The sequence below is a fragment of the Tympanuchus pallidicinctus genome, unplaced genomic scaffold (assembly GCF_026119805.1).
Source record: "Tympanuchus pallidicinctus isolate F22 unplaced genomic scaffold, pur_lepc_1.0 scaffold66, whole genome shotgun sequence".
NCBI classification, from domain to species: domain Eukaryota; kingdom Metazoa; phylum Chordata; class Aves; order Galliformes; family Phasianidae; genus Tympanuchus; species Tympanuchus pallidicinctus.
The window spans coordinates 50,642-119,439 of NW_026294787.1; the positions used below are offsets into that span (position 1 = coordinate 50,642).

The following is a 68,798-nucleotide window of genomic DNA, read 5'->3' on the forward strand; positions in this document are numbered from 1 at the left end:
ATCCTATTCCCCATTCCCACCCCATTCCCATCCCCATCCCATTCCTATTTCCATCCCCATCCCATTTCCGTTCCCATTCCCATCTCACTCCATTCTCATCCCCATCCCCATCCCCATCCCTACTTCCATCCCACCCCATTCCCATCCCATTCCCGTTCCCGTTCCCATTCCCTCCCCCCTCCTTACCCCCCCCATCCCATTCCCATTCCCACCCCATCCCTGGCCCCATTCCGTTCCATTTCCATCCCATTCCCATTCCCACCCCATTCCCATTCCTCTCCTACCTCCCCTCCCAGCCCCCATAACCCCCCCCCCCCCCCCATTTCCGGCCCCCCCACTTTGTGGACCCACAGATTTGGGGTCCATCATCAGGGCCCACATTTGGGATCCAGATCTCGAGATCTGGATTAATGACCCACATTTTGGGGCCCCTATTTTGGGATCTGTCCTTCAGGGCCCGTATTCATGACCCGTATTTGGGACCCGTATTTCAGGGCTCATATTTTTGACCCCGATGTCGGGGTCCGAATTTGGGACCCCATCGGCAGTGGGGCGCAGAGCGCAGCCCGACCTGTGCTGCCCCACACGGCTGTGAGCTGGGCACCCAACCGTGGGTGGGGCTGAGAATGGGGGGCCAGAGCTGCGGCTGCCTGTGGGGCTGAGCTGTGGGGCTGGGGAGGTGCAATGGGGCTGAGCAATGGGGCTGAGTGGTTGGGCTGCCCATGGGGGGCTGAGCAGTGGGGCCGAGCAAAGGTGCTGCCCATGGGGGGCTGTGGGGCACAGAAATGGGGCGCTCCACACCTGGGGGTCCTCGGATCCCTCATCGAACAGGGGGTCCCCAAACCTCAGAAACCACGGGAGGACAACGGGACAATGGGGCGGCAATGGGGCGACAATGGGACAATGGGGCGGCAATGGGGCAGCAATGGGGTGACAACGGGACAATGGGGCGGCAATGGGGCAGCAATGGGGTGACAACGGGACGCCTCATGACAAACCCCCCCCTCCGCCCCACAACTCACCGGCACTGCGGGACTGGAGCAGAACGCCGTCCTCATCCGGCCCCACGCCGCGAGCCGCTCATGGGGGGCCGCCCGCTATGGGGCGGGGTGCAATGGGGCAGCGCAGGGCGCTGTGTGGGGCAGGGCGCTTTGGGGCGGGGCGCTGTGCGGTAGGGCAGAAGCGCCGTGTGGGGCCGGGAGCTACGGGGCGGGGCGCTATGGGGCAGAGGAGCACTGTGTGGGGCGGGCTGTTATGGGGCGGCGCCGGAGGGCTGGGTGGTCCGGGCGCTATGGGGCAGCACGCTATGGGGCAGAAGCGCTATGGGGCAGAAGCGCTATGGGGCAGCACGCTATGGGGCAGCACGCTATGGGGCAGAAGCGCTATGGGGCAGCACGCTATGGGGCAGAAGCGCGTTACACACATTTACGCAGCCACCCAGGCGTGACATCGGGAGTCGCACGGGGGAAACCGGAAGGACGGACGTGGGGACAGGGAAGGACGGACGGACAGATGTGGGGACAGACGGACGCGTGGGAGAGACAGACGGACACGGAGACGGATGGACGGGGACGGAGGGACGGATGCGGGGACACGGGTGGAGGGACAGACGGACGGCGGGACAGACAGACACAGGGACGTAGGGATGTGGGGAAAGAACGACCGACAGATGGGGACGGATGGACGGACGGGGGACAGAAATGGACGTGGGGACAGACGGACGGCTGTGAGGACGGACAGACGGACGCCCCCCCTCCCCCCCCCCCCCTTCGGCCCTTTGTGCTTCTTTTCCGTTTTTTTATTGAAGAACAAAAAGCGCAGCGCAGCAGGACCCCCCCCCCCCCCCCCAAAAAAAAACAAAACCGCGACGGCCCCCGGGAGGGGGGGAGATGTGAGACCCCCCCCTCAGCCCCCCCCCCCCCTCACAGAATAAATAAATTAATCAGAGGAATTATGGGATGGAGGGGGGCGGGGGGGGCACGGACCCGTGGCATCGCCCCCGTTGCACGATGGGGGGGGGGGGGGGGGGGGGCGGTCACCCCCCCAAAATGGGACAAACGGGAGGGGGGGCCGCCGGCTTCTCCTGGGGGGGGGGGGGGAGGGGCTGTTCTGGGAAGGAGGGGTTTTTTGGGGGGGCTGCATGGGGGGGGTTGGGGGGGGTGAGGTTGGGCGCTAAGTGTCCGAGCCGCAGGCGTCCCCCTCGCGCAGCTCCCCCTCCTCGGGGATGTCGTGCATCCGCAGGAAATCTGGGGGGGGGGCGCAGCGTCAGCCCCCCCCACCTCAAGGTGTAAAAGGGGGGGGGGCGCAGGGCCCCCAAGAGCAGCAACAGCACCGCCCCCCGCCCCCCCCCATAAGGGGCTCAATGTGAGCCCTCCCCCCCCCCCAACAAAGCAGACGATCTGCCCCTCCCCCCCGCCATCACTGCCCCCCCCCCCAGTTGGGGCGATTCAGCCCCCCCCCCCCCAAACCCCCGCTAAGGGCTGCTGCCCCCCCCCAAAACCCCAATAAAGTTCAATGTGGCCCCCCAGAAAGGGCGCTGCCCCCCCCCCCCCCAAAGGGCAACATTCCCCCCCCCCCCCAAAAACCCCCATGGACCCCCCACCACTTGTGGCCACTGTGCCCCCCCCCCAAAAAGAGACCATTTGTAACCCCCCCCCCCTGCCATAAAGGCTCAGTGCCCCCCAATTAGGGGCAGTATTTCCTGTCCTGTCCCCCCCCCAATTAAGGGCAACATCCCCCCCCCCCCCCATGAGCCCCCAAACAAGAGGCTCTGTGCCCCCCCATGACACAACCGCCCCCCCCAGTGAAGCACACAGTGCCCCCCTCCCCCCCCCCCCCCCCAACCCCCACAGGGGCGTTTTGCCCCCCCCCCCCCCGAGGTCCCCACCGCCAGGGGGGGCTGCACCCACCTCGGGGGCTGCCGGGGGGGGAGCGCTCACACGGCTCCAGCAGCTCCTGCATGGCGTCCACCCCCCCCAGGGGGGGCGCGGGGTCCTGGTGGGGCTCCGGGGGGGGCGGGGGGAGGAAGGGGGGCACGGCGGCGTCGGGGGGGGGGCTGCCGGGGGGGGAACGCTGCGGACATTTGGGGGGGGTCAGCGGTGGGCGCCCCTGGGACACGGCGAGCCCAAAGGAGCCCCCCCAAATCCCACCAACCCTTCGGAGCCCCGCCTCAATGCCCCCCCATGGCCCCCCCCCCCACAAGACCCCCCCCAAAAAGCCCCACGGACCCCCCAACCCCCACCTCCTCATCTCCCCCCCCATTAAACCCCTCCCCCCCCCCACACAAACCCCCCATCCCCCCCATCCCCCCCCCCCCCATAAAACCCCATGGGAACCCCCCACAACCCCCCCCACAACCGCCCCCCCCATCTCCCCCCATCGGCCCCTCCCAAAGCCCCCATCAGAGCCACCCCTCCCTCAGGAGCCCCCCAAGCCCCCACCTCCCCCCACAGGAACCCCCACCCCACAACTCCCCCCCCATCTCCCTCCCCAAGGACCCCCCCCCAAAAACCCCTCCCCAGGACCCCCCCCACCAAACAGCCCCCCACAAGACCCCCCCTCCCCCTCCATACCCCCCATCCTCCCCTCCTCCCCCCCCCTCCTCTCCCCCCCCACCTGCTCTCCTTGCAGCGCAGCGCCCCCTGCCGTCGCTCCTCCGCGCCGCCCCGCCGCCCCCTCGGCGTCCCTCAGGCGGCCCCGCAGCGCCGCCGCCTCCTGCGCGCGCTCGTGCAGCTGCCGCCGGCAGCGCTGCAGCTCCTCCTGCAACAGCGCGTGCTGCCGCTGCAGCAACGACAGCTGCGCCTCGGGGGGGCGGCGGCGGCGGCGGCGTTGGGGGGGCGGCGCCGGGGGGCGGCGGGCTGCGGGGGGGCGGCGCCGAGCCGCGAGCCGCGTGCAGCTGCAGCTCCCAGCGCGTGTCCTGCAGCGCCGCCTGAGCCTGGAGGGGGGGGGCGGTGTGGGGCGGAGCCACGGCGCCCCACGGCACAGAGCGGCCCCATAGCGCCCCATAGCGCCCCATACCACAGAGCGGCCCCATAGCACCCCATAGCACACAGAGCGGCCCCATAGCGCCCCATAGCACCCCATACCACAGAGCGGCCCCATAGCGCCCCACAGCACACAGAGCTGCCCCATAACACATAGAGCCGCCCCATAGCGCCCCATAGCACATAGAGCTGCCCCATAGCACAGAGCCGCCCCATAGTTCCCCATAGCACATAGAGCCGCCCCATAGCACCTCATAGCACATAGAGCTGCCCCACAGCGCCCCATAGCACATAGAGCTGCCCCATAGCACCATAGCACCCCCATAGCACAGAGCCGCCCCATAGTGCCCCATAGCACATAGTTGCCCCATAGCGCCCCATAGCAATAGAGCTGCCCCATAGCGCCCTATAGCACACAGAGCCACCCCATAGCGCCCCATAGCACACAGAGCCACCCCATAGCACCCCATAGCACATAGAGCCGCCCCATAGCGCCCCATAGCACATAGAGCTGCCCCATAGCGCCCCATAGCACATAGAGCCGCCCCATAGCATCCCATAGCGCCTCACAGCATAGAGCCGCCCCATAACGCCCCACAGCATATAGAGCTGCCCCACAGCCCATATTGTCAGCCCCACAGCACCTCAGAGCATCCCACAGCACCCCACAGCGTCAGCCCCATAGAGCCCTGTAGCACCAGACTGACCGTAATGCCACCCCACAGCGCCCCACAGCACCACCCAGGACACCCCACAGTGTCAGCCCCATAACAGCACCCCACAGCGCCCCATAGCGCCGCCCCACAGACCTGCAGCTCCAGCAGGAGGCTGTAGAGGTTATTCAGGCGCTGATTGACCTCCTGTGGGGAGAGGGGGGAAAATGACGCTCTGCCCCACAGCGCCCCACGGCGGGCCCCACAGCGCCCCTCTCACCTCCTGGGACGCGCGGGGCAGCACCTGGTTGCCATTTCCATCCTGTAGGGAAAACACGGCATCACCCCACACATCCGCCCCATAAATCTCACCCCACACCCCACCCATCGCCTCCTGCCCCACATATCCCCCCCCCACATCCCACCCCATATATCCCACCCCACATCCCACCCCACATCTCACCCCATATATCCCACCCCACATATACCCCCACATCCCACTCCATATATCCCACTCCACACCCAACCCATCCCACCCCATATATCCCACCCCATATATCAACCCCACATCCCACCCCACATCCCACCCCATACACCCACCCCACACCCACCCGCTGTCCGGAATCTGAATCCGCCCCACACGTTTCCACGGCCCCATTCAAACTGTCGGTGTCACCATCTGTGGGGTCAGACGTGGGGGGAGGCTGTGGAGTCATCTGCTGCTCGCCCCACAGCGCACCCCATGCTGTGCCCCACAAGCACCCCACACCGTGCCCCACAGCGCGCCCCATGCTGTGCCCCCGCACCAACCTTCCCCCATACCGCACCCCACACCGTGCCCCACAGCACACCCACCCCATGCCCCACACTCTGCCCCACAGCACACCCACCCCATGCCCCACACTCTGCCCCACAGCACACCCCACAGCATGCCCCACATCGTGCCCCACAGCACACCCACACCGTGCCCCACACCGTGCCCCATAGCACCCCCCACCCCATGCCCCACACTGTGCCCCATAGCATCCCCCACCCCATGCCCACATCACACCCCACCCTGTGCCCCACACAGCGCTCCATGCCGTGCCCCACCCCGTCCTTCAGCGTGCCCCACACGTGCCCCCCCGGCCCCCCCCCCCCGGCCCCCCACTGACTGGTGGCCGTGGGTCCGACGCAGCCGTTGCTGTGGTTGCCGCACTCCCGATCCCGAACCAACGCCTCCTTCAGGCCTCCACTGCGCCACCAGAGACCCCGTCAGCCCCACATCCCCGTCAGCCCCACACCCACCCCGACTGTGACCCCCACCCCACAGCTCGGCTCCCCAAACCCATCCCCCCCTCCCCCCCCCAGCTGTTTGTGACCCCCCACTCTGACCCCCCCCCCACTCTGGTCCCCCCATGTGATCCCCCCCCAACTCCCCATTGCTGCCCCTCACGTGACCCCCCCCCATCACAACTCGATTTGTGACCCCCACCCTGACCCCCCAATCCCACCTCCCCCCGTTCCCCCCCCATTCCATCCCATTCCTCACCCCCCATTTCTGACCCCCCCCATCCCCGATCCCCCCCCGTTATCCCCTTTACCCCCATTTCCCCCAACCCCCACCCCACCCCCCTCCCCCCATCCCAGCCCCCCATTTCTGACCCCCCATCACAGCTCCCTATTTGTGACCCCCACCCCTCCCCTCCCACCCCCCCCACCCCCCCCACCCCAATCCCACCTCCTGTTACCCCCCCTCCCAATTCTACCCCCCCAGTTCTGACCCCCATCCTGACTTCCCCCCGACCCCCCATCCCACCCCATTTCTGACCCCCCACCTCAACCACCCCAATTCCACCTCCCCCCATGTTCCCCCCCCATCCCCATCCCACCCCCCCATTTCTGATCCCTGCACCCTGACCCCCATCCCACCCATTTTTGACCCCCATCCTGACCCCCATCCCACCTCCTTTCTGACCCCCCCCCACCCCATTTCTGACCTCCATCCTGACCCCCATCCCACCCCCTTCCTGACCCCCCCCATCCCACCTCCCCTCGTGCCCCCCCCCATCCCACCCCCTTTCTGACCCCCATCCCACCCCCTTCCTGACCCCCCCCCATCCCACCCATTTCTGACCCCCATCCTGACCCCCATCACACCCCCTTCCTGACCCCCCCCCCCCCATCCCACCTCCCCTCGTGGCCCCCCCCATCCCACCCCATTTCTGACCCCCATCCCACCCCCTTCCTGACCCCCCCCCCCATCCCACCCATTTCTGACCCCCATCCTGACCCCATCCCACCCCCTTTCTGACCCCCCCCACCCATCCCACCTCCCCTCGTGCCCCCCCCCCATCCCACCCCCTTTCTGACCCCCCATCGCCCACCCTCCCTGATGGCGCTGAGCAGCAGCGCGGTGCTGCTGCCCCCATTGGGGTCGCTGTGGAGCAGGGCGGGGGGGCCGGGGGCCGTGGGGTCGTCGCCCCCCCCCCTCAGCGCCTCCATGTCCGCAAACAGCGCCAGCTTCTCCTCCAGCAGCGCCGCGATCTGCCGGTCCTGCTGCTGCAGCCGCTCTGAGGGGCAGAGGTCAGGGGTCAGGGGTCAGAGGGCGCGGCCTGGGCAGCGGGGTCATGGGGACGTGGGGTCACGGGGCTGCTGCTCTATGGGGTCAGAGCTCAGGGGTCACGGGGCGAGCAGCAGGGCTGTGGGGTGAGCTTGGGGTCATGGGGTCATAAGGTCACAGGGTGAGAGGTCACAGGGCCGCTGCTGTGGGCGCTCTAAGAGGTCAGAGGTCAGGGGGCAATGGTCAGAGGGGCAGCGCGGTTGTGGGGATGCGGGGTCACAGGGCTGCCGCAGGTGCTCTAAGAGGTCAGAGGTCAGGGGTCACAGGGTGAGCAGTGGCACTGTGGGGTGAGCTGAGGGGTCAAGGGTCATAAGGCCACAGGGTGAAGGGTCACAGGGCTGCTGCAGGCGCTCTGTGGGGTCAGAGGTCAGGGGTCACAGGGTGAGCAGTGGCACTATGGGGTGATCTTGGGGTCACGGGGTCATAAGGTTACGGGATGAGAAGTCACAGGGCCGCCGCTGTAGGTGCTCTAAGGGGTCAGAGGTCAAGGGTCACGGGGTGAGCAGCGGGGTGAGCTGTGGGGTCAGGGGTCATAAGGTCACAAGGTCACGGGGTCGGGGTCGCGGGCGCCCACCCCTCAGTTTGCGCAGCGACGCCTCCACCTCCGTCTCCACCAGCGGGAAATCCTGCCGGCTGGGGCACCTGCGGGCACCGCGTCAGCGCCCCACTGCGCCCCATAGCGCCCCATAGTGACCCACAGCACCCATAGCATCCCACTACCCCACAGCGCCCCACCGTGCCCCACAGTGCCCTATAACACCCCATAGCACCCCACAGCTCCTCATAGCACCCCATAACACCCACAGTGCCCCACAGCGCCCCATAACACCCCACAGCACTCCATAACGCCCCATAGCACCCCATAACACCCCATAGTTTGCCCCATAACACCCCATAGCACCCCATAACACCCCACAGCACTCCATAACGCCCCATAGCACCCCATAACACCCCATAGTTTGCCCCATAACACCCCATAGCACCCCATAACACCCCACAGCACTCCATAACACCCCATAGCACCCCATAACACCCCATAGCACCCCATAACACCCCACAGCACTCCATAACGCCCCATAGCACCCCATAACACCCCATAGCACCCCATAACACCCCACAGCACTCCATAACGCCCCATAGCACCCCATAACACTCCACAGCGCCCCATAACACCCCATAGCACCCCATAACACCCCACAGCACTCCATAACACCCCATAGCACCCCATAGCGCCCCACAGCACCCCATAGTGCCCCATAGCGCCCCATAACACCCCACAGCACCCCATAGCGCCCCACAGCACCCCATAACAGCCCACAGCACCCCATAACACCCCACAGCACCCCACAGTGCCCCAACCTCATAGCACCGCACCCCCCCCGCAGTGCCCCACACCTCATCCCCAGCCCATCTCCCAGCCCCACGGCTCACCCCACAGCCCCACATCACCCCCCCACCTCACCCCCAGCCCCCCAGCTCCCCCCATCCCCCCAGTGCCCCACAGCTCACTTCCCAGCTCACTCCCCAGCCCCGCGGCCCCACATCACCCCCCAGCACACCCCCACCTCGCCCCACAGCTCACACTTCAGCCCCCCCCATCCCACAGCGCCCCACAGCTCACCCCCAACTCGCTCCCCAGCCCCCCAGCCCCCCCTCCCGCCCTCCTACGGCCCCACACCACCCTCCAACACCCCCAGCCCCCCTCCCAGCCCCCCGGCTCCCCCCTCCTCCCCACATTTCCCCCCACAGCCCCCCCTCCAGCCCCACATGGCCGCTCAGCACCTCCCAGCTCAGCCCCCCGGCGCAGCTCAGCTCGCAGCCCCCCGCTCACCCTCCCAGCCCCCCGGCTGCCCCCCGTCCCCACAGCCCCCCGCTCACTGGCTGACGGCCTGCTGGATGAGGCGCATCCACAGCGTGCGCTCGTCTCGCGAGGCGGCGTGCAGCTCGTACATCTCGGGGGGGGCGGCGCTGAGCAGGAAAAGCCCCTTCTCCTGGTTGGCCACGTCCCTCACCAGCAGCTCGTGCAGAGAAATCACCGCCGGTTTGTCCTGGGGGGGCACGGAGCCGGGGGTCGGCGGGGGGGAGGGGGGCAGGGGTGGGGGGCTGGGGGTGTGAATGGGGGGGGGGAGTTGGGGGGACGTGTGGGGTAAAGGGGTGTGAGATGGAGCTGCTGGGGGGTGGGGAGGGTTTGGGGGGGAGTGTGAGTGGGGGGTGCATGGGGTGGGGTGTGGAGGAGTGTATGGGGTGGGGGTTGGGGGGATGTGGGGGGTAAGGGGTGTGAGATGGAGCTGCGGGGGGGTGGGGAGGGTTTGAGGATGGGGATGTGGGAATTGGGGTGGGAGAAATGGGGGGTGGGGGCAGCAGAGAGGGTGTGTATGGGGTGGGGGTTGGGGAGCGGTGAGGTTTGGGGGCTGGGAGATGGGGGTGGGGGGATGAGGGGGTGGGGAGCATGAAGGAGCTGTGCATGGGGTGGGGATATGTGGGGCTGGGTGGGGTAAGGGGGGGTGAGATGGAGCTGCTGGGGGGGTGGAGGGGGTTTGAGGGGGAGTGAGAGATGGAGAGTGGGGCTGGGGGTGTGAGATGGGGGTGTGAGATGGGGGTGTGTATGGGGTGGGCTTGGGGGGATGTGGGGTTTGGGGGGTGGGAGATGGGGGTGTGGGCTGTAGGGGTGTGATGGGTGGGGGGTGAGCCGGGGGGAGTGCAGAGAGTGTGTATGGGGGGGGGTGAGATGGGGGGTGATGGGGGGTGGGAGCAGCAGGTAGGGGTTGGGGGGTGGGGAGCGGAGAGGGGGTGGGGGGGGCTGTGGGTTTTGGGGGATGTGAGATGGGGTTGTGGGGCTGGGGACGTGAGGGGGGGCGATGGGGGGAATGGAGGAAGTGGGGGGGCATGAAATGAGGGTGCAGAGGTGGGAGGTTGGGGGGCAAGGGGTGGGGGGGTGGGGTTGGTGAGGGAGGAGGGGGGTGGGAGGGGGAGCAGGGGGTTGGCGGGGAGGAGGTGGGGGGGGACGAGGGGTTTGGGGGATGATGGGGATGCAGGGATGTGTGGGGCTTGGGGCAATGAGCTTTTGGGGAATGAGGGGGGGCTGCAGGGTGTGGGGGGGGGCTGAGAGGATGGGGGGGCTGGGGGGCTGTGAGGAGAACAGGGGGCGTGAGGGGCGTTGAGGTGTGGGGCGGGGGCTGCAGGGTGCGGGGTTGGGGGTGGAGAACGGGGAAGGGGCGGGGGGTGACGGGGCTTCGCAGGGTGGGGCTGTGGGGCTGGGGGCCGCGTGGGGCGGCGTGGGGCTGACCGTGGTGGGGAAGGAGAGCTTCTGGTCCTTCTCCTGCAGGAACACGATGACGTCCGTCATCAGCAGCAGCAGCACGTCTGGGGGGAGGGGCTGTCAGCACTTTGCGGCCCCACAGAGCCCCACTGAGCCCCATAGAGCCCCACTGAGCACAATAGAGCTCCACTGAGCCCCATAGAGCCCCACTGAGCCCCATAGAGCTCCACTGAGCCCCACAGAGCTCCACTGAGCCCCATAGAGCCCCACAGAGCCCCATAGAGCTTCACTGAGCCCCATAGAGCCCCACTGAGCCCCATAGAGCTTCACTGAGCCCCACAGAGCTCCACTGAGCCCCATAGAGCCCCACTGAGCACAACAGAGCTCCACTGAGCCCCATAGAGCTCCACTGAGCCCCATGGAGCCCCACAGAGCCCCACAGAGCTCCACTGAGCCCCACAGAGCTCCACTGAGCCCCATAGAGCTCCACTGAGCCCCATAGAGCCCCACAGAGCCCCATAGAGCTCCACTGAGCCCCATAGAGCCCCACAGAGCCCCATAGAGCTCCACTGAGCCCCACTGAGCCTCACGGAGCCCCAGACGCCCCCAACGATCCTCGCGTGACTTTTCAACCTTTGACCCCGTGACCCCCGCCCCACGTGACCCCGCCCCCCCCACCTTTGAAGCGCCCCGCCGCGGTTTTCCACAGGACGCAGCCGCTGTGCAGCAACTTCCGGCGCAGGAGTTCGTCCCGCCCGAAGGTGGCGCAGCCGCTTCCGGCGTCGTTTCCGCTTCCGGGCCGGCCGTCGGCGCGCAGCTGCAGTTTGGCGCGGCCGTCCACGCGGCGGTACACGTCGTACAGGCGCATGCGCAGTTCGTACTCGCGCACCTCCGCGTTGATGGCGGAGATGAGGTCCTTCACCAGCGCCAGGGCGCGGCTCAGCTCCGCCGCCTCCGCCTCGTCCTCTGCCGACAGGAGTGTGGGGCGCCCCATAAGCACCGCCCCATAAGCACCGCCCTATAGGCACCATAACACACAGCCGCCCCATAGCGCAGCACTGCCCCACAGCGCGCAGCCGCCCCATAGCGCTGCACCGCCGCATAACACACAGCCGCCCCATAGCTCAGCACTGCCCCACAGTGCACAACTGCCCCACAGTGCTGCACCGCCATATAGCACACAGCTGCCCCACAGCGCACAGCCGCCCCATAGCGCTGCACCGCCGCATAACACACAGCTGCCCCATAGCTCAGCACTCCCCACAGCGCACAACTGCCCCATAGCGCTGCACCGCCCCATAGCGCACCGCCTCCCCACAGCGCACAGCCGCCCCACAGCACACAGCCGCCCCATAGCGCACAGCCGCCCCACAGCGCTGCACCGCCCCACAGCGCACAGCCGCCCCACAGCGCACAGCCACCCCATAGGGCTGCACCGCCCCACAGCGCTGCACCGCCCCATAGCGCACGGCCTCCCCATAGCGCAGCAGCGCCCCCCAGGGCCGCACCTCGGGAGTTGCGCAGGATGCGCTCGATGAGCACCGGGTATTTGGTGATGCGCTGCGTGACCAGCAGGATGCACTCCGGGACGCCGTGCCGCCGCAGCAGCGGGGAGCGCGCCATGCGCTGCGGGACGGCAGCAGAGGGGTGGGGATGGGGGGCCGAGGGAGGATGGGGGTGAGGGGAGCGGGCAACGGGCTGCGGGGCTGGGGGGGGGCGGGGGTGGGGAATGGGGGGCGGGGGGACGGGGTGTGAGTCCATAGGGGGGCTGAGGGGTGGGAATGGGGGGGGCACGGGATGGGGGGTGGGGGATGGGGGGGTGCGGGGGGCTGAGGGATGGGGGGGTGGAATGTGGGCTCTGGGGGTTGAGCAGGTGGGGAACGGGGCGGGGGGGGTTGGGGGGCTGAGGGGTGGGGAGTGGGGGATGGGGAAGTGGGGGAATGGGGAACAGAGTGATGGGGGATGGGAGGAAGATGGAGCTGTGGGGGAATGGAGCTGTGGGGCACAGAGCAGCTGAACTGTGGAGGAATGGAGCTGTGGGGGATTGGAGCCATGGGGGAAGCAGGGAATGGGGCTGTGGGGCTTTGGCGGAAGGGGGCTCTGGGGAAAGGGCTGTGGGGCAGGGGGCTGTGGGGGAATGGAGTTATAGGGAATGCAGCTACGGGGGAAGGGCTGTGGGGGAATGGAGGAATGGAGCTATAGGGAAAGGAGCTGTGGGGCAGGGGGCTGTGGGGGGGCGGCGCAGTGGGGCGCAGCGGCCGGCAGCAGCTCCCCCCGCCCCCCCTTTACCCGCACGAAGGCCTGCAGCCGTTTGTCCCGCGCCAGCAGCTCCTTGTATTCGCGCAGCGCCGCGCTGTGTTTGCTGCAGAACTCGGCGTAGCATTTGCGCAGCTGGTCTGCGCTCTGCCCTGAGAACTGAGGGGAACGGTGGGAATCAGCGATGGGGATGATGGGAAATGGTGGGAATAAAGGATGGGGATGATGGGAATCAATGATGGGAATGATGGGAATAAAGGATGGGGATGATGGGAAATGGTGGGAATAAAGGATGGGGATGATGGGAATCAATGATGGGAATAAATGATGGGAATGATGGGAATGATGGGAATAAATGATGGGAATGATGGGAATAAACGATGGGGATGATGGGAATAAATGATGGGGATGATGGGAAATAATGGGAATAAATAATGGGAATGATGGGGATGATGGGAAATGGTGGGAATAAATAATGGGGATGATGGGAATAAATAATGGGGAATGATGGGAAATAATGGGAATGATGGGAATGATGGGAATGATGGGAATAAAAATGGGAATGATGGGAATAAATGATGGGAATGATGGGAAATAATGGGGAATGATGGGAATAAATGATGGGGATGATGGGAATAAATGATGGGGATGATGGGAATAAAAATGGGAATGATGGGAATAAATGATGGGAATGATGGGAATAAACGATGGGGATGATGGGAAATAATGGGAATGATGGGAATAAAAATGGGAATGATGGGAATCAATGATGGGAATGATGGGAATCAATGATGGGGATGATGAGAATAAAAATGGGAATGATGGGAATAAATGATGGGAATGATGGGAATAAATGATGGGGAATGATGGGAAATAATGGGGAATGATGGGAATAAATGATGGGAATGATGGGAATAAATGATGGGGATGATGGGAAATAATGGGGAATGATGGGGAATGATGGGAATGATGGGGAATGATGGGAATGATGGGAAATAATGGGGAATAATGGGGAATGATGGGAATAATGGGAAATAATGGGGAATGATGGGGAATGATGGGAATGGTGGGAATGATGGGGAATGATGGGGAATGATGGGGAATGATGGGAATGGTGGGAATGATGGGGAATGATGGGGAATGATGGGGAATGATGGGAAATAATGGGGAATGATGGGAATGATGGGAATGATGGGAATGATGGGGAATGATGGGAAATAATGGGGAATGATGGGAATGATGGGGAATGATGGGAAATAATGGGGAATGATGGGGAAGCAGGGCTGCCCCCCAGCACCACTGCAGCTCCCATGGGGGCACGATGCCACCCCCGTCCCCGCTGCAATGGCCGCCATTTCCCCCCCTGCACCTCGCTGTCCCCACCCGCGCCATGACCATCTCCCAGTGCCCCCTGGGACAACCAGGACGTCCCCCATCGTCACCAGAGCCACCCCTGCCCCCACCCTGATGGCCACCGTGTCACCTGCTGCCACCCGCTGTCACTCCAGCGCCCCCTCCTGGCCCACCAGGACTTCAACCCCCCCCCGTGCCACCAGTCATCCCGGTGCCCTCACCTGGTGCCCAGGATGTCACCCAGTGCCACCCAGCGTTCCCCAGTGCCACCTGATCAGCATCCTTGCGCCGTCCCCCCACCCGGCTCACCAGAACGCCCCCCAGTGCCCCCAGTGCCCCCAGTGCCCCTGCTGGGCTGACCAGGACATCCCCCAGTGCCCCCCTGCCCCCCCAGGCAGACCAGGATGTCCCCCAGCGCCCCCCCACTGTCCCCACGTCACCCGGTGCCACCCAGTGTCACCTCACTGTCCTCCCCTGGCTGACCAGGGCGCCCCTCAGTGCCACAGTGACCCCAGTGCCCTCAGCTGGTGGCCACGATGTTTCCCAGTGCCACCCAGTGACCCCATGGGGCTCATCGTGATGTGCCCTGGTACCGCCAGCGCCCCCACCTGCCTGACCAGGACCCCCCCCATGCCAGGACTCCCCTCCCCCCATACCTGGCTGACCAGGACCCCCCCCACACCAGGACCCCCCCCATACCCAGCTGACCAGGACCCCCCCCATACCAGGATCCCCCCCCCCCACAAACCTGGCTGACCAGGACCCCCCCATGCCAGGACCCCCCCCCCCCCATACCTGACTGACCAGGAGCCCCTCCATACCAGAACCCCCCCATGCCAGGACCCCCCCCCCATACCCAGCTGACCAGGACCCCCCCCCGCACCAGGACCCCCCCATACCCGCCTGACCAGGACCCCCCCATGCCAGGACCCCCCCCATGCCAGGACCCCCCCCATACCAGGACCTCCTCCATGCCAGGACCCCCCCCCCACCCCCCATACCCAGCTGACCAGGACCCCCCCCGCACCAGGACCCCCCCCATACCTGCCTGACCAGGACCCCCCCCATGCCAGGACCCCCCCCATACCAGGACCTCCCCCATACCAGGACCCCCCCCCCACCCCCCATACCCAGCTGACCAGGACCCCCCCATGCCAGGACCCCCCCCATACCTGGCTGACCAGGACGTCCCCCAGGCGCTGGATGACGAAGTTTTTGCTGCTGCCCCCCACGAGGGAGAGGCGGCGGCGCTGCAGGAGCTGCGCCAGGAAGCGTTGGTGCAGGGCGCTCAGCTCATCCACGCAGGGGAAGACGGCGTTGACGGCGCCGGGCTGCAGCTGCAGCTCCTCCAGCATGGCGCGCCGCAGCACGCTGCCCATGATCTTCAGCGTGCGCACGTGGTGCAGCTCCGTCTGCATCAGCTCTGGGGGGATGGGGGTCAGCGGGGGTCACGGCGCGGCCCCCAGGCGGGGCGGCCCAGTCCTGCCCCACGGCGCAGCTGCACGAGCGCCCGGCCGGGAGCCCACGTCCCCCTGCTACCCGTCCCCGCGACCCCAGCTCTGCAGCCCCCCCCGCAGCCCCATGTCCCCACCTGCGTCCCCTCACCTACAGCCCCACATGTCCCCACCTGCGTCCCCACCCCACACCCCCACCCGTCCCCGTCTCTCTCCCCAGTCACATCCCCTGTCCCCACCCTGGATTTCCCACCAGTCCCCACGTCCCCATCTCTGTCCCCCCCCCAGCCAACCAACCCAAACCCCCCCACCCCCCATCCCGTGTCCCCGTCCCCCATCCGACCCATCCCCACATCCCCGTTCCTGTCCCCCAGCTCTGCATCCTCACCCCTTGCGTCCCGCCCGTCCCCACGTCCCCCACTGTCCCACCCCCGTGTCCCCACACCCCAACCCGTCCCCCCATCCCCACCCCCCATCCCCACATCCCCACCCCAGTCCCCTTTCTGTCCCCATCCCCACACCCCCGTCCCTCCCCACACCCCCACACCCCCGCATCCCGATCCCCATCGCCACCCCCCGTGTCCCCATTCCCGTCCCCCCGCCCCCCGTCTCACCATAGATGACGTCCTGCCGCTTCATGACGTCGGCGCGCTGCAGCTGCAGGAAGGCGCCGTCCACCGCCAGGCTCCACGAGTCGGCCGCGAAGTCGCGCTCGTCCGCCTCCAGCTCCGCCAGCAGCTGCTGCACCACCGCGTCGGGGCCTGCAGGCGGGGCCCCGTGTCACCGTGCCCCCACGTCCCCAATGCCCACCCCTGTGTCCCCACGTCCCCCATACCCATCCCTGTGTCCCCACATCCCTGTGTCCCCATGTCCCTGTGTCCCCATGTCCCTGTGTCCCCACGTCCCCCATCCCCATCCCTGTGTCCCCATGTCCCTGTGTCCCCACGTCCCCAATCCCCATCCCTGTGTCCCCACATCTCTGTGTCCTCATGTCCCCAATGCCCACCCCTGTGTCCCCACGTCCCTGTGTCCCCATGTCCCCAATGCCCACCCCTGTGTCCCCACGTCTCTGTGTCCCCACGTCCCCCATCCCCATCCCTGTGTCCCCATGTCCCTGTGTCCCCACGTCCCTGTGTCCTCATGTCCCCAATGCCCATCCCTGTGTCCCCACATCTCTGTGTCCCCATGTCCCCAATCCCCATCCCCATGTCCCCATGTCCCTGTGTCCCCACGTCCCCCATCCCCATCCCTGTGTCCCCATGTCCCTGTGTCCTCATGTCCCCAATCCCCATCCCTGTGTCCTCATGTCCCCACGTTCCCATCTCCCCTCATCCCCGTGTTCCCCCATGCCCACACCCCCATCCCCACATCCCCGTGTCCCCAGTCCCCATCTCCGTGTCCCACATCCCTGTGTCCCCAATTCCCATCCGTGTCCCCACACCCCCGTGTTCCCCCGTCCCCACATCTCACACCCCCACCCCCACATCCCCCCATCCTCGCGTCCCCACATCTCACACCCCCCCTCCACCCAAACCCCCGCGTCCCCACCTTCGTCGATGAGGGACTCCACAGACAGCGTGCGGTTCCGGACGTTCAGGGAGTCGGTGGACTGGGACAGAATGCGGCGAATCCCCAGCGCCGATTCGTCATTGAACGTCCTGGGGGGGAGGGGACAACAGCACAGCGGGGGCGGTGACTGGGGGCGTCCAACCCCAGGGACACCGCAGGGACACCGCAGGGACATCCTGAAGGTCACACATAGGGACACCCGAGGACCCCTCCCCAGGGACACCGGAAGGACCCCCCCAGGACCCCCCAGGAGCCCCCCAGGACCCCCCAGGACCTCCCAGGACCCCCCCAGGAGCCCCCAGGAGCCCCCCAGGACCCCCCAGGACCCCCCAGCACCCCCCCAGGACCCTCCCAGGACCCCCCAGCACCCCCCCAGGACCCCCCCAGGGCCACCTCTTGGGACACCCCAAGGACACCCCGAAGGACCCCCCCCCCCCCAGGGCCACCTCTTGGGTCATCGCCAGGCCCCCCCCCGGTCCCCCCGCCCCCCTCACCCCGCGATGTTGGTGGTGGAGACGCTCTTGGAGAGGGACAGCGAGGGGCGGCCGCGGCGCGGGCCCAGCAGGGACTGCCGGAAGCTCTCCGAGGGGTAAACGGCCGAGTTGGGGCGCTCGCGGGGGGCAGCTGGGATGGGGGGACGGGGGGATGGGGTCAGCGCAGCCAGCGCCGCAGGGAGACCCCCGGCTGGGCGCCCCCCCCCCCCCCCCACGTGCCCCCACCCCACACGGGGTGCCCCCGGCCCACCCAGGGGGTCCCGACCCCCCCCGGCCCACCTCAATCTGCTCCCACCCCATCCCTGGGGGCCCCCAGTCGCCCCACGTGGCCCGATCCCAAAATGTCTCCCACCCGACTCAGGGCGTCCCCAATCCATCCCTGGGGGTCCCCAACCACCCTTGATGTCCCCGAAGCGTCGCCAGCCCACATCAAGGTGGCCCCAAACCATCCTGGGGTCCCCCAGGTGCCCCCAACCCACCCAAGGTGTCCCCAACCCATCCCAGGGGGTCCCCAGTCACCCCACGTGACCCCATCCCAAAACGTCCCCAACCCGACTCAGGGGGTCCCCAGTCCATCCCTGGGGGTCCCCACCCCACCCCCATGGCCACAACCAATCCCCAAACGTCCCCAGCGAATCCCAGAGGGTCCCCAGTTGCCCCCCATGGCCCCAACCCACCCCAAAGTGTCCCCAACCTGCCCTATGGCCCCACCCAGGGGTCCCCAACCCACCCAGGGGGTCCCCAAAATGTCCCCAGCCCCCATCAAGGTGACCCCCAACCCATCCCAGGGGTCCCCAACCCTTACGGAGGGTCCCCCCCCCCCCCCCGCCGCCGCCCCCCACTCACTCTTGTTGCGCAGTGACACCGACTGCAGCGCTGTGCTGTTCTTCAGCAGCGCCGCCTTCTGCTGCTGTGGGGGGGGGGGGAGGGGGGGGGGGGGCACATTGTCACCGCGGTGTCGCCCCCCCCCACCGCCCCCCGCGACCCCCAAACCCCCCGCCCCCCCCCGCTCACCTTCTGCTTCACCTTGGTGCAGTTGGGCAGCGTGTCCTTGCAGCGGTTGTGGATGGTGACATTGCAGGCTGCCAAGGGGGGGGACACGACGTGACCATGAGGATGAGGACCCCCCCCAGCTCCCCCCGCCCGACATCTATGGGGCGCAGCCCCCAGCCCCACGGCGCCCTGCCCCCATGTCCCCCTGTTTTATGCCCCCCACATCTCACGGCCCTGTGTCTCACATCCCCCTGTCCCCCTGTCCCTGTGCCCCACGGCCCTGTGACACCGGGTCCCACGCCCCCACGTCCCCCTGCCCCCACTTCCATCTGTCCCCATGTCTCACATCCCCGTGTCCTTCTGTCCCCATTCCCCATCTGTGTCCTATGCCCCCACGTCCCTCTGTCCCCACACCTCACACCCCGTTGTCCGTTTGTCCCCATCTCCTCCAGCCCCACGTCCCCACGTCCCCACGTCCTTGTCCCCCCGTGTCCTACGCCCCCATGTCCCCATTTTCATGTGTCCCCATGTCCCTCTGTCCCCGTTTTCGTACCCCCACGTCCCCACGTCCTTCTGCCCCACATCCCCACATCCCTCCATCTGTGTCCTACGTCCCCAACTTCCATGTCCCCACACCCCCATGTCCCTCTGTCCCCGTGCCCCACGTCCCTCCGTCCCCACACCTCACGTCCCCGCGTCCTTTTGTCCCACGTCCCCCCGTCCCGCACCCCCCCCCCTTCCCCTATGGGGCGACATCCCCACGGCGATGCTCACAGCGCCTTGCAGTGCGCTCCTAAAGGAGCGGGAACACAGCGCAGCGCTGCCCCATAGCAGCATCACCCCATAGCAGCATCACCCCATAGAGCAGCACGCACCCCATAGCAGCGTGTGGGGCTGAGGGATGCTGCCCCACAGACGCAGCAGTCCCAGCAGCAGCCGCCCACCCCTGCGGCAGCGCAGCGCTGCAGCACCGGCCCACGGCGCAGAGCCCATGGTGCAACACGGGGCTCCGAGCTCCCTGCCCCACAGCCACCCCACAGCCGCCCCACAGCCGCCCCACAGCCCGTCTCACGGCCAGCCCACATCCAACCCCACATCCAACCCCACAGCTGCCCCACAGCTGCCTCACGGCCACCCCACATCCAACCCCACAGCCGTCCTACAACCCATCCCACAGCTGCCCCACGGCCACCCCACACCCAACCCCACACCCAACCCCACAGCTGCCCCATAGCATACTTCGCAGCCGCCCCATAGCCTGCCCCACACCCACCCCACACCCCACTTCATAGCTACCCCACAGCTCACAGCTCACCCCACAGCCATCCCACAACCCGCCCCACAGCCACCCCACAGCCACCCCACAGCCTGACCCACAGCCGCCCCCCGGCCCCCCACCCCCCCCCGGCCCCCCGGCGCTCACTGGGGCAGATGAGGGCCTCCTTGGCGGTGATGCTCTTGTTGCAGGCGAAGCACATGGTCATCCCCGACACGGTGATGGTGGTGAAGAGGTGCCCGTTGGTGTAGCGCGCGTCCTTCTCCTTGCCCTCCTTCATCCTCTCCTTGCTCTGCCCCACAGCACGGCCGCTCGATCTCCCCGTAGGGCCGCGGCCCCCAGGACCCCCCGGCGCGGCGCCCCGACCCCCGGCCGCCCCCCGGCCCTGCGGAGGATCCCCCATAGCGGCGGCGCGGCGGAGCCGAGGGAACCGAGGGAAGCGGGCGCCCGATCGCGGCTCCCCAGCGCGTTTCCACGGCGACGGCGGCGGATGCTCCGACGTGTGAACCCCCCCCCCCGCCCCCCCCCACCCCCCACGCCGCCACCCCCCAGCGCCCCCAGACCTTGCGCGGCACAGCGGGGCCCACGTGTGGGGCGGCCCCACAGCAACACGTGGGGGGCAGCTCAGCGCTATGGGGCAGCGCCGGGGGGCCCTGCGCCCACCCCAATATGGCCCCCCAGAGATGGCACTGCCGTCCCATTGCCCCCATCCCGCTGCCCCCAATCTCATCCCATTGCCCCAACCCACTGCCCCCATCCCCACCTATTGCCCCCATCCCCATCCCACTGCCCCCATCCTGCTGCCCCCATCCCCACCCCATCACCCCCATCCCCACCCCATCGCTCCCTGTCCCCACTTCCATCATTCCCAGCTCCCACCTCACCCCATTCCTGTTCCCATCCCATCCCACCCCCTTCTCAATTCCCATCCCATCCCATTCCCTCCCAGTTCCCACCATTATCCCAACCCCATCCCATCCCGTTCCCATCCCAATTCCCATCCTCACCCCAGTTCCCCCCCATCGCTGACCCACAGGGACGCACAGGGGTTCGGCCCCTCAAGGACCCCCCCCCCCCCCATAGGGTCCCCCCCTTCCCCCCCCCCCCCCCCACAGGCAGATCTCCACTTGACCCCAAATAACCCCTGTGGGTTTGGGGTTTGGGGGCACAGCACTCACACTGCGACCCCCACCGCAGCCCCCCCCCCAAACCCCAACGCCACTGCACTCCTCCCATGGGGGCGCTGGGAGTAATGGGGGGTGATGGGGGGGGGCTTCACCCCAAAAAGTCCAAATGGGATCAAATGACCCCAAAAAAGCGAACCTCCCCCCCCCAGACCCCAAAGCAGCCGACAACTCCAACGCCCCTCACACGCAGCCCCTAAATCCACCCCCCCCCCCCGGCTCCCAATCCCAATGCCTATAATGGGACCCCCCCCATCCCCCCCCCCCGTGCTTTTGGGGTCACCAACAGTCGGTTGTGCTGCAGGAAATGGGGGCTCACAGCACTGCAGCGGGGACCCCCCAGCGCCCCCCCATTGTGCCCCCCCCCACTGACAGCTGCAGGCTGAGGCTGGTGGCCGCGCTCCAAATGGCTGCGATCCGCCCCCCCCCCCAGCTGTCACAGCCCCCCCAAAATGAGGGCGTGGGAACCGAGCCCAGAATGAGCCCCAAAATGGGGACCCCAAAATGAGACCCAAATCTGAGAGACTCCAAAACTGAGAGCCCAAAACAGAGACCCCAAAATGGAGACCCCCAAACTGGGCTCCCCAAAACTGACACCCCAAAAAGTGAGACCCCAAAGTGAGGTCCTCAAAACTCAGACCCTAAAACAGAGATCCCAGATTGAGACCCCAAAACTGCGGCCCCCAAAACCGGGACCCCAAAAAAAGAGATTCCAAATTCAGGCTCCAACACAGAGACCCCAAAAACTGGGATCCAGACCTGAGACCCCAAAGCGAGGTCCTCAAAACTCGAACCCCAAACCGAGACCCCAAAACCGAGACCCCAAAACCGAGCCCCCAAAACCGAGCCCCCCGGGGCCCCGATCTCCCAGCAGACATTTCGCAAGCAGCCCCTCCCCACTGCCGAGACCCCAAAATGGAGACACCAACCCCCCCCAACGCCGCCCCCCCCCCAGGGCTGAGATCCTCGACGCTGAGCCCCAAACCGACCCCAAAACGGCGACCCCAAAAATCCGCCCCGATCGCCGCCCCCCCCCCCAGCTGAGGCCGCACGAACTCACGGCAGCGCCGCCGCACCACGTGACCGGAGGGGGGGGGGGGCGCACAGCGTTGCCCCCCAGCCCCCGTTCCGCCCCCAACCCGGGGCTCTTTGCGCCCTACGTCCCCTGCGGGACCCCAGCCCCCCCAGCCCCCATCCCCCCCCTTGGGGGTCCCTACGCCTCCACCTCCCCCCCCCAACTTTATGACCCCCCCCCCCCCGGGGTCTCCGTGCCTCATTTCCCCCCCCCCGTCATTCCGCCCCTTCCTCTGCCCCCCCCCCCCGGCGGCTCGTCGCCCCTTTCGGTCCCACCCCCCCCCCCGGGGGTCTCCGCGCCTCAGCTCCCCCCGCCCCCCCTTTGTGTCCCGGACAATAACGGCCATTTCCGCCGCAGGAAGAGCCCCCCCCCCACCCCCCCGCGGCGCCGGGCAGCGCCGCACACAAAGCGGAACGGGAACGGGGGGGGGGGCCTCGGTGGGGCGGCCCGCATTGTTCCCCGCACAATGGGCCGCTCCGCAGCGCTCGCGGTCCACGCGCGCCCCAACCCCGCGTGGGACGGGACGGAACGGCGGCACCGAGCGACGGCCGGAGCCCCGAGCGAATCGCCGCCCCGCCGCTCCCGACAGACGCGACAGAACCCCGATCAGCCCCGACAGAGCCCCGATCGATCCCGATCCATCCCGACTGATCCCGGTCCGGTCCCGATAAACACCGGCAAACGTCGACACGGCGCCGTCCGAAGCCTCGAATCGCGACACCGACGACCCCCCCCCCAAAAAAACAACAAAACCAACCCCAAAACTCCGAAGGAGCCCCAGCAGCGCCCGGAACCACCGCCAACCCCGAACCGCACGCAGCCCCACCGCCCCATAACCTCACCGCCCCATAACCTCACCGCCCCATAACCTCACCGCCTCATAACCTCACCGCCCCATAACCTCACCGCCCCACCGCCCCACCGCCCCACCGCCATCCCAACAAAGCCCCATAACCTCCCACCCCCGACCAACCCCACAAAGCCCTGTAACCCCATCACCCCAACCCCCGGAACCACTCCAACAAAGCCCCATCACCCCATAACCACCCCACGGCCCCAAACCTCAACACCCCATAACTGACAAAAGCCCGGAACCCCAACGAAGCCCCACAACGAACCCCACAGAACCCCATCAACCCAACAAAGCGCCGTGACCCCAAACCCCAAAACTCCATCAAAACCCCGGAACCACACAAAGCCCCACAACCCCACAGCAGAGCTGACAAAGCCCCACAACCCCGTCACCCCAAACCCCACAACCCCGACAAAACCCCGACCCTCTGATTCCCCCCCCTTCCTCACACACTGCCGCTCCCCCCCCCCCGGCCCCATAACTCCCCCCGCTATGGGGTTTTCTCCCTCCCGGCCCCACAACTCCCCCCTCCCCCCGGCTATGGGTGCCCCCCCGGCCCCACAGCCCCCCTCCCCGCTATGGGGTTTCCCCCCCCGCTCCCACCTTGCCGCTCCGATCGCCCCTCGCCGCGATCCGGGACATCCCCGTCCCCCCGCCCTATAGGGCTCCTCCCCCCCCGGGGGCGGCCCCACAGCCTCGTGCAGCCGCGGGCTCTTTGTTTTAGGGTCGGGGGCCGCTCCGGCGCTACGGGGCGGAGAGGGGTCGGAATTGGGGTCACCCCATAGGGTCACCCCCCCCCTCCCCCCATGGGCATAAAGATGGGGTCCCACTGTTGTGGGGGGAGCCGTCATCCCCAGCCCGGGGGGGGAAAAACCCCATCGGTGGGGCATCGCCCTAAAAGGGGCGGGGGGGGGACGGGGACGTGACCCCAGTGGGGGGCATCACCCCAAATGGGGGGGGGCGTCACCCTACATGGCCGTGTGACCCCAACGCCCCATAAGGGACAGCAGAGCAGTGGGGACGGAGCACCTGGAGAGGCTTCTGGGGTCCTCAGCAACACCTCGTCCTGCCGGCCCCATAAGTGCAGGCAGCCCCATAAGAACAGCTGGCCCCATAAGAGTGGCCAGCCCCATAAGCATAGGCAGTCCTATAAGTGCAGGCAGCCCCATAAGCACCACTGACCCCATGAACACAGGCAGCCCCATAAGCAGGGCAGTCCCATAAGAACAGCTGGCCCCATAACAATGGCCAGTCCTGTAAGTGCAGGCAGCCCCCATACGGGTTGCCAGCCCCATAAGCATCGCTGACCCCATAAGTGCAGGGCAGCCCCATAAGCGCGACTGACCCCATAAGTGCCGGCAGCCCCATAAGCCCCGCTGACCCCATAAGTGCCAGCAGCCCCATAAGCCCCGCTGACCCCATAAGTGCCAGCAGCCCCATAAGCCCCGCTGACCCCATAAGTGCCGGCAGCCCCATAAGCCCCGCTGACCCCATAAGTGCCGGCAGCCCCATAAGCCCCGCTGACCCATAGCGGCGCCGTGGGCCGCGCACAAACGTTATTGTTGGCACCGCCCCACTGCGCCCCGGGGGTCGCAGCTCCGGGCCGCCCCCACAGCGCCAACAGCGCGCCTTTGTTGGGGCAGCGCGGGGGGCGGCGGGGCGGAACCGAGCAGCCCCAAATGCCGGCCCTGCACCCAAAGCGGCTCCTGAAGCCCAAACCCAAACCCCCGTCCCGAACCCCAAACCTGGGTCCCAAAGCCGGTTCCCAAATCCTCAATCCTCATCCTAAACGCTGGCCCCAAACGTCGGCCCCAAAGCCCGGACCCAAACCCCAAATCCGCCTCCTCACTCCTCATCCTAAACCCCACCCCCAGCTCCTCAATCCCGGTCCCAAATCCTAAATCCTGATCCCAAACCCCAAACTCCAAACCCTGACCCAAAGCCCCCTCCTAACCCTGAGTCCTGGTCCTAAAGCCGATCCCAAAATCAGTTCCCAAAGCCCGGTCCCAAATCCTAAACCCGGGTCCCAAATCTCAAGCCTTGGTCCCAAACCCCAGAGCGACGTCCCAAATCCCAGCCCCAAACTTCCCTGTGATGCCACCGATGGGCCCCAGCTGTGCCCCATAGAGCCGCGGGGGTGCGGGATCCGGGCTGACCCCACAGCATCCCACAGCGCCCCACTGTGCTCCACAGCGCCCCACTGTGCTCCATAGCACCTCATTGTGCCCCACAGCTCCCCATTGTGCCCCACAGCGCCCCATTGTGCCCCACAGCGCATTTCCTTCCCCGGAGCAAAAGCCTCCATGCAAATTTCGTTTCCACTTCCCCCAAACGCCGCCCCACAGCCAAGGGGCACCGCTCCCCCCACAGGGCACAACTTTTCCCCATAGGGCCCAGCTCCCCCCATAGGGCACAACTTTTCCCCATAGGGCAGGGCGTTCCCCCATATCTGTGGGGCGGCGTCGAGCCGCGCTCCACCCTTCCCCTGAAAAAACCCCACACCGACGGAAGGAAACGCGCAGCCGAGGTTCGCTCCACCGCCCTCCCGAGGGGCAGAATGTGGGGCGGGATGTGGGGCGGCCCCATGGATGTGTGGGGCGGGAGGCGGAAAACCCCGTGAGCGTCACGTGGGGGGGGGGGAGGAAGCGCAGCGCGGGGAGACGGGGGGCGGGGGGGGGCTGCCCCATAGCCAGGGGACCCCGAGATCTGTGGGGCACCCAACGGCCGTGGGGATCCCAACAGCTATGGGGCGCCCCGAGATCTATGGGGCGCCCAGTGGCTGCGCAGACCCAAAGTCTGTTGGGGACCCCGAGATCTATGGGGCATCCAACGGCTCTGGGGACCCCAAGATCTATGGGGCGCCCCACGGCCCTGGGGACCCCCCGGGCCACGTGGAGAGCCCGATGTCCGTGGGGAACCGTAATGAGCGCCCATAGGAGACCCCAACCCCGCACCCACGGGGACCCCAACATCTGCGGGACCCCAAAACATGCGGGACCCCAACATCTGCGGGACCGCAGGGCGCGGGGAGCCCCGATATCTGTGGGGGAACCCCGACGTCTGTGGGGACCCCCGGACCTATGGAGGAACCCCGATATCAGGGGACCCCGACATCCGGGGGGACCCCGACGTCCAGGGGGAGCCCCGATCCCGAGGGGGGACCCCAATGTCGGTGCGACCCCAATGTCGATGTGACCCCAATGTCGATGTGACCCCAATGTCTGTCTGTGACCCCAATGTCGATGTGACCCCAATGTCGGTGGGTCGCCACGCTCGCATCGCGGTCCCGCCTCCCCCCCCCCTCCCTTTCGGCCGCCGCCGTGGCTCCGCCGCCCCGCGCCGCCCCGCAGCTCCGCCAGCTCTTCTCCCCCCCGCCCCACTTCCGCCCCGCACGCCTCCTTTTGGGGTCCCCCCCGTCCCCCCCTCCCCGCTCACCGCCGGCGCCCCCCGGCCGTGCATGGCGCCCCGCGCCGCTCCGCGCTTCCTCAATCGGGCCGGTCCCACCCACGGCCCCCCCGGCACCGGAACCGCGCGGAGCTGCGGGCACCGAACCGCACCGCCGCCCAAAGGCGCCCCGCAAACACCCCGCAGCCCGGGACCCCGCTTTCCGTACTGACCCCATAACTCCAGCGGTCCCACGCCCCCCCGTGATCCCACATCCCCCACTGACCCCCCAACCTCCCCAGTGACCCCACGTCCCCCCACGACCCCATAACTCCCCACACCCCCACGATGACCCCACGAGCCCCTGTGAACCCCATGACCCCCCCAGTGACCCCGCACCCCCCTCAATAATCCCATAACCCCCCAATGATCTCAAATCCCCCCACGACCTCAGACCTTCTGGTGACCCCACGACCCACATCCCATAGCGACCCCACAAGCTGCTGACCCCACATCCCCCAGGGACCTCATAACCCCAACGACCCCATAACCCCCCACGACCCCACACCCCCCAGGGACCCCGCATCCCATAATGACCCCAGCACCCCTCCAGTGACCCCACGTCCCCCCTGACCCCACATCCCCCCACCATCCCAGATCCCTCGATGACCCCACATCCCCAGTGACCCCACAACCTCCTGGTGACCCCACAACCCTCCCCAGCGGTCCCGCATCCCCCCCCGGTGACCCCACAACTCCCCTCAGTGACCCCCATCACCCCATAACCCCCACTGAACCCATAACCCCCCAGTGGCCCCACACGTCACCCCCATCCCATGGGGTTCCCCTATGGGGTTTCCCATTTCTTCCTGCCCCACCCCACCGATGTCCCCCCCCCCCCGGTGCCCCCCCCGGTGCCCCCCCGCTGTTCCCGGACCCCGCAGGGATTTGGGGGGGGGTTTATGAGGGAGTTGTGTGGGGTCAGCAGCTCGCGGGGTCGCTATGGGACGGGGGGTCACTGAGCCGCGGCCCCCCGCGCCCCTTCTGCCCCCATTTGCCCCCATTGGGCTGCAGGGGCGGAGGCGGGGCGCAAAAGCCCTAAAAGCCGTTTTTGGGGCTGGGGGGGACGGGACGCCCGGAGCCCTTTGGGGGCACAAAGTCACCAAATCCCCGCGGCGGCACCGGGGGGGGGGGGGGGGTGAGGGGGGGGGGCAGGGCCGCCCAGCGCCGCTGATGCAATCGGAGCGCGGGGGGGGGGGGCGGTGCGGGGCCGGAACACAGCGGGAAGGGGGGGGGGGGGGGGGGGGGGGGCACAGCGGCGCTGCGACCGGAGCGGGAGCGCAGGGACACCGGGACACCGGGACACCGGGCTGGGAGCGCCGGGTCGCCCCACACCGGGAGCGCCGGGGACACGAAGCGGCGCAGCGCCCGGCGCACAGAGCGGCACTCCGCTGCTCCTTCGCCTCGTTTCCTCCGCCGCTGCGTGGGCGCTGCCCCGACCCCACAGCGGCCCCGTAGCGCCCCGTAGCGCCCCGTAGCGGCCCCAAGGCTGCCACGCAGTGTCCCATAGCGGCTCCACAGCGGCCCCATAGCGCCCCATAGCGGGCCCATGGCAGCCCCATGGCAGCCTCATGGCAGCCCCACAGCGGTCCCATGGCAGCCCCACAGCAGCCCCATAGCAGCCCCATAGCAGCCCCACAGCAGCCCCATAGCAGCCCCATGGCAGCCCCACAGCGGTCCCATAGCAGCCCCATAGCAGCCCCACAGCGGTCCCATAGCAGCCCCATGGCAGCCCCACAGCGGTCCCATAGCAGCCCGACAGCAGCCCCATGGCAGCCCCACAGCGGTCCCATAGCAGCCCCATAGCAGCCCCACAGCGGTCCCATAGCAGCCCCATGGCAGCCCCACAGCGGTCCCATAGCAGCCCCATGGCAGCCACGCAGTCCCATAGCGGCCCCACAGCGGCCCTGCAGCAGCCCCACGGCTGCCCCACAACGGCCCCATCCCCTCCCCACGTTTTGGGGCCCCCAGACCCCGTGCTGCATTTTGGGGTTCCCCATTCCAGCACCGCATTTTGGAGCCCCCATTCCAGCACTGCTTTTTGGGGTCCCCATCTGCTCCTCAACCCCACACCGCATTTTGGGGTCCCCGCAGCTTCTCCCCCCAGTATGGGGTCCTCATCCCCACATTTTGGGGTCCCCGTCCCCTCCCCACACTTTGGGGTCCCCACTCTCATTTTGGGGTCCCCAATCCTTTCCCCACATCATGGGGTCTCCCACCCCCTTCCCTTATCTTGAGGTTTCCCTCCCCACATTTTGGGGTCTCCATCCTCCCCCCACACATTGGGGCTGCATCCTTTCCACACATTTTCGGGTCCCCCATCCCCTCCCCAAACATTGGGTCCCCCCTCCCCACATCTTGGGGTCTCCAATCCCAACGCTGCATTTTGGGGTCCCCCATTCCCTCCCCACATTCTGGTATCCCCACCCTCACCCCACATATTGGGCTCCCATCCCCTCCCCACATATTGGGTCCCCCTCCCCACATTTTGGGGTCTCCATCCTCCCCCCACACATTGGGGCCGCATCCTTTCCGCACATTTTCGGGTCCCCCATCCCCTCCCCAAACATTGGGTCCCCCCTCCCCACATTTTACCGTCTCCAATCCTCCCCCCACATTTTGGGCTCTCCATCCTCTCCCCACATTTCAGTGTCTCCAACCCCAGCGCTGCGTTTTCGGGTCCCACTCCCTGCCCCCCGTCCGGGGTCCCCTACCTTCACGTTCCCGGTCATCCTCCGGATGAAGCCGCGGGTTCTGCCCGGGGGGCTCCCGGCCCGCCCCCCCCCTCGGCCCCACGGCTGCGGGAGCGCGCAGCTCAGCGCACAATCCGCCTCTGTCCCACCGGCCGCGCCGGGACGCGGGGAGGAGCGAGCGCTGCCCCGCAGCCGCAGCTGGGCGAGCACAGAGCCGCTCTGTTCCGGGCGCTGCCCCACAGCTGCGGGGTGGGGGGACTGGAGGCTGCCCCATAGCTGAGGGATGGGGTCGACGTAGAGCTGCCCCATAGCTGTAGGTATTGTCGGTGTAGGGCTGCCCCACTGCTGAGGGGTTGGGGGGCTGGGGGGCTGCCCCATAGCTGGGGGATGGGGCCGGCGTGGGGCTGCCCCATAGCTGAGGGATGGGGTCGACGTAGAGCTGCCCCATAGCTGTAGGTATTGTCGGTGTAGGGCTGCCCCACTGCTGAGGGGTTGGGGGACTGGAGGCTGCCTCGTTGCTGAGGGATGGGGCCGGCGTGGGGCTGCCCCATAGCTGAGGGATGGGGGGCTGGAGGCTGCCCCATTGCTGAGGGATGGGGTCGATGTAGAGCTGCCCCATAGCTGTGGGTATTGTCCGTGTAGGGCTGCCCCACTGCCGAGGGGTTGGGGGGCTGGGGGGCTGCCCCATAGCTGGGAGATGGGGTCGAGTGTGGGGCTGCCCCATAGCTGGGGGTACAGACGCTCGGGGCACCGCGGCCCCGGTTTGGTGCCCCGCTCAGCTGTGGCTCCGCCCCACGGGTGGCTGCGGGGCCGTGGGCTGCGCAGCGCTGCCCCACGTGGGGGCTCAGGACGCCTCCGCTGCTCCCCACGGCCCCCCCAGCTCACGGGCAGCTCAGAGGGGCGTCCCAATGCCCCCCACGTGCGGAGCGCTGCCCCATAGACTGGGACGTGTGTCGTGGTCAGCCCCACACCGGCCCCACAGCTCATCCCAGCCCCACACCGACCCCACATCCCCCACATTCCCCGCACCCCATATCTCATCCCATCCCCACAATGACCCCACAAGCCCCGCACCTCAGCCCCACTCGCCCCAAATCCCCCCCGGCCCCACGCCGACCCCACACTCGCCCGCCGGCCGCGTTCCTCAATGGGGCAGAGGGGGAAATCGGTGCTGCGGGGCCACGGCCGCGACGACGCGGGGTCGAACCGAGCGCCGCTCAGCCGAGGGACGCGGATTTGGAGGAGGCGCCGCTGCTCGGGGGGGGGGGGGGGGACGACGACGACGACACGCGCAGAGCTGTAGGGCCGCCCCACAGGGAGCCCGTTTCTATGGGGCGCGGCTCCCAGCTGTGCCGGCACGACGGCTCCCGGCTGCGGGGGGGGCAGCAGCGCTGCTCTGTGGAAGCGCCCATCATCTTCATCATCATCTTCATCCTCAGCTTCACCATCAGCTTCATCATCATCTTCATCATCTTCTTCATCATCTCCACCATCTTCATCTTCATCTTCATCTTCACCTTCATCATCTCCACCATCTCCATAATCTCCACCATCTTCATCATCTTCATCTTCATCATCTTCATCTTCATCATCATCTCCACCGTCTCCATAATCTCCACCATCTTCATCACCTTCGTCTTCATCGCCATCTCCACCATCTCCACCATCGTCTCCCCCCTCCCGCCCCGCTCTCTGTCGCCGACATTCACACTTCGTCCCTCCGTTCCACAGCCGCAGTTCGGTCGCGGTTTCCCCTCGGGTCGCGGCGCCGCGGGGTTGGACGCGCCGCCCCCCAGCGTGCGGGGCGGGAGGTGGCCGGGAGGCTCGGCTCGGCCCCCAGCCCCGCACGGCGCCGCACGGCGCTTTTCGGGGCGGCGTTTCCTCGCGGCCCCCGGGCCGCCGCACGGTGCAGACGCCCGTTAACGGGCCGCCGCGAGGGCTGAGCCCCGGGCTGCCGTGGGGCGGGGGGCTCCGGCGGGGCACGGCTCAGCAGCCCCGGCTCAGACGCCATTCCCCCCACCCCCCATTTCCCCCCTTCCGTTCCCCATTCCCCCACTATTCCCGTTCCTCCCATTCCCTTTCCCCATCCCATCTCCTATGCATTGCCCCCATTCCATTCCATTCCATTCCATTCCATTCCATTCCATTCCATTCCATTCCATTCCATTCCATTCCGTTCCCCCCTTTCCCCCCATCCCACCCCCCATTCCATTCCCCGTCCCCCACCTCACCCCACTGTAGGACCCCCCTTACGAGCTGCCCCCAGTTTCCACCTCCCTCCTTCCTCTACAGGGGAAACCCCCCCCCCCCGTGCCCCACAGCGGCCGTGGGGCTGCGTGTCCCCAAGCAGAGCAGCACCCGCTGCCTCAGTTTCCCCGCCCCCCTCATTTGGGGACCCCCAACTGGGGCCAGCCCTGCACACCCCGATCCCCAGAGCCCCACACCTGGGGGGGGAATGGGGGTAAATGTGGGGTGGGGGGGGAGGCAGGGCCCTGATGTGGGAACAGTGGGCTGCGTTTGCAGAAGGGAATTTTGTCCAAAATCACAAAATCCTGCGCTGCCAGCGCTGGGCGCCCCCAGCAGTGGGACAGCAATGAGGTGCCACCAATGCAGCACCACCAATGCGGGGCCACCAACAGAACGCCGCCGCCGTGTCCCCGGCCCGCAGTGACGCTGAGCTCGGTGCCCCCGGTTCTGACCCACAGAGTCCCTTCCAACTTGACGTTCCATGACCCCAAGGCCCTTCGTGTCCCCTCCACCCAGCCGCTCTGTGACCCACAGGATCCCCTCCATCCAACCCCCCCCGTGGTTCTGTGACCCATAGGACGGATCCCTTCCCACCCCCCGACCCTTGGGTCCCTTCCACCCCACACGCTGTGACCCCATCGCCCTTCGATCCACCGCGCCGTGCTGTGACCCCACCGCTCTGACCCACAGGATCCCTTCCATCCAACCATTCCACGACTGCGGTTCTTCAGCTCCCCTCCGACCCAAAGCGCCGTGACCCCGTGGCTCCGCAGGATCCCTTCCAACTCCATCTGCTCTTCCACGATCCATCAGCTCCCCGCCAGCCCTCCCGCACCGCGACCCCTTTGCTCTGTGACCCATAGGATCCCTCCCCACCCCCATCCTACGATCCTTCGGCTCCCTTCCAACCCCGTGACGCCGGGATCCCAGCACCCCGCAGTTTTTGAGGGTCCTCGCCCCCCAAACGCGCCCCACTGCCCGGTTCTGTGGCTTTTAGGGTTGCCCCCCCTCCGCCCTGGGCTGAACCTGAAGCAGGGGGGGCTCTGCAGGGCTTTCTTTCCTTTCTCCTTATCCACCTTTATTCAGAAGAAACGCGGGGGGCAGCAAAAAGGGGGGGGGGGGGGGGCAGCCTTGATACGATAAAAAGAAACGCAGCAGCTCCTCCCAACGGGAGCCCAGCGAGGGGCTCCGCCTCACGGCAGCGGCACCGGGACCGCGGCCCGCCGGGCCCCTGGGAGCCCCTGAGGAGGGCGGAGGGAACGCGGAGGCAGAGCCTCAAAAGCGCCGCGCTGAAGTCACGCTTCGGGATGAGCGGAGCCGCAGAGCGGCCCCAGGGCTCAGCACAGCGCGGGACCCCCGCAGCCCCCAGGCACCGCACGCAGCGCCGGGAAAACGCCCCCTATTGCACTTCCAGCCACCTGCACGGCAGCCCGGCGCCACAGCCCTGCAGCGTCCTCACGCAGCAGCCGTGCAGCACAGACCCCCCCCACTCCCCCCAATCCAAACTTTGCACACAGCCGCAGCGGCTCCCGCAGGCCCCCACTGCCACAGGGCTTGGGGTCAACCTGAGCCCAGCGCTCTGCTGCGGCCGTGGCAGAAAGGAGGTGGGGGGGAGCGGGGAGGGGGTGGGAGTGGGAATCACCCCCAGCGCCCCCCCCAAGCGCTGCTCACTTCTTGAAGAACTTCTTGTTGAGCAGGAAGAGGAGCAGGTTGACGTTGACTTTGGCTCTGTCGAACATCTTCATGACGGCGACGCCTTCGTACTGCAGCTGCAGCAGCTCCTGCGCAGCAGCCACCATCACCACCGTCACCGCCGTCACCCCCCCAAAACCCCCCGCCCACCCCCCGGCCCAGGGTCTCCCACCTGGTAGCGCAGCTGGAAGCGCTCCATGTCGATGCCCATGAACTGGGCCTTCACCTGGAAGCAGCCGGGCTCCTGGCACGGGACGATGTCAAAGACGACGTTCTTCAGCCTGGGGGATGGGCGGCCGCTGCCTCGAATGGCTGCGAGGCCGTGGCGCAGCCCCCCGACCCCCCCCAAATAACTGCGGGGTCACACAGCCACGCAGCCCCCCGGCACCGACCCACAGCTCCCATCTGCTCTGAGTCCTGCTGCTCCCCCAGCAGAGCCTCAAGGCAACTCACCCGGCCCGCGCCGTGGGGCTGCCCCACACCAACCCCCACCCGTGAGCCCCACGCGGCTGCAGGATCGTGGGCCCACAGAACCATTGGAGGGGGAAGGAGCCCCCAGAGGGCATCTGGTCCCAGCCCCTGCAGCGAGCCGGGGCAAAGGTCCTGCAACCCAAACTATTCCCATGTTCTGATGGCCCTAAGGATGACCTTCAAGGACCTCCCCCACCCCCACCATCCCGCGGCTCTGCGAACGACCATTAAGGCAACAGAATCACAGAACCACCAGAGTTGGAAGGAGCTCCCAGAGCCCCCTTTTGTCCCCCCCTGCACCCAGCAGGGCGCCCCCAGCTCCCAGCCTGAACTCGGACACCCCGGGGCCGCGGGACGCACTGGCTGGCCGGCAGGTCCTGGATGTCCAGCAGCACCCCCATCTCGCAGAGCCGCGCGGCGCTGTAGCGCAGGGGCTGCAGCTTCTTGCTCTTCCCGCCGAGCCTGGAACAGAAGGGGCGCACGGAGCACCGCCATCGCCGGCCAGAGGGGCGCTACGCCTCGCTCGGCGCCGCCATCGGGTTCTGCGGGGTTTCTCCCGAAGGCGACGCACTTGCGGCCGGCTGCCAGGCCGTCCAGGCAGCTCCTGATGTACTGGTTGTAATAATCGATCTGCTCCTCGTAGAACGAAGTCTTGGCGTCCAGGGCGCGCAGCGTCTGCCGCAGCTTCAGCAGCTCCTCCCTGCGGTGCTGCCGGTAGCGCCGCTGGTTGCGGATGTCCTGCGGGAACGGAGCCGCGAGCTGGAAGAAAACTCCCCGAGCTTCGCCAGAGCCACCGAGCGCGGCGTGCATCGGAGCACAGCTGGATTGGAGCCTGGGGGTCTGCTGGGCTCTTTGGGGCTCAGTGGGCACAGCGGGAGGGGCTGGGTTGCATTTGGGGACCTCTGAGGTCTTCTCCAACCTGATGGTTCTGGGGTCCTGCCGACGGGCACAGCAAGAGGAGCTGGGATTGGACTCGACTCTGCAACCCTAACCGTTCTGTGACGCTCCTTAGGGACGTGGTGAGTGGCCACGGTGGGGTGGTGGCCTCGGAGATGTCCAACCCCAAGGACTCTGCATCCCAGCCAGGGACAGGCTGGGAGCGGTTGGACTCGGGGCCCTCGGAGGTCTTTTCCAACCCAATGTTCAGTGACCCCATTTAAGGTCCGGCTCGTGGGCGCAGTGGGCTGCGTTGGGCTCAGTGATCCGGAGGGCTTTTCTGAGCCTGACGATTCCGTGACCCCCTGCTCCTCCTTTCTACAGCTCTCAACATGAAGCAATGCTGCGTAAATGAAGCCGCCCCCTCCCTCCCAGAACGCCGCCCATCTCCCCCCTTGCCTTGGCCAGCTCGTTGACGAGCCCCTGGTAGTGCTGGGCTGCAGCCACCAGCCCCAGGCCCTCCAGGCGCCGCAGGTTCCGCACGATCCTCCGCTTCTTCTCCTCCAAGCTCAGCTGGCCGGCGGCCACCAGCGAGCGGCGGTGCTTCAGGCTGGGGGGGGTCTGGGAGTCCCACAGCGCCCGCCGGCGCATCAGGTGGTGGTGGGAGGCTTCCTGGGGGACAGAAGGGGGACGGGGTGCTGGGAGGCTTCCCGGGGTGCTGGGTGGTGGTGGGATGCTTGTTGTGGGGCAGGGGGCGCACAGCGTGAGCGAGATGGAGCTCCCAACTCCGGCATGTTTTGCCCTAAGCTCAAAGCGCAAAGCGCCCCTCGGCTCTGCAAAACAGAGCTCAGCAGCTGCAGGGGCGCAGGGCAGGGCCGTGGGGCAGGGCCGTGGGGCAGGGCTGTGGGGCAGGGCTGTGGGGCAGGGCCGTGGGGCAGGGCTGTGGGGCAGGGCCAGCCCCACATTCACGGGCTGCAGCTCGCCATTCTCACCTCCAGCTCCGACGCCGGCGTCCGCAGGATCTCCGTGAGGGACCCTCCTGGCTGGCACTGGATGACGTCCACCAGCATCTGCTTGGTGCTGGGGACAGGAGGGCGTGAGGCGCCCGCTCCACTCCACCACCGCACGTCCGAAGGGTTTCTTTGCCCAGCGCCTGAGCCAACATCCCCCCCCAAGGATCCCGAAGGCTGCGGCCGTGGGGCAGCCATCAGCGCCACCCTCACCTCAGCAGCAAACTCCTGCCATCGCTCTGCTCGCCGCCCACCTCCGGCAGCGGCTTCCCGGTGAGGGTGAGGGAGATCTCCACGCTGCTGAGCTGCGACAGCGCGGGCTCCGTGCCCCCCCCTGGGCTGGGAGCACTCTCTCCTATGGGAAGGAGACCGGAGTGAGGGGGGGGGTTGGCCGGGATGAGCGGGAGGGGTGCGATGGCACAGCTCTCTACGTACCGACGAGGGCCTGGACAGTGGGAAGCTCACCCAGGTCCTCCAGCAGCTCGTGCAGAGGGTCCCCGGGGTCGGGTGCGATGGAGTCCTGGTGCTCGAGGAGGAGCTGAGCAGTGAGAATGAAGAGTCAGTGGCAAAGGGGCACGGGGGGGAAGGGGGACTTGGAGCAAAGGGCCACAGAAATCCTCTGCGCTCACGTTCGTGAAGTGAGGGGGTTTGGGAAGGGGGCTGCAGAGCCGGGATTCGGGCGGAGCAGAGGGGACCGATCTGCTCTGGGAAACACGATGGGATCCAGAGGGGCTGTGCAGCCCTGCTGGGAATTGCTGGCTGGGTGACACCGTGGGACGGAGGGGCGCCGCGCTGCAGCACGGCTGCGGCTCAGTGATGCTCCACCATCGGCCCATCCCTGCTCACTTCTGGGATCACCGAGGTTGGAAAAGCCCCCCAGGACCTCAGGTCCAACCCTCCCACCCTCACAGGGACACAAAGGACGATCTCAGACGTCTCCTCCAACCTCAGCGACCGTGTGACCCCATCCGTGGGCACGGCAGGGACGTGGGGTGGGACCCGCTGGTCTCGGGGGGGGCTTTTCCAATGAGCTCAACCCCGACCCACCGCCCCCCGCCTGCTGAGCGCATCCCTCAGCGCCGCATCACCGCGGGCCCTGAGCCCCTCCAGGGGACGGCGAGCCCCCGACGTCCCCTCACCCTGTGCGTGGCGACGAGTTCCCCCGCCGTGATGTAGACGACGGGTTTGGCCACGGCCACCATCTCCGAGTACTCGTCCACGTTGAACCTCTCCTCGGGCTCCGGGACGCGGCAGGCGGCGGCGATGAACCTTCTGTGGGATCACCGTGCTGAGCCTCGGGCCGACCGCCACCATTGCCACCATCACCACCATCCCCACCGCCACCATTTGCCACCATTGCCACCATCACCACCATCCCCACCGCCACCATTGCCACCATCACCACCATTCCCCCGCCACCATCACCACCATCCCCACCACCACCATTGCCGCCATCGCCACCAACATCACCACCATCACCGCTGCCATTGCCACCCTCACTGCTATCACCACCACCACCACCACCACCACCATCATCACCACCCCCCCCCCCCGCCATGCCACCCCCCCGGCACCCACCGGAACTTGCCGTGCGTCTCCTCCAGGTAGCGGTTGGCCGCACACAGGTGCGCGTTCTCCCCCTCGAAGGCTTTCCGTGCGGCCGCGTGCTGCAGCACTTTGGCGATGGAGCCGAGGCTGCGGCGCTGCTCGGGGCGCAGGGCTGCCCCGGCTGAGACGTCCACGATGTCAAAGCCGTCGGGGGCCACCACCGCCGGGTTCATGAAGCGGTAGTAGAGGAGGTTCCCCACCACCTGTGGGGCGGGAGACGGCCGCGTCGGAGAGCCTGCGCAGCAGGGAGGGCTGCTCTATGGGAGCCCCGCACAGAGCACCTCTGATCCAGGAAACGTTTCCACTGAAGGTCTCTGCTGGTCTCCATACTGGGAGCACTGGGTCAGCCCATACTGGGAAGCAGTGTGCCCCTGCGCCCATACTGGGAGCACTGGGTCAGCCCATACTGGGAGCACTGGGCCCCCGCACCCATACTGGGAGCACTGGGTCAGCCAATACTGGGAAGCAGTGTGCCCCTGTGCCCATACTGGGAGCACTGGGTCAGCCCATACTGGGAAGCAGTGTGCCCCTGTGCCCATACTGGGAGCACTGGGTCAGCCCATACTGGGAAGCAGTGTGCCCCTGCGCCCATACTGGGAGCACTGGGTCGCAAAGGTCATGAAGTCGAGAGGGAAATGGCAACTGAGGGACATCCTGGAGCGAGATCCCCCTCCCACAAACCCAGGGGTGCTGGGAAGCCCGCGTGGCAGCGCAGCCCCCAGGCACCTTGTCCAGCTCCTCCTCCGAGGCTTTGGGGAACTTCTCAGCCAGGGACGCCCGCAGGGTTTTGGCCACGTAGCGCATCCCGTAGCTGGAGAGAGCACAGGGGAGGAGGTCGGTCAGCATGCGGCGAGGGACCGGGTGCCAAATCCACCGCGGTGCCGTCGGGGTCTCAGGAATCCCCGTCCCCATCTGCTGCCCAGCTGCCAGCCCGCACCGCCCGAGAGGAAGCCTTCCTCCTGACTCCCTTCCAGCTGCACCCCAGGAGCAGAGCGCTTCAGAGGCCCAAAGCACCTCCGGGCATCAGCGGAGGAGCTGACATCGCTTCTCTCCTTGCCGGCAGCTCAAAGGAATTCCCACAGCAAGGAAAGGGACAGAAACCCCCCAGCGCCCCCCCTGCCCTCCCAGGACCGCGCTGCGGGGACGTGGGGAGCCCTGCGGGGTACGCACGGGATTTGATCCACAGAAGAGGTGATGGCACAGACGAACTTCTCTGTCACGGTGAGGAGAGCGCGGATGGAGACGTCCAGGCGCCGCTGCACCTCGGGGTGGCACAGGGCTTGCTCGGGGCTCACATCGTACGGGAGCCCGCTGCGCGAGGACACCCAGTGCCCATCACCAGCCCGGCACCAGCTGAGCCGCCAGCAAACAGCGCTGGGCTGAGCCCCCCCCCAACCTCACCAGCTTGGTAACCCAACACAAGGTGAGCCCCCCCCACCCAAACCTTCGCTCCACAGCACCAGCTGAGCCCCCCACCCCACCAGCACCGGGCTGAGCCCCCACCCAACCTCGGCACCCCGACTCCGAGCTGAGCCTCCCATCCCACCTCCCCCCCCCCCGGCACCAGCTGAGCCCCCGCCCCACCTCACCTCCTCTGCCCGCTCTGTGACTCGGCCTGGTTGACCCACGCCTTGTAGATGTCCACGGGGTCGGTTCGGATGCTGAGGGCCGCATCCTGCAGCACCTCCCGCACCGGGCGGCCCAGGATCTGCCTCAGGGCGCTCTGCCCGCGGGCGCTGCGGTAGAAGCTGACCACCATGCGGATGACGGCGGCGTTCCCCGTCAGGATGTCGTGGACGTGATCCACTTTGCACCTGCAGAGGGACGGGCGCGGGGATGGAGCCGAACGCGGCGCGGTTCAGCTGCCCGCTCCAGAACTGACGCCTCCTATTTATTGGCGTGGAAACGACAGCCGCTGTGGACGCTCCGTGACGGAGCGAAAGCTCGGCTGCAGAACGATTTTTTGACGCTCCCTGCTGTCGGCTCAGCGATTCTGCCAGCACCGTGCTGGAATCTGCCCCGTGGGGAGCGGCCACGGCCACCGCACCAACACCTGGCTGAGCAGCGGCTGCCGTTCTCAGTTTGTGAGGGGTTTTTCACAGAACACCTGAACTGCTCAGGTTGGAAAAGACGCCGAGTCCAACCACGGCCCGGCCGCGCTGCCCGCCTCCAGCAGCCCTCTGCGAGCCCAGCCCCAGCGCCACATCCAGACCTCAGCGCCCCCAGGGACGGGGCCTCCATCCCTCCCTCACAGCCCATCCCAGCGCTTCACAGCCTTTATCCGCACACGGGTTTGTCCTGACACCAGCCTCAACCTCCCCTGGCACAGTGAGGCCGTTTCCCCCCGTCCTGTCAGCGGTGCTGCGACCGCCATTCAGAGAGCAGCAAGGTCTCCTCAGCCTCCTCTCCCCCGCACCAAACAGCCGCGCTCCTTCGCTCTCTCCTCGCAGCCCACCTTCTCCAAGCCCTTCCGCAGCCTCGCTGCCCTGCTCTGCCCCGCTGCGGCCCCTCCGTGCCCTTTCTGTACAGAGGTGCCCAAACCCAAACTGGAGCTGAGGCCTCGCAAGCGCTGAGCGCAGGGCAGGACGACCTCCCTGCTCCCCTCGCCGCTCCTGATCCCAGCCGGACGCCGTTGGTTTCTCGGCCCCCTGCGCACACTGCAGGCTCGCCTTCAGCCCGCTGCCATCAGCGCACCCAGCTCCCTGTGCACCAGGCAGCTTCCAGCCGCTCCTCCCCAAGCCTGCAGGGTCGCCTGGGTTGCTGTGACCAAAATGCAGGACCCCACACTCGGCCCTACCGAAATCACTTCGCCTTGGCCATCGATCCAGTCTATCCGGGTCCCTCTGCAGCGCCTTTCTGCCCTCAGGCAGACCAGCAGCCCTTCCAGCTTGCTGCCATCTGCAGCCCTACTGAGGATGCACTCAGTCCCCCCATGGAGATGGTCAACGAAGGTGCTCCTAGGAGCAGCCCCAGAACGGAGCCCTGTGGGACCCCGCTGGTGCCTGGCTGCCCACCGGCTGCCATCCCAGCTTCTCCGCGGGGACGGGGCAGCGCCAAAGGCTGCACGAAGTCCAGGAGAGCACAGGGGCGGCCCTAAAAGCCTTTCTGACCACCAGTCCCCCCACATTTCGCCCTCACAGCATCCATCACCAAGCAGCAGGGATGGGCAGGTCAGCGGTGCAGCCCCCAGTTCTGCTAAGGGAGAGCGAATGGGCGTCTGCACAGAGTCAGATTTTGGAGCTGCACTGACTGCAGCCCCTCAAGTTCCATTTGGAGACCTGCAGCGTTGACTCCGACTAAAACGGAGCTTTTTGCAAATCTACCCAAAATTAACCTATTTTTTTCCCCAGCAATCTCAACACCTGTCCTCACATCTCCTCACCACAGCAGACCCTGCGCGGGGTCACCAACCTGATCTCCTCCTGCAGGGCCGCCTTGAAGAGCTGCAGCAGCAGAAAGCCTTCCCGCGGGTGGGAAGCGTAGCCGAACAGCGTGAAGATGACGGGCTGCAGGAACGTGGTGGATTTGTTCTGAGGCACCTGGAAGAGCAGCCTGGCCAGGTACCCGGGCTGCGTCTGCAGGGGAGGAGCGGAACGGAGAGCTGCGCTCAGTCCCAGCACCTCAGAGAGGCGGGCAGCAGGGACCCTCTGCCCCCCAGCCCACCTGCAGCAGGTAGAAGAGGTGCTGGTAGGCCTCCAGCTTCTGCCGCTTCTCCTTGCTGAGAGCTTTGAGCCCCTGCTGCTTGTCCAGGCACATCAGCTCCGACAGCTGCTCCCTGTTCTTCCTGGTCAGCTTCCCGCACTGCGACACCACCTCCTGCAGGGGGGAACCAACGCATTGCTATGGCTGGAAGAGACCCGTGGGTCACCCCGACCCCCCACCACCCTGACCCCCCCCCCACCACTCCCACCCCCAGCATCGGTGCGCTTGGAAAAGACCACCGAGATGGGCCATAAGGGAGCACTGGGTTGTCCTTGAGAGCAGCCCTGCACAGAAGGACCCGGGGGTCCTGAGCGATGAAAAGCTGAACGGGAGCCAGCAGGGTGTGACTGCAGCTGGGAAACAAACGGGGTCCTGGGCTCCATCAGCAGAGGGGGGGCAGCAGGGACAGGGAGGCGATCGTCCCTCTGTGCTCTGCTCTCTGAGGCCCTGTCTGCAGCACTGCGACCAGGGCTGGGGGTTCCCAGACAAGACAGGGAGCTGTGGGAGAGGAGCCAGAGGAGCCGCAGGGCTGAGCAGGGGCTGCAGCAGCTCCCTGCAAAGCCAGGCTGAGGGAGCTGGGCTCGTTCAGCACGGAGAAGAGGAGCCGGGGCTGAGCTGAGTGCAGCCTGCAGGGAGCCTGCAGCCAGGAGGGGAGGCAGCTCTTGGGCAGGGGAGATGAGAGCAGGGAACGGCTGGAAGCGGAGGGAGGGCAGCTGGAGGCTGGGGGTCAGGGAAGTTGTGTGCTGGGAGAGCGGTGAGGGGCTGAAGAGCTGCCCAGAGAGGCTGCGATGCCCCGTCCATCGCTGGAGGGGTTGGAGGCCAGGCTGGATGGGGCCCTGGGCAGCCTGGGCTGCTGTGAAATGTGGGCAGGTTGGCATGCAGGGTGGGGTTGGAGCTCCGTGAGCCTGGAGTCCCTTCCAAGCCCGGCCGTTCTGTGATTCTATGGCCCAGCCCAACCATGTGCGCCCCCAGCACCCAGCACCCGCTGGGAGGGGTCTCTTCCACTGGCAGTGTGGGCAGCGAGGGGGGGCTGTGGAGCGGAACTGGGCGACCCCACAGCTCTTCTCCAACCGTAACGACCTGAAGATCGTCCGGTCCAGCCCCCCCCCCGGCAGCCCAACACCTCCAGGGACGGTGCCCCTCCCCCGGCAGCCCATTCAGGTGCCCCAGTGCTCTTGCAGAGAAGAAGCCACGACCCCCCCCCCCATCCTGCCTGCTCCCCACCTGCAGCGTGGCGCGGTTCCTGACCAGCAGCCCGATCTGGACGTCCATGAGGTTCAGGTCGCCCTCCAGCTGCTGGCTCACACGGATCCTTTTGGCCACCTCCTCCCGCAGCCGCAGCACCTCCGCCTCCTCCACAAAGTCGTGCTGGCTCTGCTCCAGGACGTGGACGAAGCGCCGCACGGCGCCCAGCGGAGGGCTGTGCTCATGGACTGCAGCGGCACAGCAGCATCGGCGTGCGGCCCCACGTGGGAGCGGGCAGGGAGTGGGGGTGCTGGGACACCCCTTACTGGGAGCGCTGGGACAGCCCTTACTGGGAGCACTGGGACAGCCCTTACTGGGAGCGCTGGGACAGCCCTTACTGGGAGCGCTGGGACCGCTCTTACTGGGAGCACTGGGACACCTCTTACTGGGAGCACTGGGACAGCCCTTACTGGGAGTGCTGGGACAGCCCTTACTGGGAGCGCTGGGACAGCCCTTACTGGGAGCGCTGGGACAGCCCTTACTGGGAGCGCTGGGACAGCCCTTACTGGGAGCGCTGGGACCGCTCTTACTGGGAGCGCTGGGACAGCCCTTACTGGGAGCGCTGGGACAGCCCTTACTGGGAGCGCTGGGACAGCCCTTACTGGGAGCGCTGGGACAGCCCTTACTGGGAGTGCTGGGACCGCCCTTACTGGGAGCGCTGGGACAGCCCTTACTGGGAGCACTGGGACAGCCCTTACTGGGAAGGCGCTGTGTCCCTGCGCCCCATACTGGGACCCCCAACCCCCCCGCCCCCAGCACTCACCCAGCATCCTGTAATCCCCGCGGGCTTTGTTGGCTCTCACAAAAGCCTGGATCTTAATGACAGCTCCGAGCTGCCAACACCAACAAGAGCCTCAGGATGTGACCCTTTGGTGGCACCCCGACCCCAGGGTCTCTCAGGGATCCCCCTCAGCCCTTCCAGCTGTCAGCTCCATCCCTGCACTGTGTGCCCACAGCTTTCCTTCCCCCCCAGACCCTCCCTCCATCAGAGACCTCAAAGCCTCCGCTGGGTTTTCGGAGCAGTTTCCTCTCCCTGCCCCTCGCAGCGCCCACCACCCCGCGCTGCCATAACTTCCTTCGCTCACCACCACCCTCCTCCCTCTGCAGGGCTCCTCCGGGGGCTGCGGGGTGCAGCACCCACAGCAGGATGGGCTCCAGCCCCCTCCATCGCTCACGTTCTTCCTGAAGTGGCGCAGCCTCTCCTGGTACCTTTTCCGAGCCCCCCACATCCTCACAGCCGCTTGGATCTGGGGGGAGACGCTCCTTCAGAACCAGCGGGGGGGGGGAGGGAGGGACAGACATGGGGCAGCCGTGGGGGTGGGAGGAGGGACAGCTCTGCTTCTGCACCGTGCGGCCGCTCAGAGCCCAGCAGGGAGCGCAGAGCTGGGTGGGACCCCAGGAGCAGCACGGAGGGCAGGGAGCTGGGAGCACCGAGGCACTGCTGTCATCCTGGGAGCACCGGGAGCGCTGGGTGCCCCTGCCCCACGCTGGGAAATCATTGGGAAGCACTCGGTCACTATACTGGGAGCACTGGGTCCCTGCGCCCCATACTGGGAGCACTGGGTCACCCCACGCTGGGGGCACCGGGTCACCCCACGCTGGGGGCACTGGGACACCCCATACTGGGGGCACTGGGACACCCCATACTGGGGCACAGCCCCCCAGTGCCGCCCAGCTGCACCTCTCCCGCCAGCAGCACAAAGCAGGGAGGGACGCCGCGCTCATCGCTGGCAACACGGAGGTGGGAGCAGGGGGTGAAGGGAGAGGAGGCCAACCTTGATCACGGCGTCCACGTGGGCTCGCAGGAAGCGCAGGCGCTGCAGGTAAGCCTTGCGCTGCCGGTAGCCCCTCCAGCAGGCCTGGGGGGAGAGCCAGAGAACGGCCGAGGTTGGAAGAGACCACCGTGGTCACGGCCATCCTGGCGACCACAAGCCGTCCCGGCGGCCCCACTCCTACCCCTGCAGTGCTACTGCTGTTGGAAAAGACCCCCGTCTGTGGGCACGGTGGGACGGGTTGGCGGTTGGACTTGATGATCTTAGACGTTGCCTCCAACAAGTCCGACCATTGGCCCATCCCCACCGCGCTCAGGTGTAGAACCGTTAAGTAATTAAGGCTGGAATAGATCCCCATGGTCATCGAGGCCAAGCATCGACTCATCCCCACTGCGCTCAGTTATAGAGCGATTAAATAATTAAGGTTAAAAAAGAACCCCAAGGTCATCGAGGCCCATCAACCACCCCACGCCGTGCACCCAGAGAGTCGCTGAGCTCAGCAGGGACCTCCAACGTCACCCAGTGCGACCGCCAGCCCACGGTGCCTTCATTGCCCGCCGCCCAGCCACCCCCACCGCAGCCACTGCTGGAGTCACCCTGCCTGGAGGAGTCCTCCAAGATCACCGCGTCCGACCCCAACCGATCCCCACCTCCACGTCCCTCAGCGCCGCTTCTCTGCAGCTCTGAACACCTCCAGGGGCGGCGACCCCCGGCAACCGGACCGACACGACCCATCTTCCAGATCTGCTCCCAGACCCAAACCTGACCCTCCCCTGTTGCCGCGCGAGGCCAGACCTGTCCTTGTTACCCCGAGAAGAGACCGGCCCGGCTGCGCCGCCCACCTGGATCCTCACAGCTGCCTTCTGCTGCCGCCGCAGGGCCGCGAATCGCCGCCGTGCCAGGAAGCCGCGCAGGAGGGCCTGCAGCCGCAGCACGGCCGCCTCGTTGGACGCCCACAGGAGCTGCCGGTCGTGGGCTGCGCTCACTTGGGTGACGATGGACTGCAGGGACACCAAGCGTTGGGTGAGCACAGCGGCACCGGCGCCTCCCGTACAGTCGTTCAGGCTGGGAGCAATTCCCCGTGTCACCCAACGCCAGCCCCCCCAAACATCACCCAGTGCAATGCCAACCAATGCCAGCCCCCCCAGTGTCACCCAGCCCAACGCCAGCCCCCTCAAACGTCACCCAGTGCAATGCCATCCCAATGCCAGCCCCCCCCACTGTCACCCAGCCCAATGCCTCCAAATGTCACCCAGTGCAATGCCATCCCAATGCCAGCCCCCCCCAGTGTCACCCAGCCCAACACCAACCCCCCCACTGTCACCCAGTGCAATGCCATCCTAATACCAGCCCCCCCAGTGTCACCCAGCCCAACACCAGCCCCCCCAACACCACCCACTGCAATGCCAACTCAATGCCAGACCCCCAGTGTCACCCAACCCCCCCAAACGTCACCCAGTCCAACGCCAACCCAACACCAGCTCCCCCAGTTTCGCCCAGTCCAACACCAACCCCCCAACATCCCCCAGTCCAACGCCAACCCAACGCCAACCCCCCATCACCCATCACCAATCCAACTCCAACCCCCAGCGTTAACCCCCCCAACGCCCCCCATTCCAACACCAACCCAGCACCAACCCCCCAACCAGTCCAGTGCTGCCCGCTCCATTGCCAACCTCCCATCATCTCCCAGCCCCCCCCAGCACCCCTCGCCCACATCGCCCTGCCCAGCCCCCAGCCCCACAGCGACCCAACCGCGTCCCTCGGTGCCGCCTCTAAACCAGGATCCACCAAAGTCTACGTTAAAGCTCAGCGCAGACGTTTTGCCGCAGGACGGAGGGCCCTTTCAGCAGCCCCGAAGCGAAGCCCCCCGAGGCAGCAGCGGGTGCCGCCACAAGGAGGGGGACGCGGCTGGGAGGCGCACAGAGCTGGGGCTGCGCTCCCTTCTGGCACTGAACTGAAGGCCGTAAAACCAAAGGGAACCTCGGCACCTCGAGGTCTGAACGTCGCCGCGGTGAAACCAGAATCCGCCCTGCCTGCTTGGCTCCCATTTCGGCCAAATGCTCAGAGGGCACAGAATTTAAAACGTGCAATGGAAAAAATCCAAGAAATTAAAGGAAAATTCCTCCTTGCCCATTTATACCAACAAGTTGGTAAGAATTGTTGGTTTTTTCCTCCATAAAAAAGTAACTCCTCAGAGCAGTTTCTCACAACAACTCACAACAGCTCCTGATTTTTTCCCAAGCTTTCTAGGGCGCTTTGCTAAGAATTTCCACGTCCTTTTTGCAGCTAATTGCAGCACCAGGCCACGTGCTGAGAAGGCTGCAGGCGTTTCTGCACACCTCAGCATTTCAATGGGGCCCTGCAGACCTGAATGGAAGGGCGGAACGGTTGGGGTGAGAGACCCCAGAGATGAGGAAACGGCACCGCAGCACAGCGGTGCTGGGAGCTGCCCTACAGAGCATGGAACCACAGCACGGCTGGGCTGGAAGGGATCTCTTACACAACGGGACCACGGGATCACAGCATGGGCTGGGAGGGATCCTGCAGGTCACTGAACACAGGATTAGGGTCTGGTTATGTTGGGGGCTGCCCTACAGATCATGGAACCACGGCATTGTTGGGATGGAAGGGGTCCTTGCAGACCAGGGAATCACAGCACAGTTGGGCTGGAAAGGATCCTATGGACTACAGAAGCACAGGATCACAGCACAGCTGGGTTGGAAGGGATCCTATGGGCATGGAATCAGAGCACAGCTGGGTTGGAAAGGACCCTAGAGTGTAGAACCATGGGGTCACAGCGCAGGTGGGTTGGAAGGGATCTTATGGGCATGGAATCAGCACGGTTGGGTTGGAAGGGATCCTACAGAGTGCAGAACCTCGGGCTCACGGCTGGGTCGGTGGGGACGTCCCTGCCCCCCAGCTCAGGCTGCCCCCTGCCCCCGTTCCCCCCCACGGCCTCAGGCTCCCCAGGGCCGGCGCCCCCACGGCTCTGCGCAGCACTGCCCCGCTGCCCCATACCTGGATCTCCTCCCGGCTCAGGTGCGTGGCGCACAGCTCCCCATCGCCCGGCCGCTCCCAGCTGCCCTCGAAGCTCTGCAGGCTCAGGTAAAACTCGGAGCCGTCCCGCAGGCGGTGCCGCACCCAGCGGGGTTTGGTGCTCCCTGCAACCCGCGGACGGCCGCTGTGCTACCAGGGCTGAGCATCCTCCCCTGGCAGGACTGGGGGCTCCCATCCCCGCGCTGTACCCGTCGGCCTCCTGGTGGCCGCCAGCGCCTGCAGCTGCTCCTGGTACCCCGCGGCACAGGCGTCCCGCACACCGCGCAGCCCCACGTCCGGGTTCCGCAGCACCCGCAGCGTCTGCGCCGCCCGCCCTTCCCTGATGGCCTGGTTGATGGCGGCCGTGCCCAGAGCCACTGCGGGAACGGGGGTGGGGTGAGGAAGGGCGGGGGGGAGTCGGGGAGGGGGAGCGCAGAGATGAGGGGCTGAGGGAGAGGGAATGCGGGGTGGAGAGATGGGGGGCTCGGGGGGACAGAGGAGGGACTCAGGGATTGGGATTACAGAGATGGGGCTGGGGGAGGAGGAGTGCAGAGATGGGGGTCCTGGGGAAGAGGGAGCATAGGGCAGATCAAGGATCAGGGTCTCAGGAAGGAGAAGAGCAGAAACGGGTGGAGGGACCGGGGCTGGGACAGGGTGCAGAGCTGCCCGGCGCAGCCCCACTCACTGCGCCTCGCCGCCGCCGTCTCCTCGTTGGCCGCACGCACCCCGCGCTCGATCTCCTCCCACCACAGCTCAGCTCCGCCGTCCTCGGTGGCCTGAAGTGTCGGGGAGGGGGGTCGGCGTCCAGCCAGCCGGGCAGCCCCCGGCCCGCAGCCCCCGGCCCGCAGCCCCCGGCCCGCAGCCCCCGGCCCGCCCTTCGCGTCCCCGCCCCGCACCTGGGCTTTGGCCGCCCGCGCGCGGCCGAGGACGCGGTGGTAGCGCGGGGCGTTGGGCGGAAGCACGTCGGGCAGAGCGGCCGCAGGCAGCAGCAACGCCGCCAAGGTCCTCCGCGGGTCCGCGAGCCGCAGCGCCGCGTTGATGCGCCGCACCGCCAGCAGCCCTGCGGGATGGGAGGCTGTGGGGCCCCGCGTAGCGCCGCCGGGTCCCTGCCCCCTCCCGGAGGGACGCGGCGCGGCGCGACTCACGGTCGTTCTCGTCTCGCACCGAGGAGTTGGTGGCGTTCACGCCGTCCTGGATGTCGGTCCAGCTCAGGAACTCCGCCCCGGCTTCCCCGCGTCGGTCCTTCAGCTGCAGCAAGGAGTCGAAGTACCTGCGGGGGGCGGGGGGGAACGCGGGGCAGGGCAGAGCGAGGGGCCGCGGTCGGACTGGGTGACCTCGGGGGTCTTCGCAAGCTTACCGACCCAGAAACAGGCAGAGTCGGGCTGCTGCCTGGGGGCGGTTGAACGGGGATGGGGTGGGGATGGACTCGGAGGTCTCCTCCAAGCTGAGCGGGCACAGGGGCCACGGGCCGGCTGCTGGACGTGGAGACCTCCAACCTTAACAGCTCCACGAGGGGGCACGGAATGATCTCCGAGATGCCATCAGCCTTAATGAGCACGGCTGGATTTACAGCTCGAGGTGACCTCCGGGGGCTTTTCCAACCTGAGGAACTCTGAGCTCACTGTGGGGGGGGTGGATCGTTTGGGGGAGGGTCTTCTCCACCCTGAAGGGTTCTGTGTGGGTGCAGTGGGGGAACGGGGGGTTTGGAGCGGACGATCCAAGAGGGCTTTTCCAATTATAAAGCATCGATGCTGGGAGGCAGGGAAGCCCACCGCCCAGCCAGCCTCCTCCCTTCCCAGGCAAGCAGAGAGAGGAGCTGTGGAACCAACCTTCCCCACCACCCACCCCCCAGAGACCCCCTCACCCACCCCCCCCATCCCTCACCGCCGCGCATTCTCCTCCTCCACACCCGACAGCCCCAGCGCAGGGCTGAGCAGCGCAGCCCAGAGCTCCTCGGGGTTCCCGGCGTCCAGAGCTCTGTTCACCAACGCCACGGCCGAGAGCATCTCCACGGCCACAAACAGCTCCTCGTGCAGCAGCTCGCCCTGCGCGGGGCACAAACGCAGCCTGAGCCCCCGCGGGCCCCCCCCCCCTTCCCGCCCCACGACGCCCCCCGGCCCCCACCCTCGGGTGCTGGCGCTGCAGCAGCGCCAGCTGCTGTTGGTAGAGGGCGGCAGCGTGGGGGAGCGCGGCTGGGAGCTGCGCCGACGGCTCCAGCAGCGCCTGCAGCGTGGCGGCCGGGATCCCCCGCCGGATGGCCGCGTTGATGGCGCTCACAGCCCGCAGCGCTGCCGGAGAGAGCGGGGAAGGGTGAGGAGCCGCGCGGAGCTGCGCCCCATTGCAGCCCCTCTGGATTCCGCGCTCCCCCGCCCCTCCTTCCCGGCCCCCCCCCACACTCCCAACCTCTCCCTCCTTCTCCCTCGACCACCCTCATCTATAGGATCAGGTCCCCCAGAGCCCCCCCCGTTCACACCGCCCCACATCCCTCCTTGCCTAGGATCCAGAGCTCCCCTACCCTGACCTCCTACTGCAGACCCCCCCCCCCATACAACCCCACATCCCCCGTTCCCCATCCTAGCTATAGGATCCCCCCCTCCAGCCCCACATCCCCCCCATGCCCACTCACTGGCTCGCTCCTCCTCTCCCCTCTCGCTGGCCACCTGGATGCCCACGGCCACCTCCTTCTCATCCAGCAGCTCCACGTAGCCCAGCTCCTATGGATGCAGAAAGCATTGGGACCCCCGCAACTCCACCCAGAGCCCCCCAGCGCGGGCACCTCCGCTCCGAGCCCCCACCAGAGCCTTCTGCTGCCGCTGCACTCGGAGCTGCTCCAGGCAGAGCTGCAGGTCGTCCCGCTGGAGGCGCGGGAGGCTCAGCGCGGGGTCCTGCAGCGCGCGGTGCAACAGCAGCGCATCCCCTCTCTGCACAGCGTCGTCCACCTCCTCCAGAGCCGCGTGCACTGCAGGGGGGGCACAGCAGGGGTCAGAGCGAAGCCCCGCACCAAACAAAGCTGACATCTCTCCATGGAAACGCCCGGTGGGGCCACAGCCCCCCACGAAGGAGAGCGGGCGCACGGCTCACCGTTGGCCCTGCTGATGCTCCCCTGGATCTCTTCCTGCGTCAGGCAGCAGGTGTAGATGTCCTCCCCCTCCTCTGGGACCTGCAGGTGCCGCTGTCACCGTCCTGCATCCCCCGCTCGCTTCCCAACCCGCATCCCAAAGAGTAAAGAAAAAAAACACCCCAACCCTCCCCCCCCCCATTTCTCACCGATTTCCCCCGGCCCTGCAGGAGCCGAGCGCCTCCCTCATCCCCCATTTCTCACCCGCTCCCTGCGGCCGCCCTTCTCCCTCTGAGCCCCGCGCAGCACATCCTGGTAAGCGGCCGCCAGCGCCGTGCGCAGCCCCCGCAGCATCGCCCCGGGGTGGAGCAGCGCCTCCATGGTCTGCGCCGCGTCCCCGCGCTGCACCGCCACGTTGATGGCCAGCACGGCTGCGTGCACTGCGGGCAGCGCGCAAAGGAGGCGCGTGAGGCCGACACCCCCCAGGGCAGCCCCATGTCTGGGGTCGGGGGGTGGCAGAGGGATGTTTTCCAACCCCTCCCCCCATCACCTGCTGCCTCATCCAGCGAGAGCTCATCGGCCAGGATGCCCCCGATGCGGCCAAACGCGGGCAGCTGCAGCCCCAGCTTCTCCAGCTCCCGCCCCGCGTCGCTGATCTCCTCCTCTGGAGCAGCAGGGGAGATGGCACCGCCCGGCCCCCAGCACCACCACCCCCTCCCCCCAGTCCCACCCCCGTCCATCCCCCCAGAGGGGCCCAGAGCCGCAGCCCCCGCGCAGGGCCGTACCGGTGAAGTCCACCTTCCCAGACAGGTCCTGGATCTGCGGGGCCAACCCCAGCTTGAAGAGGTACAGACTGCGGGACGGAGCGCAGCGTCAGCTCCCACCCCACTGCTGGGACAGGAGGGGGGTCTGCAGCCCCACAGCCCCCGAGTGGGGCGGCCCCACCAGCAGGGACAGCAGGGAGAGGCGCCCGCCCTGCAGTGACGCAGCCGGGGGTGGGAGTGGGACCCCCCAACCTGAGCGCGTGCAGGCAGTACACCGCCCTGGGCATGTTCTTCTTGTCGTAGATGTCGGTGGTCTCCGGGTGGAAGATCTGAGGTCGTCCAGTGCCACCCAGCAGCCATTTGAAGGGGGAGCGATGGGGGGACAGAATCGAGATGGGTCCAAAGAGGGGGGAGGGGGGGCAGAGGGATGAATCCTCACTGCAGCCCTTGCACTGCCCCCCCCAACCCCAAAACACACACAGCCCCCATGGGGGCTTCCGCTAGGACCCAGAGATGGGGGAATGAGGGGGGGGGGGGGGGCCCAGGGCCAGGGATACAGCTTGGGGGAGGGGGAGGGGGGGAAGGGGGACACAGCCACACCAGAGGGGGGATGCAGGGAAAGGGGGTGGGGGGACACATTGAAGGGGAACCTGGAACAAGAACACCTGGGGGGGCAGGAAGGTGGAGTGGGGGGACCCAGAGTCAGGGACACAGTTGATAGAGGGGGGGAGGGGGGATGACACAGACAGGGACACTGTTGGGGGAGGGGAGTGACGTGGGGGAGGGGACCCAGGGACAAGGACCGAGTGAGGGGTACACAGGGAAGAGGGAGTGGGGGGGAGGGTCTCCAGAGGGGACCCAGGAACATTTTGGGGGGGGGGGGGGGGGAGGATGCAGCAGAGGGGGGGGATACCCAGGGACAAGGTGAGGGGGACACAGTGAGGGAGACCCAGGGATGGGGGGAACACAGCGGGGGAGAAACAGCAAAAGGGATCCAGGGATGAGGAGGACACAGCGGGGGGGAAACACTGGGGGATACCCAGGGAGGGGGGTCCTCACCGAGGGCAGCCCGAGGCGGCTCAAGGCACAGCGCCAGTGGTTGATGTTGTCTGTGTGCCGGAACTGCAGCCCGCTCACCTGCACGAGGAGCAGACGGGCCGGGGTGACACCCACCACAAATAGCACCCCCACCCCCCCCAAATACCACCGCCACCCCCCCCGGGCCCCCAAGGACAGCCCAGCTCTCAGGGTTCGTTCCCACCCGCAGTCCTAAAGGCGATGGACCCGTGAGGCTGAGAGGACCCCCAACCCCCATCTGCTCTTATAAGCTCCAGGGAGGCTTTGAGCTGCCACCTGAAGGTCGCCCTATAGGACCTGCCCCCCCGTGCGCCCCCCCCCCCCTCACCCTATAGCGCGTCTGCTGGGGGTCGTAGATCCTCGCAGGAGGGACGGCGTCGGGGGCGAAGCGGTGGCCCAGCCTGGCCAGCAGCACGCCATTGCGCAGGTTCTCCTCCAGCTCGGTGGGGGGGGGCAGCTCCTCACCCAGGCAGGTCTCCATCCAGCTGGGGTTGGGGGGAAGGGGGGGCTCACAGAGGGGTGGCACCGAGCTCCACCTCCCCCCCCCCCCCGCACCCCCATTTGCGCTCACGGGGAAGGGCAGCCCCCCCCAACCTCCCCCCTCCAAAGGAACCCTACAGCCCTCACTCAGCCCGTGCCTTCTCTCCTCTCTGACGTCGGACCTCCCCCCCAAGCTGGGGGGTGTTGGGGAGCTGGGGGAGGGGGGGGGGGGGCCTCACCGCTTGGCCTCCTCCAGGCGGCACAGGTATTGGTAGGCGACGTTCTGCCGCCGCTGCTCGTCCATCTGCTCCGCGCTGGGACGCTCCCCTGCAGCAGGGACCCCCACGTCACCCCCAGCCCGTTCTCCCCCGAGGGGGGGGAGCACCGAGGTATCGCGGTGGCGGCGCCACGGAGACCCCCTGCCCCATTTCCTCCCCCCACGACCCTGAGCCCGCATCTGGGGCTTGGAATGGGGGGGGACAGAAAAGCGAGGCGATGATTTCGGGGTCTCTATGGCGCCGCAGGGATGAGGGACCTTCACAGGTGGGGGGCAGCAGCACCCGCAGCACCCGCAGCACCCGCAGCACCCGCAGCACCCGCAGCACCCGCAGCACCCGCAGCACCCGCAGCACCCAAACAACCCGCAACACCCGCAGCACCCAAACAACCCGCAGCACCCAAACAACCCCACACACAAAACACCCCCAAACGCGACCCCAGCAGTTCCCAAATCCCAACGGCCCAAAGCATACGCTCCCCGCTCCCCGCTCCCCGCTCACATTGCGGCCGTTCCGCTCCGTCCATGGCCGAGATTTGAATCTCCCGCCGGGTGTCACGTGACGCAGAGGATAGTAGTCACGTGGTGCCGCGCGGGGGCTGCTGGGAGTTGTAGTTCGTGCTGTTGGAGTCAATGGGGCGCAGCGTGGGCGGTGCTGGGAGGATCCCGCAGCTGTGGTACCCGGTACAGCAGTGTCACCATCACAGCAGTGTCACCATCACAGCTGTGTCACATCACAGCAGTGTCACCATCACAGCAGTGTCACATCACAGCAGTGTCACCATCACAGCTGTGTCACATCACAGCAGTGTCACATCACAGCAGTGTCACATCACAGCAGTGTCACCATCACAGCAGTGTCACATCACAGCAGTGTCACCATCACAGCTGTGTCACATCACAGCAGTGTCACATCACAGCAGTGTCACCATCACAGCAGTGTCACATCGCAGCTGTGTCACCATCACAGCAGTGTCACCATCACAGCAGTGTCACCATCACAGCAGTGTCACATCACAGCAGTGTCACCATCGCAGCAGTGTCACATCGCAGCAGTGTCACCATCACAGCAGTGTCACATCACAGCAGTGTCACATCACAGCAGTGTCACCATCACAGCAGTGTCACATCACAGCAGTGTCACCATCACAGCAGTGTCACATCACAGCAGTGTCACATCGCAGCTGTGTCACCATCACAGCAGTGTCACCATCACAGCAGTGTCACATCACAGCTGTGTCACATCGCAGCAGTGTCACCATCACAGCAGTGTCACATCACAGCTGTGTCACATCACAGCAGTGTCACCATCGCAGCAGTGTCACCATCACAGCAGTGTCACCATCACAGCTGTGTCACCATCACAGCAGTGTCACCATCACAGCTGTGTCACCATCGCAGCAGTGTCACATCACAGCAGTGTCACATCACAGCAGTGTCACATCGCAGCAGTGTCACCATCACAGCTGTGTCACCATCACAGCAGTGTCACATCACAGCAGTGTCACATCACAGCAGTGTCACATCACAGCAATGTCACATCACAGCAGTGTCACATCACAGCAGTGTCACATCACAGCAATGTCACATCACAGCAGTGTCACATCACAGCTGTGTCACCATCGCAGCAGTGTCACCATCACAGCTGTGTCACCATCGCAGCAGTGTCACATCACAGCTGTGTCACCATCACAGCAGTGTCACCATCACAGCTGTGTCACCATCACAGCAGTGTCACCATCGCAGCAGTGTCACCATCACAGCTGTGTCACCATAACAGCAGTGTCACATCACAGCTGTGTCACCATCACAGCTGTGTCACCATCACAGCAGTGTCACATCACAGCTGTGTCACCATCACAGCAGTGTCACCATCGCAGCTGTGTCACCATCACAGCAGTGTCACCATCACAGCAGTGTCACATCACAGCTGTGTCACCATCACAGCAGTGTCACATCACAGCAGTGTCACCATCACAGCAGTGTCACCATCGCAGCTGTGTCACCATCACAGCAGTGTCACCATCACAGCTGTGTCACCATCACAGCAGTGTCACCATCACAGCAGTGTCACCATCGCAGCTGTGTCACATCACAGCTGTGTCACCATCACAGCTGTGTCACCATCGCAGCAGTGTCACCATCACAGCTGTGTCACCATCGCAGCTGTGTCACCATCACAGCAGTGTCACATCACAGCTGTGTCACCATCACAGCAGTGTCACCATCACAGCAGTGTCACCATCGCAGCAGTGTCACCATCACAGCTGTGTCACCATCGCAGCAGTGTCACATCACAGCAGTGTCACATCACAGCTGTGTCACCATCACAGCAGTGTCACCATCGCAGCAGTGTCACCATCACAGCTGTGTCACCATCACAGCAGTGTCACATCACAGCTGTGTCACCATCACAGCAGTGTCACCATCACAGCAGTGTCACATCACAGCTGTGTCACCATCACAGCAGTGTCACCATCACAGCAGTGTCACATCACAGCTGTGTCACCATCACAGCAGTGTCACCATCACAGCAGTGTCACATCACAGCTGTGTCACCATCACAGCAGTGTCACCATCACAGCAGTGTCACCATCGCAGCTGTGTCACCATCACAGCAGTGTCACCATCACAGCAGTGTCACCATCGCAGCTGTGTCACCATCACAGCAGTGTCACCATCGCAGCAGTGTCACATCGCAGCTGTGTCACCATCACAGCAGTGTCACCATCACAGCTGTGTCACCATCGCAGCAGTGTCACATCACAGCAGTGTCACATCACAGCAATGTCACCATCACAGCAGTGTCACATCACAGCAGTGTCACCATCACAGCAGTGTCACATCACAGCAATGTCACCATCACAGCTGTGTCACCATCACAGCAGTGTCACCATCGCAGCAGTGTCACCATCACAGCTGTGTCACCATCACAGCAGTGTCACCATCACAGCAGTGTCACATCACAGCAGTGCCACCATCACAGCAGTGTCACCATCACAGCAGTGTCACATCACAGCAGTGTCACATCACAGCAGTGCCACCATCACAGCAGTGTCACCATCACAGCAGTGTCACATCACAGCTGTGTCACCATCACAGCAGTGTCACCATCACAGCTGTGTCACATCACAGCAGTGTCACATCACAGCAGTGCCACCATCACAGCAGTGTCACATCACAGATGTGTCACATCACAACTGTATCACCATCACAGCAGTGTCACCATCACAGCTGTGTCACCATCACAGCAGTGTCACCATCACAGCAGTGTCACATCACAGCAGTGCCACCATCACAGCAGTGTCACCATCACAGCAGTGTCACATCGCAGCTGTGTCACCATCACAGCAGTGTCACCATCACAGCTGTGTCACCATCGCAGCAGTGTCACATCACAGCAGTGTCACCATCGCAGCTGTGTCACATCACAGCTGTGTCACCATCACAGCAGTGTCACCATCACAGCTGTGTCACCATCACAGCAGTGTCACCATCACAGCAGTGTCACCATCGCAGCTGTGTCACATCACAGCTGTGTCACCATCACAGCTGTGTCACCATCGCAGCAGTGTCACCATCACAGCAGTGTCACATCACAGCTGTGTCACCATCTCAGCAGTGTCACATCACAGCAGTGTCACCATCACAGCAGTGTCACATCGCAGCTGTGTCACCATCACAGCAGTGTCACCATCACAGCAGTGTCACATCACAGCAGTGCCACCATCACAGCAGTGTCACATCACAGCTGTGTCACCATCACAGCAGTGTCACCATCACAGCAGTGTCACATCACAGCTGTGTCACCATCACAGCAGTGTCACCATCACAGCAGTGTCACATCACAGCAGTGTCACCATCACAGCAGTGTCACATCACAGCTGTGTCACCATCACAGCAGTGTCACCATCACAGCAGTGTCACATCACAGCAGTGCCACCATCACAGCAGTGTCACCATCACAGCAGTGTCACCATCACAGCAGTGTCACATCGCAGCAGTGTCACATCACAGCAGTGCCACCATCACAGCAGTGTCACCATCACAGCAGTGTCACATCACAGCTGTGTCACCATCACAGCAGTGTCACCATCACAGCTGTGTCACCATAACAGCAGTGTCACCATCACAGCAGTGTCACATCACAGCTGTGTCACCATCACAGCTGTGTCACCATCGCAGCAGTGTCACCATCACAGCTGTGTCACATCACAGCAGTGTCACATCACAGCAGTGTCACGTCACAGCAGTGTCACATCACAGCAGTGTCACATCACAGCTGTGTCACCATCACAGCTGTGTCACCATCGCAGCAATGTCACATCACAGCAGTGTCACCATCACAGCAGTGTCACATCACAGCTGTGTCACCATCACAGCAGTGTCACATCGCAGCAGTGTCACCATCACAGCAGTGTCACCATCACAGCAGTGTCACATCACAGCTGTGTCACCATCACAGCTGTGTCACATCGCAGCAATGTCACATCACAGCAGTGTCACCATCACAGCAGTGTCACATCGCAGCAGTGTCACCATCACAGCAGTGTCACCATCACAGCAGTGTCACATCACAGCAGTGTCACATCGCAGCAGTGTCACATCACAGCAGTGTCACCATCACAGCAGTGTCACATCGCAGCAGTGTCACCATCACAGCAGTGTCACCATCACAGCAGTGTCACATCACAGCTGTATCACATCGCAGCAGTGTCACCATCACAGCAGTGTCACCATCACAGCAGTGTCACATCACAGCAGTGTCACATCGCAGCAGTGTCACATCACAGCAGTGTCACCATCACAGCAGTGTCACATCGCAGCAATGTCACATCGCAGCAGTGTCACCATCACAGCAGTGTCACATCACAGCAATGTCACATCACAGCAGTGTCACATCGCAGCAGTGTCACATCGCAGCAGTGTCACCATCACAGCAGTGTCACATCACAGCAGTGTCACCATCACAGCAGTGTCACCATCACAGCAGTGTCACATCACAGCAGTGTCACCATCACAGCTGTGTCACCATCACAGCAGTGTCACATCACAGCAGTGTCACCATCACAGCTGTGTCACCATCACAGCAGTGTCACATCGCAGCTGTGTCACCATCACAGCAGTGTCACATCGCAGCAGTGTCACATCACAGCAGTGTCACCATCACAGCTGTGTCACCATCACAGCAGTGTCACATCGCAGCTGTGTCACCATCACAGCAGTGTCACATCGCAGCAGTGTCACCATCACAGCAGTGTCACATCACAGCAGTGTCACCATCACAGCTGTGTCACCATCACAGCAGTGTCACATCGCAGCTGTGTCACCATCACAGCAGTGTCACATCACAGCAGTGTCACCATCGCAGCTGTGTCACCATCACAGCAGTGTCACATCGCAGCTGTGTCACCATCACAGCAGTGTCACATCGCAGCAGTGTCACATCGCAGCTGTGTCACCATCACAGCAGTGTCACATCACAGCAGTGTCACATCGCAGCAGTGTCACCATCACAGCAGTGTCACATCGCAGCTGTGTCACCATCACAGCAGTGTCACATCACAGCAGTGTCACCATCACAGCTGTGTCACCATCACAGCAGTGTCACATCACAGCAGTGTCACCATCACAGCTGTGTCACCATCACAGCTGTGTCACATCACAGCAGTGTCACCATCACAGCAGTGTCACATCGCAGCAGTGTCACATCGCAGCAGTGTCACATCACAGCAGTGTCACCATCACAGCAGTGTCACCATCGCAGCTGTGTCACCATCACAGCAGTGTCACATCACAGCTGTGTCACCATCACAGCTGTGTCACCATCGCAGCAGTGTCACATCACAGCAGTGTCACCATCACAGCAGTGTCACATCGCAGCAATGTCACATCACAGCTGTGTCACCATCACAGCTGTGTCACCATCGCAGCAGTGTCACCATCACAGCTGTGTCACATCACAGCAGTGTCACATCACAGCAGTGTCACATCACAGCAATGTCACATCACAGCAGTGTCACCATCACAGCAGTGTCACATCACAGCAATGTCACATCGCAGCAGTGTCACATCGCAGCAGTGTCACATCACAGCAGTGTCACCATCACAGCAGTGTCACATCGCAGCTGTGTCACCATCACAGCAGTGTCACCATCACAGCAGTGTCACATCGCAGCAGTGTCACATCACAGCAGTGTCACATCGCAGCAGTGTCACATCACAGCCGTGTCACATCACAGCTGTGTCACCATCACAGCAGTGTCACATCACAGCAGTGTCACATCGCAGCAGTGTCACATCACAGCAGTGTCACCATCACAGCAGTGTCACATCGCAGCAGTGTCACATCGCAGCAGTGTCACATCACAGCAGTGTCACATCACAGCAGTGTCACCATCGCAGCAGTGTCACCATCGCAGCTGTGTCACCATCACAGCAGTGTCACATCACAGCTGTGTCACCATCACAGCTGTGTCACCATCGCAGCAGTGTCACATCACAGCAGTGTCACCATCACAGCAGTGTCACATCGCAGCAATGTCACATCACAGCAGTGTCACATCACAGCAGTGTCACCATCTCAGCAGTGTCACATCACAGCTGTGTCACATCACAGCAGTGTCACCATCACAGCAGTGTCACATCGCAGCAGTGTCACCATCACAGCAGTGTCACATCACAGCAGTGTCACATCACAGCAGTGTCACCATCACAGCAGTGTCACATCACAGCTGTGTCACCATCACAGCAGTGTCACATCGCAGCAGTGTCACCATCACAGCAGTGTCACCATCACAGCAATGTCACATCACAGCTGTGTCACCATCACAGCAGTGTCACCATCGCAGCAATGTCACATCACAGCAGTGTCACCATCACAGCAGTGTCACATCACAGCTGTATCACATCGCAGCAGTGTCACATCACAGCAGTGTCACCATCACAGCAGTGTCACATCGCAGCAGTGTCACATCGCAGCAGTGTCACATCACAGCTGTGTCACCATCGCAGCAGTGTCACATCGCAGCAGTGTCACCATCACAGCAGTGTCACCATCACAGCAGTGTCACATCACAGCTGTATCACATCGCAGCAGTGTCACCATCGCAGCTGTGTCACCATCACAGCAGTGTCACATCACAGCAGTGTCACCATCGCAGCAGTGTCACATCACAGCAGTGTCACCATCACAGCAGTGTCACCATCACAGCAGTGTCACATCACAGCTGTATCACATCGCAGCAGTGTCACATCACAGCAGTGTCACATCGCAGCAGTGTCACATCGCAGCAGTGTCACCATCACAGCAGTGTCACATCACAGCAGTGTCACATCGCAGCAGTGTCACCATCACAGCAGTGTCACATCACAGCAATGTCACATCGCAGCAGTGTCACCATCACAGCAGTGTCACATCGCAGCAGTGTCACATCGCAGCAGTGTCACCATCACAGCAGTGTCACATCACAGCAGTGTCACCATCACAGCAGTGTCACCATCACAGCAGTGTCACATCACAGCAGTGTCACCATCACAGCAGTGTCACCATCACAGCAGTGTCACATCACAGCAGTGTCACCATCACAGCTGTGTCACCATCACAGCAGTGTCACCATCACAGCAGTGTCACATCACAGCAGTGTCACCATCACAGCTGTGTCACCATCACAGCAGTGTCACATCACAGCAGTGTCACATCGCAGCAGTGTCACCATCACAGCAGTGTCACATCTCAGCAGTGTCACATCACAGCTGTGTCACCATCACAGCAGTGTCACATCGCAGCAATGTCACATCACAGCAGTGTCACCATCACAGTAGTGTCACATCACAGCAGTGTCACATCGCAGCAGTGTCACCATCACAGCAGTGTCACATCGCAGCAGTGTCACATCGCAGCAGTGTCACCATCACAGCAGTGTCACATCACAGCAGTGTCACCATCACAGCAGTGTCACCATCACAGCAGTGTCACATCGCAGCAGTGTCACCATCACAGCAGTGTCACCATCACAGCAGTGTCACCATCGCAGCTGTGTCACCATCACAGCAGTGTCACATCACAGCAGTGTCACCATCACAGCAGTGTCACCATCACAGCAGTGTCACCATCGCAGCTGTGTCACCATCACAGCAGTGTCACATCACAGCTGTGTCACCATCACAGCTGTGTCACCATCGCAGCAGTGTCACATCACAGCAGTGTCACATCACAGCAGTGTCACCATCACAGCAGTGTCACATCGCAGCAGTGTCACCATCACAGCAGTGTCACCATCACAGCTGTGTCACCATCACAGCAGTGTCACATCGCAGCAGTGTCACCATCACAGCAGTGTCACATCACAGCTGTGTCACCATAACAGCAGTGTCACCATCACAGCTGTGTCACCATAACAGCAGTGTCACCATCACAGCAGTGTCACATCACAGCAGTGCCACCATCACAGCAGTGTCACCATCACAGCAGTGTCACATCACAGCTGTGTCACCATCACAGCAGTGTCACCATCACAGCTGTGTCACCATAACAGCAGTGTCACATCACAGCTGTGTCACCATCACAGCAGTGTCACCATCACAGCAGTGTCACATCACAGCTGTGTCACCATCACAGCTGTGTCACCATCGCAGCAGTGTCACCATCACAGCTGTGTCACATCACAGCAGTGTCACATCACAGCAGTGTCACGTCACAGCAATGTCACATCACAGCAGTGTCACCATCACAGCAGTGTCACCATCACAGCAGTGTCACATCGCAGCAGTGTCACATCACAGCAGTGTCACATCACAGCTGTGTCACATCGTAGCAGTGTCACATCACAGCAGTGTCACATCACAGCAGTGTCACCATCACAGCAGTGTCACATCGCAGCAGTGTCACATCGCAGCAGTGTCACCATCACAGCAGTGTCACCATCACAGCAGTGTCACATCGCAGCAGTGTCACATCGCAGCAGTGTCACCATCACAGCAGTGTCACATCACAGCAGTGTCACCATCACAGCTGTGTCACATCACAGCTGTGTCACATCTCAGCAGTGTCACCATCACAGCTGTGTCACATCACAGCAGTGTCACATCACAGCAGTGTCACCATCACAGCTGTGTCACATCACAGCTGTGTCACATCTCAGCAGTGTCACATCACAGCAGTGTCACATCACAGCAGTGTCACATCACAGCAGTGTCGCTGTCCCCGCTGTGCCGCCCATCGCAGCTCTGAACGGAAGATTTCCGTCCGCCGACCCGCCGTGAGTGCAGCCGAGTTGATTCTCTATGGCAGCCAGGGCCACGCGCCCCCTGCTGGCCAAAGGAGGAATCGCGCTCCGTTCCCATCGCGGCTCGGGCTCGCGACCTTCCCGACGCCGCCGCATCCTGCGGGAATCCGGTGCTGTTTCTGCATTAGAACAAGGTAAGAGTTTTTATTTCACGGTCTCCTCTGCCGTGGTTCTTTTGGGCGGTCTCTGATAGTTTTCATCACCTATCCTGTAGGTGAGGCTTTCCCAGTGGCTTGCAGAACAAACTCTATGAGCACGAAGTCGCTGTAGGGCAGGCTTGTTTTATTCGGTCGAGAAGGGGGCAGAACTCCTTCCTTACAATTAATCCTAGAACTTCATTATATATTATGAATATTATAATGATTTATAACGATAACGATATATTATATATAACGAATATATTATATATTATGAACATATAATGATGTTCCACACCTTTCTATGTCCCAAACTCCACCCCTAACCTGTGACCCCACATTGCTCCCATCGTTGGTGCTCAGCTGCTCTCGCGATTTTAACAGTATAACAGATCAGGCCCTGATTCACAGCAATGCGCACCCAATATCCGGGTGAAGTAGTTCATAATCACGGAGGTGAGGCGGATGCAGTCGGTTATGGGCACAAAGACTGCAGCTCCTGTCCGCCCAGCCTTCCGAAACACCTCCGAGCCTTCCTGACCGCCTTCCTAACGCTTGGCGCTGCTGGACGGACATCGGAGCCGCTCAGCCCCGCTCCCGCAGCCGGGCTGTGGCAGCAGCGCAGCCGCCGGAGCCGCTCATCGCGGCACGGTGACGATCGGTAACCGGAGCCACCGGGGCCATCGCCAGGGGAGCCCTCCTGGGAGCGCGCACGACCGCGGCTCTCACCGTCGCCCGGAGGCTGCGGGGTTGGGGTCGCTCCTGGGACCCTTCCCTGGGAGGGGGGAGAGGGGGGCACGGCAGCCACGATCGCCCCCTCCCCAAATCCGTGAGTAAATGGCACAGGGAGAAGCAGAGGGGGTGCTTGGGGCTGGGGGGGACGCCGAGCAGCCGCCGCGTCCCGCCGCACCGCTACGAGGGGAGCAGGCGCGGCTCCATCCGCTGCTCACAGCCCCCGGCCTCGGGCACCTCCGGGGGGGGAGGCGGCTCTGCTCCCGTTCTGGCAGCATTGGACTCACGTTGCGCCGGGGGTTCGGGTCGGGTGCTGGGGTCCGTTCGCCTTCGGGAAGAAAGGTGGTTGGAACTGCTCCATTTTGGGAGGGGTGTCAGAGCAGTGCGCTCTGGCAGCTCGAAAGGCAAATGGGATCCTGGGCTCCATCAGGAGAGGGGTGGTCAGCAGGGACAGGGAGGTGATCGTCCCTCTCTCCTCGGCTCTTGTGAGGCCCCACCTGGAGTCCTGTGTCCAGGTGTGGAGCCCTCAGTACAAGAAAGACATTGAGATCTTGGAAAGGGTCCAGAGGAGGGCGACTGAGATGAGCAGGGGGCTGCAGCACCTCCCCTATGAGGACAGGCTGAGGGAGTTGGGCTTGTTCAGCCTGCAGAAGAGAAGCTGCGGGGTGACCTCAGTGCAGCCTATCGATACCTGAAGGGAACCTACAGCCAGGAGGGGAGTCAACTCTTCAGAAGGGCTGACAACAGCAGGACGAGGGGAAATGGATCCAAGTTGAAGGAGGAAAGATTGAGGTTGGATGTTAGGGGGAAGTTCTTCACAAGGAGAGCGGTTAGGGCCTGGAACGGGCTGCCCAGGGAGGTTGTGGATGCCCCGTCCTTGGCCGTGTTCAAGGCCAGGTTGGACGGGGTCCTGGGCAACCTGATCTGAATGTGGATGTTTGGTGGCCCTGCTAGGCAGGGGGGTTGGAACTACATGATCCTTGAGGTCCCTTCCAACCCGGGTGATTCTGTGATTCTGTGATTCTGTGGGTGTCGCTGTTCCTGGAAGAGTTCAGGCACCGCGGAGATGGGGAACACAGGGACGTGCTTAGGGGGGGTGGGAGAATGAGGTGGGGGTCTTTTCCAGCCCTAATGGCTCCATGAGTGGGAAGGGTGCCCATGGGTGGCAATGTCGGGGGTATTTCCAGACAGAACGATCCCATGACTGGGTGCGGGGGGGCGAGCGGAGGGGGCTGGATGGGGAGACCCTGGGGGTCTTTCCCAACCGGAGCAGTTCCATGATCTGCGAGTGGTGCTACGGGCGGTGATGGGCTGATGGCTGGACTCAGTTGTACGGCTGTCTTCTCACCTTAATGGCCCTGCGTCCCTACGCTCGCCTCCAGGCAGACCCCCCCGTGCTCTCCCCGCAGCCGCCGGCTCAGCTCTGCCCATGGCTTCCGAGGAGCCCACGACCCCCCCGGCCCCCGCAGCCCCCGGGAGGAAACGTCGGAGGAAAGGGAAGGAGAAATCCATTTCGGGGGAGGGGGGCGACGGGGAGGACGGGGACGACGGAGCGGGGCGAGTGGCCGAAATCGAGGGGCTGACGCGGGCCGGGTGCCGGGCGCTGGGGCTGGGGGACACGCGGGGGGCACTGGGCTGCTTCAGGAGGGCGGTGGGGCTCTCGCTGCGCACCCCCACCCCACGGCTGCGCAGGGATTGCGCCTTCCGCCTGGGGGCCGCCTACGTGGAGGCCGGGAAGCCCAGGAAGGGGCTGAAATTCCTCCTCAAATCCCGACCTTCGGACGGGGAACGGCCGGAGGGGCTCCGTTTCGACGTCGCTGCGGCTCACGAAGGGCTGCGGGATTTCCCGGAGGCTCTGCGGGATTCGGACGAGGCGGGGAGCAGCGCGGCGATGGGCTGCTGCTACCTGGGCATGCGGGAGCCCGAGAGAGCGGCCCGCTGCTTCCTGGAGGCGGCGCGGGGCTACGAGGGGGTCCGCTGCCCCGAGGCGGCCGCCGTGGCGCTGAGCAGAGCGAGCGGCTCCATGCTGCAGAGCGGGCGATTCGGGGCTGCAGAAGTCGCGGGGACCCTGGCCCGGTGCCGGGCGCTTTGTGACAGCATCACAGACCCGGCCCTGCAGGGTAACGCCGCACCGGGAGCCATTGCGTGGGTGCAGACCCCAACCCACCCCTCTGCTCCCATCGCATGGATGTGGACCCCGACCCAACCTTCTGCTCTCATTGCATGGATGCAGACCCCAACCCACCCCTCTGCTCCCATCGCATGGATGCAGACCCCGACCCAACCCTCTGCTCTCATCGCATGGATGCAGACCCCTACCCACCCCTCTGCTCCCATCACATGGATGCAGACCCCGACCCAACCTTCTGCTCTCATTGCATGGATGCAGACCCCGACCCATCCCTCTGCTCCCATTGCATGGATGTGGACCCCGACCCACCCCTCTGCTCCCATTGCATGGATGTGGACCCCGACCCACCCCTCTGCTCCCATCGCATGGATGCAGACCCCGACCCAACGCTCCTCTGTGCCCCCCAGGGAAGCTCTACAACGACATCGGCCTCGGCTACTCCCAGCTGCGCATCTTCCCGCTGGCTGCAGAGAGCTTTGAGCGCGCGCTCGCCGCGTGCCGCAGAGCACCGGGATGCAACAGGGAGGCCGCAGTGCTGCAGAACCTGGGCGCTGCCCGCAACGCACTGCAACGCTTCGCTGCAGCCCTGGCCCCACACCGGCGAGCGGCAGCGCTGCACGGTACGGCGTCACAGCCTCACTCTGGGGGGGGGCGGCACGGAAATGAACCCCCAGCAATGAATTGCAGGCGCTGCGGGGAACCGGAGGGCGCAGGGGCAGTGCTTTGGGAACTTGGCGTACGCCTTCAGCCAGCTCGGGGAGCACGAGGCGGCTGCAGAGAACTACCTGCACGCCCTGCAGGCCTTCCGCGACTCGGGTAAGGGCGGCAGCCCCGGGAGACCCCACGTGTCGGAGCTGCGCAGCGGCCAGCAGGGCTTGCAGCGGCCCTGCGATGCTTCACCGTGCGGCCAGAACCGATGCAACCCTTTGGCCCGCAGGGGATGTGCTGGGGCAGTGCAAAGCATGTGAGGGGCTGGGGGCTGCCCGCTTCCACCTGGGGGACCCCCAGAGGGCTGTAGGGCACTACCAGGAGGCCCTGAGGCTGCTGCCCCGCTGCCAGGTACAGGGGACCCCGGGGATGGACCCCACGTTGGCGTGCGCCCACCGTCCCCTGGGGATGGGCTCGGTGTCAGTGGGTCTCCTGCACAGGGCACCCGCAGAGCAGATGGCGAGCGGATCGTCGCTGGGCTGACCCGCACCCTCCAGCTGCAGCTCTGCCTGCGGCCCACCCCAGCCCTGGTGAGCAGCCCCCCATCATAGGGTTGGGATCGGGGGGCTGGTGGGGTACGGGGACAGCAGCAAAGCTCTGCGTGCTCCTGAGCCGTGCTTGCATGCACCGAGGGGGGCGTTTGGTGGACGGGGACGTCGTGCACAGACCCCACGCCACCCCTTCATTGCGCTGCTGCCCCACAGGACCTCGTCCCGCTGCAGCTCTGCATCAGTGGGACGCAGCTACAGGGCCGCACGGTGTGAGTAGGGTTCTGCCCCGTGCTCCTCTGTGGGGCGCTTCCAGCATCACCTGTGCGGTAAATCTTCCCTCCTGCATCCCCTGCAGATCCTTCCGGGACACAGGGCAGGATGGGGGTGAGGCTGCGCCGGGGGCACCGCCTGTGGGGTCAGGTAAGGGGGTGAGCAGGGCCAGAGCGTGTGGGGTTATTGCCGTGGGGGTGGAGCCCCCCATGTGTGGGGCAGTGCTGTGTCCATCCCAGCCTGGGCACAGCCCTGGAAAGAAATTTTCCTTCCAGAAATGGGGGTGGGCAATTTGAACCGGAGGGGGAGGGGGAAGGGCAGAAGTAAAATATCCCCCCCACCCCCCCAAACAACGATCCAACGAGGAACCTCCTGCAAACCGTAACGCTGCGCTTCCCCAGCACCAAAGCTCCGCCAGCCCCCCGCGCTCCCACGCTGCATCCCCGCAGTGACAGCGCTGCAAACAGCCCCGGACTCCCCCCGCAGCACCAGGGCCGGACCGGGGGGCCGGGGGGGCTGCACGGTGCTGTCTGAGCTCTGCAGTCTCCTGTGAGCGCCGGGAGGAGCAGGGAGCAGAGCTGCGCTTCCAGCACCCGACGCGGCACGGAGCCGCCTGCTTTCTTGTGCTGTGAGATGTGCTCATAAAGGTGTGCTTTCATGGAGCCGTGGAATCATTACGGTTGGAAAGGACCCCCAAGAGCCCCAACGCAGCCCCCCAGCCCACAGCCCCACGTGCCACATCTCTGTGGTGCCTGAACGTCTCCAGGGACGGTGACCCCCTTCCCCTTCTTGGGCAGTTTCAGTGGCTGCTTTCGGGGAGAAGAAACGATCCCAAGGTGCCGCCCGACTGCCCAGCCGCACTGAGAGCCCAGCTCCTCTTGTCCCACCATTGTTACCTATCAGCAGAGCCGGCCCTCATGGGGCCATGCAGGCCTGACTCAGCTGGGATCCCAAAAGCCTTCTGGGCCACCTGGGCACAGTGCTGGCCTTTGTCAACTGCTGGTCAACCATTGGCCAACCACTGGTCAATTGTTCGTCAACTATTGGCCAACCATTGGTCAACTGCTGGTCAACCATTGGCCAACCATTGCTCAATTGTTGGTCAACTATTGGCCAAATATTGATCAATGGTTGGTCAACCACTGGCCAACCAAACATTGGTCAACCATCCGTCAACTGTTGGTCAACCACTGGTCAGCTATTGGTCAACCGTTGGCAGACCATCAGTCAGCCGCTCATCAGCCGTTGCCCAACCACGGGTCAACTGTTGGTCAACTGTTGGTCAACCATCCGTCAGTGGTTTGTCAGCCGTCGGTCAAGCAGAAAACTGCTGGCCTTCTGGGCAACCTGGGCGCAGCGCCGCCTCACGGCCAGCCGAGCGCCGACCAATCAGAGCAGACAAAGGGGCAGAAGGGGCGGGTGGGGGGGGGGGGGGGGGGGGGCGTGCACCCCAGGCCCCAGGAGCAGAGCGGAGGCTCAGGGCTGTGGAGAGCAGGAAGGGGCGGGAGGGGGCTTCATCTCAGGGGTCTCCGTCTGTGCTGCTTCGCTGAGGTGAGCAGGGAGCAACGCAGAGCAATGCAGCACGGAGCAACACAGAGCAATGCAGCATAGAGCAATGCAGCACAGAGCAACACAGAGCAATGCAGCACGGAGCAACGCAACATGAAGCAACACGAAGCAACATGAAGCAACATGGAGCAACACGGAGCAATGCAACACAGAGCAAAGCGGTGCAGGGCAAAGCGATGCAGGGCAATGCAACACAGAGCAATGCAACACAGGGCAATGCAACACAGGGCAATGCAACACAGAGCAATGCAACACAGTGCAGTGCAACACAGAGCAATGCAACAAGGAGCAAAACTGTGCAGTGCAATGCAATACAGAGCAATACAACACAACACGGTGCAACACAGAGCAATGCAACACAGTGCAGTGCAACACAGAGCAATGCAATACAATGCGGTGCAACACAGAGCAACATGTTGTAACACAGAGCAATGCAACACAGAGCAATGCAGCATAATGCGGTGCAACATGGAGCAACATGGTATAACACAGAGCAATGCAACACAGCAATGCAACATGGAGCAATGCAGCACAGAGCAATGCAAAATGGAGCAATGCAGCACATTGTGGTGCAACAGAACAATGCAACACGATACAGTGCAACACAGATCAATGCAACACAGCAATGCAACACAATGCGGTGCAACACAGAGCAATGTGGTGCAACACTGCAATGCAACACAACACAGTGCAGCACAGAGCAGTATGGTGCAACACAAGGCATTACAATACAGTGCAACACAGAGCAGTGCAGCACAGTGCAACAGAGTGCAACACTGCAGTGCAACATGACAGGGCAACACAGCACAGCGCAGTGCAAAGCAATGCAGTGTAAAGTGGTGCAACACAGCACAGTGCAACGCAGTGCAAAGCAATGCAACACAAAACAATACTGCAATGCAATGCAATGCACTGCAACACAGCACAGCAGAGTGCAACACAGTACAACACAGCAACGCAGCACAGCGCAATACAAAGCAATGCAGCACAATACAACACCCTGCAATGCAATGC

General features: G+C 64.8%; 3 protein-coding genes across 3 annotated transcripts; 1 reads left to right on the forward strand and 2 right to left on the reverse strand.

The window, feature by feature from the left end:
* Window positions 1–2,135: 2,135 nt before the first annotated feature.
* On the reverse strand, window positions 2,136–29,257 carry ARHGEF2 (Rho/Rac guanine nucleotide exchange factor 2). The gene is given in 23 exon segments (XM_052665399.1): window positions 2,136–2,246; window positions 2,910–3,072; window positions 3,616–3,789; window positions 3,791–3,934; window positions 4,793–4,843; window positions 4,917–4,958; window positions 5,248–5,315; window positions 5,791–5,857; window positions 6,989–7,188; window positions 7,813–7,880; window positions 9,117–9,286; window positions 10,525–10,601; window positions 11,176–11,463; window positions 12,006–12,123; window positions 12,787–12,912; window positions 15,279–15,529; window positions 16,175–16,321; window positions 17,109–17,218; window positions 17,624–17,753; window positions 18,470–18,533; window positions 18,638–18,705; window positions 20,040–20,184; window positions 29,163–29,257. Coding segments are annotated over 23 exon segments (2,763 nt in total). The 5' UTR covers window positions 29,181–29,257; the 3' UTR covers window positions 2,136–2,172.
* A 3,663-nt stretch (window positions 29,258–32,920) lies between these two features.
* Window positions 32,921–53,154, reverse strand: LOC128072025 (ras GTPase-activating-like protein IQGAP3). Its single transcript, XM_052665403.1, has 38 exons — window positions 52,962–53,154; window positions 52,422–52,509; window positions 52,031–52,187; window positions 51,685–51,762; window positions 50,878–50,954; window positions 50,647–50,714; window positions 50,412–50,525; window positions 50,126–50,301; window positions 49,885–49,963; window positions 49,599–49,762; window positions 49,430–49,517; window positions 48,928–49,091; window positions 48,688–48,848; window positions 47,949–48,073; window positions 47,700–47,863; window positions 47,489–47,579; window positions 47,013–47,180; window positions 46,786–46,928; window positions 44,607–44,765; window positions 43,768–43,851; window positions 43,168–43,239; window positions 42,756–42,825; window positions 41,972–42,180; window positions 40,709–40,861; window positions 40,457–40,620; window positions 38,635–38,859; window positions 38,216–38,356; window positions 37,772–37,856; window positions 37,016–37,248; window positions 36,577–36,709; window positions 35,873–35,975; window positions 35,651–35,792; window positions 35,420–35,507; window positions 34,887–35,099; window positions 34,123–34,289; window positions 33,912–34,013; window positions 33,253–33,361; window positions 32,921–33,169 (listed from the first exon to the last, which is right to left on the reverse strand). Exons 1-38 carry the CDS (start codon window positions 52,984–52,986, stop codon window positions 33,056–33,058), a joined length of 4,896 nt encoding a protein of 1,631 aa, XP_052521363.1. The 5' UTR covers window positions 52,987–53,154; the 3' UTR covers window positions 32,921–33,055.
* Window positions 53,155–64,044: 10,890 nt separating this feature from the next.
* Window positions 64,045–65,937, forward strand: TTC24 (tetratricopeptide repeat domain 24). Its single transcript, XM_052665401.1, has 4 exons — window positions 64,045–64,735; window positions 65,154–65,366; window positions 65,434–65,562; window positions 65,684–65,937. Exons 1-4 carry the CDS (start codon window positions 64,045–64,047, stop codon window positions 65,935–65,937), a joined length of 1,287 nt encoding a protein of 428 aa, XP_052521361.1.
* The last annotated feature ends 2,861 nt before the right edge of the window (window positions 65,938–68,798 follow it).

Bases quoted from the DNA above. Each gene is read 5' to 3' on its own strand.
- LOC128072025 (XM_052665403.1), bottom strand. From the start codon at position 52,986: ATGGACGGAGCGGAACGGCCGCAAT. The intron at 36,710-37,015 runs GTGGGTGCCGGG...GTGATCCCACAG, and splicing joins GAGACGCACGGCAAGTTCCG to AAGGTTCATCGCCGCCGCCT. The intron at 33,362-33,911 runs GTGCGTCCCGCG...CCCATCCCCCAG, and splicing joins CAGGACCTGCCGGCCAGCCA to GCTGAAGAACGTCGTCTTTG.
- TTC24 (XM_052665401.1), top strand. From the start codon at position 64,045: ATGGCTTCCGAGGAGCCCACGACCCCCCCGGCCCCCGCAGCCCCCGGG. The intron at 64,736-65,153 runs GTAACGCCGCAC...TGTGCCCCCCAG, and splicing joins CACAGACCCGGCCCTGCAGG to GGAAGCTCTACAACGACATC. The intron at 65,367-65,433 runs GTACGGCGTCAC...AATGAATTGCAG, and splicing joins GCGAGCGGCAGCGCTGCACG to GCGCTGCGGGGAACCGGAGG.